The following is a 72,089-nucleotide window of genomic DNA, read 5'->3' as shown; positions in this document are numbered from 1 at the left end:
CGAGGAGACGCACCACTTTTTCTAAGAGTCTCATTAATTCCCGTCAAAGTGAAAGTCGGCACAGACATTGGCATCCCAATCGCAATTCCAATTGAGGCGGTACACAAAATAAATCGTCCCACACGCGAATTAACAATCGATCGACCCATTGCCAATCATCGATTTGGTACGCTAAAATTCTTATTTGACTCTTATTCCCAGAGCGACTTGGTACGACTTCGTACCCCGATTCGGTACACAACGATCTAGTACGAGGTACGCAGCCTTATGGACGAATTAGGTAATTATGGTCTTGATGATAGTAACAACCATGTATCCTTGTGAATCCCTATAGATTTTGAAAACTCTTTTTTTCTTACAAAAACTAACTTGATCCAAGCTTCTCTACATCTCTGACAGCATGAATCATCCAATCCTTGTAACCGAAGGAAGTAGTTAGCTTGCATGGTTTGGTTGGGCCAAATTTGGTGAAATCCTTCACTATAATTAACATAAGGAAGAATAATTGATAAGTAAGCTACATACGGAAACTTCTTTCAATGAATTTAATAAAGATAAAAACCCATTGCATACCTTAGAATGTTTGTCATGTCATGGCCATTACACACATAAGTTGAATATACAAGAACAAATTCCCAACTAAAGAAGGCAATGCATAAGAAAGCCTTTGAGATGTCACATCATCTGCTTTTGACTAAAGTTTAATAAAAAAAAAAAGACAACAAGACTTTATCATATCAGAATGTGATTTTAGGTCTAAGATTATCAGTAACTCAAGTGATTATGCTAAAAATGATTAAGTAAAAGGAGCCAATAATAGCAAATTGAAGAGGAGTCATCATTGTTCTCAACAAAAAGAAGAAGAAATACAATGCCAAGCCTGTGTAACAAAAACAAAAAATGTATACCTCTCCCTCTATGGTGAGAGGCACGTTTCCTTAGATAAAAATCCAAGGGAACCATGCAAAGGGTGCTCAAACTTCCTATGAGACATCCTTCTCTTCCTACTTCACCTTCAAAATTAACAATAAAGAAAAAAAATTACAACGGTGGTAACAGTGACGAATAAAGGGCGTATATACATTGTTCTTTCTCTCAAAGGAATTTCATCGAACACTTGGTGTTCGATTTATCAAATATCAAGTAGGAAAAAATAAAAACTTTGAAAGGTGATAGAGGATGAAAATGTAATAAGAAATGAACTGAAACTAAAATATAGATGAAATCGACAACAGTCTTCGGTCTAAATGCGATTTTTACCACTGGTAGGGTTCACGAGTACCAGAGGGGAGGGTTTAGGGTCGAAGGATGCCAAGAAATGCTAATTCTCTCCATTCGTTGGTGACAGAGGGTGGGGTTGGGCATCAATCACCGGTGATAGAGAAGGACATAAATGAGGGAGGATAACAAGAGAAGATGAAGAAAAAATCTTACAATTGATTAGCCTTGTAGGAACCGCCTTTGAACTCTTGAATAGGCGACCGGTTAGGGTTTCTGGCATTTATAACTCTCAATAATTGGTTCTCGAAAGGAGCTACTTGAAGCATCCGCTAGCTTAATTAATCGATGCATCTACGGTGAGACACAAGAATCACAACACGAAGACTGTTTTTTTAGGTAAACAAACATTTAATAACTTTAGGAACTTCTTATAAATATTAGTGGCATAAATTCTTAATTAAGTGTCATTAAATCTATTGATTTAATAGTGGCATATAAAATATGCCACTAAAAATATACTATAATGGCATAAAAAAGATATGCCATTAAAAATATATGTCACTAAATGTCATTTTGTTTGTAGTGATTTTTGGTTGTGAATTATTAGAGACATTCTTACTTTAGGTGCTAGATCTTCCAAGAGCAACTAAGAGTTCAAGATCTTCAAAGGAATCACAAGTATGTATGATTATACTTGAAATGTTAGTATTTCTATCCTCCTTGTTAGTATAAATTCATAGTTTTAAAAGTAGGTTGTCATAATAGCAAAACCTAGATCTACGGTGCACATACACTTAAGGAAATATTTGAATGCTTCGGTTACCTAAAATTCGTGATGCATAGAAAACCCAACAACTTGGACCAGGGTTAATACAAGAGCCAAATAAACAAGTAGAGGTGTAGGTGAAACAACGATTAAAACCAATTATGATGGTTGAACAGACATAGACGGATGCAAGAAGAGCCTTACGAGTAGAGGTGTCCCCAACCACTTAGAAATTTTTATATAGGATAGGATATAGATTGAACTTTAATTAATCATTTCTTTTTCTCGATTGTTCACAATCACAACCAACCGAAACAAAAACGTAAATAATATAGTAAACTACAAAAATGAGCCCATGATATACTCATAATTCTAAATTTAGTTCTTTTTTTAAAGAAAAATTATCACTATCATTCCTAATTTTGTTTTTTATTTGATTGTCCCCGACTACAAAGATGGTCCCCATATTTTACTCAGAACTGTTAATTTAGTCCCTTTTTTAATTTGCCGTAATTATCCCTAACTTTGGTTTTTGTTTTGTCATAATCGTACAACAAGTGAAGTTCAAGAATTCATAACTATTGATTAATATATATATATATATATATATATATATATATATATATATATATATATATATATATATTGCATTATTGTATGCATAAATATGGACCAATCGTTTTACTTATTTTAAGAAAATGATTAATACATATTATTAAATTAAAGATAATTGAAAAATACCATATAATTTCTTTCTAAGGGTATTTTAGACAATTGAGATAAATTTAAAAAATAAAATTTTCATATTTTTTGGGATAGATAACTCTCTTGATTTTAAAATTCTAATTTTTTTAATTACTTTAATTTTAATTATAATGTAATTTTTATAATTAAACACGATTTTATTCCTTTAGAATGTCATTCTGTTAGAATCATATTCTCTAGGAATTTCAGGATATCTATTTCTATTAGAATGATATTATATTAGAATGTCCACTCAGACTAATAACAAATTTTTGGATAAAACTTCAAATTTTTCATTACATTCTTAAAAATGTAAAAACTTTATATAATAGCCTATGACAATGAAATACTCACTAATAACAAACAAAACCATGTATATTATTCGACTTGGATATTCTAATAGAATATATTATTACATATACTCCTATCATTCTATTGTAGATTATTCTATCAGAAGAATAGCTCTTTCCTTTGTGAAGACCAGTGACAATTGTTCAGCCATCATCTAATCTTCAAGCCCTTGATCATCAATGAAATTAGACATTTTACCAAAATAACTGCCATGAATCAAATCATATAATAATAATATTCTCTGAGAATGCTTTTGCATGGCAAATAAATAATACAAAATTTTAGTAAATCTGACAGAATGAATACCACATGGTATGGTCAGATTATTTTTCAGGAACTTCCACAAACACCTGCCATGCATCTTAATAAGCTCTATCACAAATTTCACCAAAGGATTGTTAATTTGTAAATTCTAACAAACCTGAAGTGAAAATAACATGAATTGCAAGTATGTAAGCTACCTTGCTTCTATGATTCAATTGTAGGCTACAAATCAGTATATATTAAAGGTGATGTGTACACATCAATTCAGTGAATGTTTTATTGAGAATACAAGGAATGAAAATACACATATACCCTCGTAGTACCATGTCTTGAATTGGTAAATGATAACCATGAGGCATATCCATCTTGACATATGGACTCCCATACCCTGTGTACCTTTAGGATTTTGATGAAGGAGTGAAAATTAGAAACGCAGAAACAAAGATGATGACTTTTGGCAAGGATTTGTGGGTCTGCGACAACATATTTCAAATGACTGGAGATTTATACCAACTTTGAAATCGGAAGTAGATATTTGACAGCAAAAGTCAATTGAATCCACTAATTAAACAGGGATTTATATCATGAATCCGATGAGAATCGACATACTGATCATCAATTTCAATGGACCAAGAAACGTCGCAACACACTTGCAATAGATACACGAACGAGTTCGTTAAACCAACTGTCACCTCTTCATCTCGTCAATTGAACCACCCACCTATCTTCCCTTCACACACTATGTCTGAACCGAGAGATAAGCAGCCGATAGCTGAAGATCTGCACTTGGTAACCTGCAACAGAGGGTAGGTTCGGTATTTGAGATTCTTTCAATTGATTTTGCCAAATCGAATGAAATTTCATCGAGTGTTGACTCTAGCCCATATACACGAGACTCCAATGATCGCATCCTATTCTGTGAGCTCCCAATATATTTCTGTAATTTATGTCAGAGCAACAGAGTATGAGAAACAATTGGTTGGGTAAATCTAAAGTAACAACGAAATTAAAATTACCTCGAGGAGATCGAATAAATTGGACTGTTAGGCTTCGATTTGAAGAAGCTGATTGCGGATCACAGATAAGTCTTCAGATTCTTGTTGGATTGAATCGATACTAGAGCTGCCAATGATCACTGCAACTTTGGAGCTTGACCTTTCTTCGCCTTTCATCTAATCTTTGATTGATTGTAAAAGGTCGATGTTTTTGTCTAGGGTTTTAAAGGGTTAATATAAACGATTTTGCCTAAATTAAAGGGTTTATGATTTGAATAATTAATTAATAAAATTAATTAAAAGCTAAGATTACAAATTTACCCCTATCTAGGTTTTTAAAATGATTGGTCCACATTTATGCATACAATAACACAATAATTACTTTAAACAACTTAACACACACACACACATATATATATATATATATATAATTATTTAATATTAAAGGGTCCCACCTCTCTCTCTCTCTCTCTCTCTCTCTCTCTCTCTCTTTTCATGTACGTCTTGTTCCTAAAAAGAACACACCATTTTGATCTCCTCCCTCCTTCACTTCATCATAAACTCCAAAACCTCACTTATTTCTCACTCTTCATACACAGAAAGAGAGCATCCTTTTGTGATTTGAAACAACCCCCACATAAATTCATATTTCCACAAGCTTGATTTCATATGGGTTTTGAATCTCTTGAGCTTGGCATGACTCTTTTCTCTCTCAACTACATTCACATCAAGAACCCTTAACCGCTCTATTTCCTTCTTCATCAGTTTCCGTTTACCATGCACCCACTGCCTTAAACTCTAACCTCCCCCTATTTCTCCGACCACCCACCTTCAGCGGAACCTTATCCGACCTGCAACAATGGCCGAATTGGGCGAAAACCTTAGTGTCATCTGTCGGTTCATCTTTCATAGATTTAGATAACGGACTAGACTCCAAAAGTTTACACAGAGAACTTAATTGGTTGATCGAAGATGCTCTAGAAAATCCAAAACCATTACTAACCCTCGACGACTCCAAACACAACACTGTTCTGCAATTAAGAGCTTACTTGGATGATGTTTACTCTTTTATGGGGGATTTGGTTATGAGTGTCGAAGAAGGTGTTATGTTTCCAAGGCTTGAAACCAAGTTGATAATCAATCTGGGGGAAGATGTGATCAAGCAGAGTCAAGAATTGATTGAAGGTTTGTGGGTGGATTTAGGTACCAGTTCTGGTGCAATAGTTATTGGAATTCGGAGGATTTCATGGATTAGGATTGAGAGAAAAGGTGGGTTTTGTGACAACCCGTTATTTTCTATCTTGAAAAAGTCAATCATCCAAATAAAAGTCAAATTTATTATTTTCTTAATTTAATTAAGTTAAATTAATAATATTAGTGAGCATAAACCCTTTAGTAAAACTGTTACAAAAATTAGAAGTGAAATGCCTTAAACCGAGAAGGCTCGCAACCCTCTTCTTTCTTCGGACCGCAAACTGGAGAGCAGCAAACCGTTTACGGCCGAGAACCCTCGGGCTGCAAACATGCGAGACAGCAGAAAACTAACCCGAAGGGTTTCCTTTTCGGACCCAAAACTCGCATGTAAAAGGACCGAAATCTCTCGGTCTTATCTCTTGGCTCGCATTTTAAAAGGATGTGATACACTTCTCAATGCAAGTATTACATCAAATTCCCCTTACTATAAATACATATGACCGAAAACATAAGCTCATTCTTACATCTTTCAACCAAAATCATCCAAATCCTCTCAAGAACACAACTGAAAACTCTTCTGTTTCTCTTGAATATCATGCAAAATTGGTATGAATCTTCTTAGGATCTTGCGAGAATCATTAAGTGTTCTTAACATCTTTTGAATACACCTTCCAATCTGGTTAATTCACACCCAAAAACACCTTCCGATCTCCTTATATTGGACAGAAACACCAAAATTCACTAGTTTTCACGAAGAACACGAAAAACACCTACACCCCATTCTAAGGATTATTATAAGTCTTTTTACAATAATTAAGTGTTGTATAACACTTTAATCATTACTAGATTATCTAAGTTATACTTAATATGATGTTAATATAAATTAGGATTCAGTTTTTTCATGAGTTCTAACTTGTGGATTTAGCTCTACTACACTGTATTTTCAATCGGAAACTCACAAAATGTGAGTTCCTACCCCTGCGTTTTTACTATTTTTCACTGTTTTAGGGGGGGGGGGGGATACAAGTCTAACACAAGAATATTGTGCTTACAAATAAATGATTTCTAAAAAAACTTTAACTTAATGAAACTCTTTTATATATCGTTAAACTCCTTTATATGTTTTATAAACTCTTTTTAACTTATATTTTACCAAAATCATATATATATATATATATATATATATATATACACACACACACACACACACATATATATATATATATATATATATATATATATATAGGCTTAGGTTATTTTGTTTTTACTAACTATTGTGTGCTACAATGCACAGATCTGGACCAACGGATGTAATTAATCAACGGACATGATTTGAGAGTGTATGTTATTACAATGGGATGGCATGTACCATATAATCACACAAATTTTAGCAAAAGGGTATTTTGGACATTTAAATACATTTATAAAAGGAAATTTTCGGATTTTTAGGGATAATTTGTTCTCCTAATTTTAAAAATCTGATTTTTTTAATTAATTTAATTTTAATTCTAACATAATTTGTAAAATAACCAATTTTATTCTTTCAGAATATTTTTTTGTTAGAATAATGTTCTTTCATAAATTTATTCTATTAGAATATTATTGAAAAATATAAAAATTCTTTAATCCGAGGTTGAAAAATAACAACATTCTAATATATATATTTTTTACATCCGAACTTAAATACAAATTAATACATATTTTTACAGACTAAAAGTCTTATACATTTTAATATAGTTATAAATATTCTAAAAGAATATCAACAAAAATGAATAACATTCTTAAAAAATAACAACATTCTGCTAGAATACTCTCGTTCTCCATGTTTTCTTCATTTTCCACATCAATGGCAGCCCCTTCAAAACCTAAATCCAAAAAAAAAAACATAATCAACTTTAAAATAGTATAACTTTCTGTATATTCTAACAGAATAAAACTATAATTCTAACAGAATGTGTTAGATATTAAAGACTTTTAATTTATTCTAACAGAATGTACTCGAGTCACTTGATCAAGTATTTCCCGAGCCACCTGATCCAAATTATCGACTTAATCTAATTACAATGACTACATTGTAGCTAACACAAAGGACAGTACTCTGGAAAAAGGTCAGCTTATTACAAGCTAGAATGTGGTAAATATGACAGTTCAAAGATCACGAACTTTTCTAAACAAAGAAAAAGTGCTAAAAATACAGCTGTAACATCGCATGTTCGAAGGACTATAACTCAACCAATATTAATCAAATTAAAATGACTTTTGAACCTAACTTGTAGCTAACACAAAGGAGAATATGCAGAAACAAATTTCAGATCATTCCAAGCTAGTATGAGAGAGATATGATAGTTCAAAGATTACAAAAAAAAATGGCTGAAATATCTGATTCAAGCATTTTAACAAACATTTGACGGGAAAAATCAGATGTACAAATCTTTATACTCCATTTGATGAAACATACAACATATGTACTTAATAAATACATGAACGAGACTAAATTTACAATAAAAGAGTGTATACCTTCAAATACTAACGAGTAATTTGTATTATCAAGAGTATGAAATTACTTCAAAGAAATCAAATTAAATCATGTTATGGAATAACTAATCATAAGCAAAGTCAAAAATAAAGAAAATAAAGACCCCATTTAACTAACACCAGACCAAATTAACAGGTGAAGTAGAAAAGAAACATTAAAATTTCAAAAAGCTAAAAACTGAGAACAATACCATGAGGTTTACCCAGGTCATCCAACACTTCCATGTTATGACCTAAACATCATCATCCGCAGTGGTGAAACAACTTGATGTGATCATCTGATAAATTAAACACACATGTATTAGCATAGACCAAAAACACTAGAATTGTCAACTGAGAGTATGAATCAGCCTCTTCCTTTTAGGACTTATCACAAAAGTTGACATGTCAAATGAAATAGATACATAGGGAATCGAATATCCAAAAGTTTCAAGATCAGATGCTCATATTGATTTAGGAGGGAATTCTTGAAATCTCAAAATTATTCAATAAAAACACAAAAGGAGGAAACAAAGTTGACCTGGATTAAGCAATGATGAATCAGAGTTTCGATTTGTAAACCCTATTTCGTTTGAAATAGAAAGACATTGAATCTGAGATGAAGGCGGAACAACTCCTCGAAGGCACACATGGTCGTGTGCTTCTGACCTTGTCGTCCGGGTTGGGGAAATAAGCCACAATCGATTACAGTGGGGTTGGCATTAGTCGACGATGGGAGAAGTATGGCGGGCTAGGTTTAGAAGAGGAGGATGACGAATAAATGGATCTCTCGGTGATTTTGTAGTGTTTATTAATAGAATTTCCATATATAAAGGTTATTAATGATTTTAATTATTTACCATATTTATCATAAATAAGATTACTATTATACCCTTTTATGATTTTTTATTGAATTTATTTTTTCTTAATTCCGAATGTCGTTTCAATTTTAATTAATTATATATATATATATATATATATATATATATATATATATATATAGAGAGAGAGAGAGAGAGAGAGAGAGCTAGGTTCAAATGTTTTTAGCAAGTATTGTGTGCCTAAATGCACCAATGAGAATTCAAGAAATAATAAACAATTAAATAAATCATTTAAGGGTATTTTGGACCTTTTATACTTTTAATTAAGGAAATCATTTAATTTAATCTTGCAATTAAGGAAATAGAATAAGTATATTTGACCTAGCCTCTCTCTTAAATCGTGTCTAATAAAACCTCCAGAATCCTCAAACCCTTTTCACTCCTAGTTCACCAACCGGAAGATGCGATTGAAAAATTCTTCAATGGCGGAAGATGTGAAGGAAGGCAGTCAACGGTTCTTCGTTCCTCTCCCGTCGTCGGCAGCAAAGAAGATCAAGGGGAAGATCCCCCTGTGCTCATCTTCGTCGGATTAAGGAGGAGAAGCACGATTGGAATCAAAAATCGGGAAGCACCTCCAGTGATTCACCGATTCGAAGGAGGAGGAGGAGGAAAATATCGATTCCATGAAATCGTTTATCGCTAATCGAGTCATCTGTCATCAAAATCGATTCTAATCTTATTAATTGATTTTGTGTTTGAACTAAATCAATCTGTTGAACAGAAATCGGGGAAAAGCAACAGCAGCAGATGGCGGTGAAGAGGTGCTCGGTGCCTGTTGTGGAGTCTGCAAAAGGAGGTGAAAACAAAGGCAACAGGGGATTTTAGGTCTTCAACGACACCACCAAGAAACTGAATTGGTATGCTCTTGTACTAATCATAACATGTTTTTTTAGTTGTATCTCCAGTTATTGACCACCAAGAAACTGAATTGATAAGACTCTCACTAATTTTTTTTTGAAGAAATTAAAGAAGCACACCAAGTGTTCGATAAAATGCATAGTTGAAATCTAGGTTTTTTTTACTGGTTCTGGTCATGTTATTTGGTGTAAAAATAAACCATTTGTTAATTGTTAGTAAGAATTTCAATTAGAATTCAGATACTTGTGTAAATGAATTTCAATGTCTGCCACATTCTATTAGAATGGTTAATTGTTTGTATGCATTATGATAGAATTTTGGTTAATTGTTTATATGTATTTTGATAGAATTTCAAAGTCTGCGACATTCTATTAGAATGGTTGTATTGTGTACTTCAGAATTTATAGTATGTTTTTTTTAGTTACAGCTTAAATGAATCATTCTTACAGAATGTCTTTTAGAATGATGTTAGTAACAATCATCAATTTGATGCCTATTATTCGCAAAAGATTTTTAAAAGAATGTTATTTAAGTGCATTTTGTAATGTTTTCTGTCAGAATTTATTTATATGAATGTATTCTGTTAGAATGTCTTTACGAATGTTTGTTAACTAGTATATTTGTTTAACGGGTAATACTAACGAGTAATGTATCTTATTCTTTCAGAATTGCATAGAGAAGGAATTCAATATTGATTATACAAGAAAAATATTTGGAATCGAGTTCAACAACAAGTATATATGCGAAGATCAAGTGGATTATACGGACCACTGAAGAAGATCAAATGTATTCGTTCAATAATTGTATATTCAAGAATGCTATTTTTTAAGAATTTTATTCATCTTTGATGATATTCTTTTAGAATATGTATAACTATTTTAAATGTATAATGATATTAGTCTGTAAGAATATGAATGAATTTGTTTTTTATTTCTCAAATCAAATATCTGCATTGGAAATATATTCTGCAAGAATAAAATCGAAAATATATTTACTAGTTTATGGTTGGCATTCTGTTAGAATAAAATTCTGAAAGAGCATCATTCTAACAAAAAATATTCTGACAAAATAAAATTGGTAAAAAATTGAAATTGAATTAATTAAAAAATTCATATTTTTTTAAATTAGGATAATTAATCATCCCTAAAAATCCGAAAATTTCCTTTTATAAATGTAGTTAATTGTCTAAAATACCCTTTTGCTTAAAATTGTGTGATTATATGCTACATGTTATCCCATTGTAATATCATACACTCTCAAATCATGTCCATTGATTAATTTCATCCATTGGTCCAGATCTGTGCATTCTGGCACACAATACTTAGTAAAAACAAAATAATTTAACCCTATATATATATATATATATAAGTTACTTCAAACAGATTCATTACCCTTTGTATCTTGCCGAGCAAAGGGGTACATTCATGAAAAACTCATTTCAAAGATACATTCACACTATTTTACTAGTCAAGTATACAAGATTACACTATTTCGGTAAGACATAAATACAATACCAAACTAAGCACACAAGTACAATTCACTTTACATTTAAAAATGAAAGTACTATCAGTTCATTATTGCAGAATGACAATTCATCATTTTTATACTCGTAATCGTCAATATGGTTTTTGTGAGACAAAGTTCACTCGCTTAATTATTTAAGTAATACTATTAAAGACCTGATAATTATAACTAGAATCTCCAGACGGAGAGCGAGACAAATGTGTATAGATTTATACGGGATTGACAATCCCACACTTGGACTGTTCGCTACAATTAGGCTGGTATGCCTGTGAGTGACAAATGTCGCTACAGTTCTAACGCCCGTGAAACGTTGTATCAGGCTTACTAGTCTTAATATGGTTATAATAACTCACAAAAAGATATGTACAATACGATTAGTGAATGAATAATTAAACAAATGAATACAAATACAACGTACTGGTTTTACAATAATACGAATTTCAGTATTACATTACAACTTACAATTACAGCTGGTGGAGCCAGACACACTCACAATTACAAGGTTTTCAATGAATACAAATACAACATACTAGTTTACAACAAAGGAAAATATAACAATACAAAAAGCATTTTTTTTATAGTTTTATTGTGAACTAAAACTCGGTTACACTATTTTATAGTACAACAACAGTTACACAGAACGGTTTTATGATATTAAAACTAGCTATTTTTTAGTTATATTAGAAAATATCGGATTTTCTGGAACAATAAACATGATTCTATTTCAAGAAACAAACAACAAGCTTCTAAACATAAATACTTATGAACTCACTAACTTAAATGTTGATACTCACTTTTTCAAAATACGTGTATTCTCAGGGAACCAGTAGACAGGTACATTCCCAGGATTTTTGAGAAGATGGAGCAATATAGATTCTTGTCTTCTATCTTTTGTATTATATAACTTTTGATGTCATATATGAAATGACTTGAACACTTATGTAAAACTTATACTTTATTAATGCAATGTTTTTTGTAATTTGATTACAATAATGCATGTGTTGTGATACTTAACATGAAGTCATCCACCTCCAGACGTTTCCGCCGCTCCGGTTTGAGGGTGTGACAGGTTTATGTGTATATTTTCAATTTCTTTTATTATACATCTGTGTGTATTGGAGTTCAGCTCCAATTTGGATTTCAATTAGAAGTAAAAACAAAGATTTCATGGTGATTTTTTTAAGTTCCACATCAACTGTTTGTGGAAATGCCCCAATGACATCAATTTGTCACACCCTAAGCTGGTTGTTTCTTGTTTCACAACTTCACCATAACGAAGATGATGATCAGATGAAGATGAACATGGTATAGAGAGATATTTAAGTTTGCATATGAAATTAGATATGAAATTAAAGTCGGATATGAAATTAGAGTTCGATTCCATTTTCTTTGACAATTTTGCTTCAAAGTTTTTTAAAAGGGTGTGTTCTTTTTAGGAAGAAGACATACACACACACACACAGAGAGAGAGAGAGAGAGAGAGAGAGAGAGAGAGAGAAAGAGAGATGGAACCCTTTAATATTACATAATTATATATTTTTCTTTTTTTTAAAAAAAATAATGTAAAACTTCATAAATGGTCTCTGTGATACCGAAATGACAGAAATACTCTTCATTTAACGGTGAAAAGCTAACGAAGTTAGCGAAAAAGACTGTTTGTTAAAAGTTTTGAAACCAGAGACCATCTGTGAATTTTTTTAAAATTATGGACTAAACTTTAGATTTTCGAAAACCATAGGGACTATTTTTAAAGTTGTCTTATATTTACTTTTTCATGTGTACCTATTTGTCATAGGGATTGTAGTAACTTCACAAGGATAATTTCGATCAGTTAAAAACATACCCTTTTGTAGGCATAGAATCATCATGGGGAATTGGTCCAATAGTTTTCAAAGTACAATAGATCATTAAAAGGTAATAATAGTAATAGTAAATATTAATTAAATCCAACACTATTTATGTGGATCATGAATACACGCATGCGATTACATTGACTGTTTGCATGACTCCATAGGCTCTACCAAACTTCTAGTATAGCCTATCACCCATCTGTTTATAGTATCTATGTGTCTTCCATACACTATCCTTATCATGATTATACCAATCAATTAATCTACATATTTCTTATGCTTTACAAAACAGCCATCGTCTTCCTCCCTCTTCCTCTTCACCAGATTCTTCTTCTTCTGCAGATTTGATCCATCAATAAGAGAAAGATCAATCTGTTCCTCGAAGATAGCAACTTGCTCCTTGATTAATACGGTGTCAGGGCTCGATGGGTTTCCGTTTGCTTCAGATTTGCAACATCGAACCAAGGTTTCTTGCATCATTTTACAGCACGTTTGTAGATTTTCCTGTATCAATCGAACCAAGCTAATAAAATGAGCGTTTTTTGCATGAAAAAATATGAATAAAGCTAGAAACTTTGTTTGCTAACTTACAGTTTGATCTGGAGGAATGAAGTTAGTGATGTGGGAAAGACAATCTTGATATGTCAACTGGAGAAAGTCCTCAAGAACACATCTTAGTCCGCTCATGACAATAACACATGGTCGGTACTTGAGAAATTTATAATCTGTACGGTAATTCAGCAAGATGCCATTAATGAATGCAAAACATATTATGTGATCGATACTTAAGATAATGTTGGAGTACATACCTAGAGATGAGGCAAGAAGAAGGTCATTAAGCCTTGAACTTAATTCATCAAGAACACGATGATTCTTGAAATAGGAATTCAATTCCCAAACGATCAACTCAACGTACGAATGAGGAGTGATTGAATTAAGTTCCCAACCTAAAGATTCCAGTATTCTCAATTCCATTCTTTGGATTAGCTTTGCTTCAAAAGAATACTCTAGACCTTCCTGCATCAACCACAGGATCCTCGTTAAAAAAGTCGGTTTAAAAATCATACTTTGAAATTATCCTTATAATGTAGCCTTTAAGTTATTATAAGATGATATAATAAATAAGTGGATGAAAATATTTTTATTTCTTTCATTTAGCCGTATAATAAATTTAAAGTACTAAACAATGAGTTGTCATCAAAATGAATTGTCACCTGAATTTCATTAAGCGAGGGAGGACTAGTCTCACCAAATTTGATAGCAATCGATAAAGAAGCCACAGAAAGTAACTCCATCATCAAATAGTTCCAACCCTTCATCATCAATAGAAACAAATGTTAGTTATAGTATTCATGAGAAACCCTAATCTTTAAATGCCAAAACTTCCCACAACAACCAAACAATGATCATAAAACACGACTTACATGGCATTTATTGATGTAGATGAATCGATCAACATAATTTACAGCGTTTAACACAGTTCCGACACAAAAATTAAACCGCCGGTGAGACTGCATATGAAAAAAAAAAAAAAAAAAAAAAAACCCGAAAACAATTAGACACGATCTTAAACCGATCAAAGTTGAAAGAATTGGAGTGTTGATTAAAGAACGTACATGAATGAGCCACTGGATCGCTTTGAATCTACAGGTAGCAACGAAAGGATTGCATTCAAGAAGGTTTACGTATCCTGATCCAGGCATATACTTCATTTCCTTTCGTAGACAATTAGCAAACGAGCGTTCACATTCTTCTTTGGTAATATGGTGAACCAAAGTGTTCGTTTCCTTTGGCTTATGGTATTGTCGTGTATGTTCAATCACTGGACTCATGTCCCATACTTCATCACAAAGAAGAAAGTCGTTTGCGTCTTCCAAGATTCCATTTTTACGATCGAACATGGCCTCCTGACAAAGAAGAAACTCATCCATTCCCACTCTCGATTGTGTGTTACGTACAGAAGGTGATGGAGGGGGATAACAATGGCGGATGTGTGTGTGCGTGGGGTGGTTTAAAGCGGTTTGGGGAAGGGTTGTGTTGGTTGAAAAGAAAAGACACGTACCGCATGAAGAGGGTAAATGCAGTGAGTTGTGAGTTTTATGTGTGTTTTTTTTATTGGTTGGTTTTACTGCAGTAAGCAAGTGCGTGAAGAGACACGAGTGTTGATCGGAAAGTGGCGACGTTTTTATTAAACGTGTGGAGACGACTCTTAATGGTGGCCGGTGGGGGCCACACGTACAGTCGGGTTCAGACTCAGAATAGATTTTCCGGCTGTTGTTGTAATTAATTCATAAAACCGGCAATTCTTGAAACGATATATTTTTAGTAAATTTGTTAACAATATAATTAGGTTGTAATTAGGCTATAATTAGCCTTGATTTTGGGCTAATCAGAAGGCTTTGTTATGTTGTTATTGTCTAACAAATCTATGATTTCCTCCATGTTTGCATATCAAAAATGGGCCGATATGAACATATAACAGGCAGCGATTAACAAAATCGAAACACAAAATCAACAGTCGGAGTGGATGAGTTTTAATTGTATGATTGTATCTTGATTTCCAAAAGGTTTCTATGCAAAGGGTATTAGATGTTTCTTTTTTATTTTGACATGGGATAATCATTTTTATGTAATATTTTTTTTATTTGTCCATATTTGATCAATAATATTTTTTTTGTCCACATTATCTCTTTAATTTCTTTAACTGTACACATTTAGTTCTTATGACCGGCTACTTCAGTTAAGCCAGAAAAATAACTTAAAAGAGTACTATATTTTTTATTTTTTATACATTTAGTACTTAATTTTTTTTACACATTTAGTCTTTAATATTTTTATTGCAAAATAAGTCATTGTTGTTTTTATATACATTCAGTACTTATGATCGGTATTTTTAGGATTTTCTTAAAACATCCTATATTGAATAATCATTAATAAGGTATCCGGGAATGTTCATGCTTTTGGTCACCACTTCCTTGGTTGATTGGTTGTTTAGTTCTTGTGGTTTGGCTTAGGTCTTGTAATCTGAACTTCAAAATTTCTTCAATCGATAATAAATTTTAACGATATTTATATCCATACGTTCGTATTTGAGTATACGGCAACTTTCATTTAGATTAATTCTGTTAAAAAGTAATACATTTTTACCTACGATCTTTACATCAATACGTTCTTTATAAATATATGTATGAATGTTTTTTTATAAAATCGAAATTAAAATATATAATTTTTTAATGTGAATAATCTAAATGAAAATTATAGTAGACTCAAATATAAACGTGTGAATATAAAGATCATTAAAATTTGTGACCGTTTGAAGAAATTATGATGTTCAGAACACAAGAACTAAGCAACTAAGCAGTCGATGTCGCGGTGGTCGTAAGCATGAATAACCTCAAACACCTTATTAATGATTGCTTTGCATAATATGTGGTAAGTAAAACCTAAAAGAAACGATCATAAGTATTAAATGTGTACAAAAACAATAATGACTTATTTAGCAACAAAAAAATATTAAGGACTACATATTGCAAAAAAAATTAATGACTAAATGTGTACAAAAAATATATTACCATTTTATGTCATTTTTTCTGGTTTACCTGAAATAGTCGGTCATAAGAACTAAATATGTACAGTTAAATAAGTTGAAAAAGTAATGTGAAAAAAAAAATAAAAAAAAAACTCAGCAACTAAATATGTACAAATCAAAAAGTATATTACAATTTTAAGTCATTATCCCTTCTTGAGGTCGAGATTTAAAGTTTGGGACATAGGTGAAAGTAAGAGTAGTTTAAGAATATATTATATTTATCCATTTAAAAAATTGTTTTTTTTTTTTGAAAGAGCCTTTAAAAAAATTGTTAATGATTTATACTGTATAAATTAATGAAAATTGAGTAAACTAACCATTATAAAATGAGATTAAAAAAATAACTATTTTTTCAGTTTTTGAAAAGAGTAATATTTTTTCTGAATGCTCTATTCCAGATTTTATCTTCAAATTCTGGAGTCTCTTTTTGGGGTTTTTATTCTATTTATCGTATTCAAATAAATCTTTTTATTTTTATCCAAAATGTTCATTTCAAAATGTTTAATGTTATCGTTTTTCAACAAAATGTCTGATATTATGTTATAATATCGTATATAGTTCGCGTTTACTATGTTTGTTTAACCTTTTGGATTTAAGTAAAAAAGATTTGTTTTTCTAAATTCAAGAATTATTCATTGGATTTCAGACTTGTTTTTGAAAGTCCGAAGTTTTTTTTACCAAATTCCGAAATTTAAGTTTGGAATCCGGGAATGTTAGTTTGAAATTGTGAAATGTCGGTCTAAAATGTATTTTTTTTGTCGGAAAAAATGTTTTTTTAGTCTGAAAGTCTAGTTATTATTTTGCCAAAAACAAATTTTTTAATTATTTTCTTCAAATACAAATTAGATTATGGTTAGATTACTTAATATCCCTTAAGTTAATGTTTTATCTATGTAATATTCCAATATAAGTTGTAGTTAATTACAATTTACATATTAATGTAATAACAATTTTTCTTCATCACATTTTGTTATATTTTTTAATTTAAAATTATTATTGATGTACTGAAACTATAGTTTAATTTTTTCTTCTTATTATTTTTAATTGACTAAATTATAAAATTTGTTCTTATTATATTGTAGGGTTTTTCCTTTTTATCGTTTCATCCATATAATATGAATTATCACACTTTTTTTAGACACCGTCATATTCTTCACACCCTGTCAACTCCCTCCTTAAATATAAGTCAAAATGGTCGGTTTCATAAACATGAAAATTCATTCCTCTTGTTTATATAAACTTGGCGACTAGATTCAAAAAAAATAAGAGAATATAAATAAATAATTTACCAACGCTTATGGTTATCTTGCCGCCAGATACCTCACAAACTTTTTGGCTAGTGTTCCCAAGAAAGAACAATGATTTATGAGCTCATGTCATCCTTGAAGTTTTAGAGCCTATATCAAAGTACAATTCCTTAAAGAGAAAAAAACACCAATTCTATAACCCATATTACCCACATGCCATTGGGATTCCTTAAGGAAACCACATGTTACATGTGGTCTCCTCGATCATTTTAATCATGCCTTTGTATCTTGGCCTTTTCATTAGTACTCTAATGTTAAGTAACGAATGTTTTGAGGTCCTTGTGACTTATGAAGTTTTGTAATCATAACTTACTTAATAAGTGAAGTAAAAGAAGTATTCTTATATATAATTAAACTTATATAAGTGAATATTAAGTAGCTTATTCATTTGGGAGCTGAAGTAAGAACTTGTCACTACATTGAATTTAGTACTCTACCTTTGGAACATATGTCCTCATTAGACGACTTAGTTTTATTTGTGTTTCCATTATATGTAATACAATATGTTCTATTGATTGAATACTATATGTATACAATGTGCCATTCTTTGCTTGATGTTATGATTTCTTATCGGGAAACATTTGACCTAAGGACATGTTTGTGGATGAGGTTTTTTAAGAGGGGATACTTGTAACGTTCCAAAAATTCAAATAAAATTTTCATTTTTAAATTCATTTCAATCATATGATAATCATACTAAAATAGTCAAGAGTATATCATAACAACATATTATCACAATACAAAATCCCAAAATCACGTGATGCGGAAAAATCATAGGTGGATGCACTGCGATCAGGCCTGACCATTCGCTTTCGAGCTGGAAGTACCTGAAACATAAACTGAAAACCGTAAGTACAAAGCTTAGTGAATTCCCCCAAGATACCCCATAACATACATACATTACAGTCAAGCATATATGGGTGCTTGCAACCCATTCGATCTCTTTCAATCGGTACCGGGTGTATTTCAACCCTTTCGATCTGTTTCAACCGGTACTGGGTATATTTCAACCCCTTTGGTCTCTTTCTACCGGTATTGTGTATATTTTAACCCATTCGGTCTCTTTCAACCGATATTGGGTATATTTCAACCCTTCGATCTCTTTCAACCGGTATCGGGTCTATTTCACCCTTTTCCACTACCACGTAATATCATAACAAAAGAATCACAGAGACATCAAGCAAATACAGACATAACGGACAATTGTCACAAAGACAGTCATCATACTACAACCAATAACAAGTGGACCGGTATTGGTGCCTTCGACCCACGAATATAGTGAAGGAAACTTACATAATACTGAAGGTATCAAATTGCACTTGAGTTACTGACTCACAATATCCTCTCACTTTAAATCACAAGTAAAATAAACCCTAATTAGAAATTAGGCCAATAGCCCATCACGAGTTTCCAAACCCTAAATCCTATCTTTAAGAGAAAAAGTTATTTAATCATTGGCTTATTAAGCCTAACCCACCAAGGCCCACATATAAATAGTCCCAAGGCCCAAAAGATATGCCATGAAAAAATGGGCCCAAGTCCTAAAGCCCATCACAGATAAGCTCATGGCCCAACAACATCCCAAAGTCCTAAAGCCCTAAAACGGACCGAAATAAAGCCCAAGCCCGCCTCTGGTGAGTATACTCAGCGTAGTTCCAGTACGCCTGATGTACTCACTGTCTTCGCATCCATGAGATTCTTGAGCGTACGTACAACATACGTCTAGGTACCCCCGGCGTACGCTGCAGCTGGCCAAAGTCCACCTTCTAAGTCTTAATCAGTTAAGACCTAACGTCCAGTTTTTGATCCAAGCTTATTAGAGTGTATTAAGCCATAAAGTTGCAAACTTTATGCTTTTGCATGTCTTAAATGGGTCAAATCTTGAACTAACTTCATGAAACCAACTTCAACCCTTGCATAGTTGAACTTAATCCATCAAGACTCCGTTTTTATGCTCAAGGGACGTTAGAAACACGAGGGTCTAACATTATAATCTTTTGGAGTAACTCATACTCTCAAGAAATATCTTAACGACCATTTTATGATGAATAAGCCCTAAACTACAAACTAACACATGGAATCATCAAGCTAGAAGCTTTTTATCTCCAATAAGCTAGAACTGATGAGAAATCTCTAGATCCACAAGCTCTTTCTGGTCCAATGCTTCTTCACAAATCTTCTTCTTCTTTTTGTTGGAATAGTGTCTAAGGCTGCAACTATATTAGGCAAGTATTTGACCCGGTTGTGCATGGTCCTTTTAGGTTGCCTTCACCATAGCAACTTGATAGGATGATTTATTAAGAGAGAGTAAATATTATTAATATATTATGGGAATAATATAAAGAATAATATATTGTTATTTGATTAATATAAGTCATAGAATTAATTGGAATTAATTTGGTGACTTAAAGAAGTTAATTAAATAAAGGGGTATAAACTGTCAACTGTTTGATAGTTAAGCTTTAGACTATAAATCCTTATAGATATATAGTGGACGGATTCTAGAAGCTAGGATAGCTTCAAAATCGTCCATGACTTATCTAAGGAAAGGATTTGGATAGCCTTAAGAGAAGATTATCCAATTAGGGTTTAGGTTGTAACCCTTAAGGAGTCTACAAGTATAAATAGACCCTATGGCATAAGGAAATCGGCACCTCACCTAAAGTAAGAGAACCCTGGCCGATTTCCTCCCCTCTCCTCTCTCCTAAATCATCTTCCTTGCTATTGGTGTTTGTAACCCATTAGAGGAGTGACATTTATGACTCTAGAAGCTCCAAGACAACAAGATCAACAAGGAATTCAAAGGTATGGTTCTAGATCTGTTTCAATGTTGTTATTTAACCTAATTAGCCATTAGAAGTCTTGGATTCAAAGCATGTTTAATTAGAAAGCCTAGATCCAAGCATTAGGGTTTTGCATGCGCACATAGGAAAGTTCTTATGGCTAAAACCCATCAGTGGTATCAAAGCCTAGCTTGGTTTTCTTTAAATTGTTGCTTGATTAACTGAAACAAACCTGCAAAATTCGATTTTTTGGTTTCTGAGTCATGGACTCGGCGAGTTCCAAAGTGGACTCGGCGAGTCCCTTTGTGCACTTGGCGAGTCCAAGCGTCAGGAATGGCCAGATTCAGGATTTTTTCATAATTATCTTATGGAAACTTACCTTAATCATAATAGATCAACCTAAATCCGATTTTTTGATATATATGGCTATTATCTTGATCTAGTTAAAGGTATTTATCAACTAATAAAATATATAATTTCCTTATATGATAATTAATTAACTATTTTAATTATTTTGGTAATTATCTTTCAAAGAAATCTTGAATAAAATCAAATATAGATAATTAGGATATTAATTGTTAATTGGAATTATTTGTTATTTGATCCTCTATGTTTTAAATGTTTAAAACTTGCCCTCAACTTTTGAAATTTATATTTGTGATTAAAAGTTTTAATTTAGACAACTTAAATTTCAAACCCTAGATTTTAAAAGGTTTAAAATACAACCCTATATTAATATGATATTACTAGAATAATATATATATATATATATATATATATATATATATATATATATATGTATGTATGTATAACTAAATGCTAGTCTTACCGTTAGTAGGCCTCATTCACGAAGCCGATCTATAAGGTGGGTATAAGGTTGCGGCCTATAAAATGGCGCTTAACGGGTGTACACTCACACCTACCGCTTGCTTGATTGGTGGAGGGTCGTTAGCCGAACGGGTAGGATAGGGCAACCTCATCCTCTCATTAAAGGTATAATAAGTAATACAAAGTAACTACACATATTTTAAAATTTCCCAATCTTAGTTACTTTAGGAAAAGTTAATTGATGCAATCCCATGAAATTACACTTTGCACCCTTGCTAAGAAGTTAGTGGAGCGTGTGTGGTTTACCGGCACACTAATTGGTTCTAAGCAAAGGTGGCAAAGGGTGATTCATTGTTTATCATAGTTCGATGGAGCGTGTGTGGTTTATCGGCACATCGAATAGGTGATCGTTACAATGAAGGCACCATGTGAATTTGCATGGTAATTCACATCCGCTTTGTGATCCTCGGTATCCCAGTCACAAACAAGAGGGGCATATCGAGATTTAAACATGCCATTGAATAGTTTCAATGAATCTCATTCGAACCTAGGAATTCTCAATACACTTGGGACTAATAGTTAAGTTTTGTGATGGAGAATTAGTGAATCGTCATTCACTTACCTTCAATTTATTTGCATGTTAGATTACGGCATCCCTTTTCTAGTATGTAAATGTTATTGTTGGATCCTAGCCCTAATTTTTCATTGGGTGATAATTAGGGATTCTTATTCTAATCTATCTTTGTCCTTTTCTTTTGTAGATGTGGAACGCAAACAACGCTGCTGCTAGTTCTTTCACGTTGATGAGCCTTTGCCAAAAGGTCACCTTCGATGGAACGAACTTTAGCGAATGGATAAGATACATTCGCACCATTGCTCGCTATGAGGATAAGGAGTATGTCCTCGATGAGAAGCTCAAGAAAATCAACCCTGAAATCGCTACTCCGGCCGAAATCCCCGCTTTTGAGACTCATGAGCGAGATGCAACGAAGGTACATTGCATCATGATTGCCACCATGAACTCCGAATTCCAAAAGTCCTACGAGGACATGTACCCGTACGAGATGCACCAAGACTTATTGGAGAGATTCCACCAAAACGCGAGACAAGAGCGTTATGAGATTTTCACCAACATGATTTCCGCTAAGATGGGTCATGGAGAATCTCTTACCGTGCACCTGCAAAAGATGCAAAGGTATGTCGACCGCCTTCGCAAGTTAAATGTTGACTTTGGAGAAGACTTGGCGATCGACATGGTGCTTCACTCTTTGCCTCCGATGTACAACCAATTTAGGATGACCTATCACATGAACAAAGAAGAGGTCACCCTAAGCAAACTCCAAGGTCTCTTGAGGGTTGCTGAGAGCAACTTCAAAGACAAGTCTGTTGCACCAACTCCCAATCCGCCTGCTGCTCTTGTCTTGGCTATTGGTCAAGGAAAGGGAAAGAAGAGGAAGGCTTCATCGAAGAACTATCGCAAGGTCAAAGCCCGAGATGGTGCCTCTTCTAGTGGGACCAAAGTTGATCCCGCTAAGCCCTGTCCTAACCCGAAGGAGGCAGAGTGCCACCACTGCCACAAGATAGGACATTGGAAGAAAAGCTGCCCAGAGTACCTGCAAGCAATCAAAGAAGGAAAGATCAAGCCATCTTTCGCAGGTATATACACAATTAAATCTAACGATTCTAATCATGCTAATTCTTGGGGTTCTTGATACCGGTTGTGGTTACCACATTTGTTCTAATGTGCAGGGACTAAGAAGAAGTAGGGATGTGGAGCAAGGAAGGATCAATCTAATCATGGGGAACAGAAGATCGTCGCCTGTGACCAAGATTGGAGTGTATTCTTTAGTGCTTAGGAATAATTTGTGTTTAGATTTGAACAATTGTTGCTATTCGCCAGAAATGGCTAGAAACATCATTTCATTTCAAGGTTTATATAGACAAGGATTTAGATTTTCTTTTAATAATGAGAATGGTTCTATTTTGGCTTATCTAAATGGTGTCTTTTACTTTGAAGCTACACCATGTAATGGAATATATGAAACTGTTATGATTGTTGAAATGATGTTTGGAATATAGATTCTTCCACTAGTATGGATAAAGCATCCTTGTGGCATTGTCGTCTTGGACATGTCAACAAGAAACGCATAGCCCAACTCCAAAACGATGGAGTGTTGGAGTCATTCGACCTTAGGGAAGATGACACATGCGAGTCTTGTTTACTTGGAAAGATGACTAAATCACCCTTCACGAGTACGTGTGAAAGGGGTGAGGGTCTATTGGACCTAATACATACCGATGTATGTGGACCGTTTAGATCAACCACGAAGGATGGAAACCGCTTCTACGTGACTTTTACCGATGATTATAGTAGATATGGGTATATCTACTTAATCAAGCAAAAGTCAGAAACCTTTGAAAAGTTCAAAGAGTTCAAGAATGAAGTGGAGAATCAATTAGGCAGGAAAATCAAGATGCTTCGATCCGATCGAGGAGGAGAGTACCTAAGTCTTGAATTTCACGATTATCTCAAGGAGTGTGGAATAGTTTCGCAATTGACGCCTCCTAGGACACCGCAGTTGAATGGTGTAGCAGAAAGGCGTAATCGAACCTTATTGGATATGGTTCGCTCTATGATGAGTCGTGCTTCACTACCTATCTCTTTTTGGGGGTATGCCTTAGAGACTGCCGCCCATATCCTTAACCGAGTCCCTACTAAGAAGGTTGCCAAAACACCTCACGAGATGTGGACAGGGAAATCTCCCTCGTTGGCACATATCAAGGTTTGGGGTTGCGAGGCTTTCGTAAGACGAGATACTCACGACAAGCTCGAACCTCGAAGTGAGCGATGTATCTTCATCGGCTACCTGCAGACATCCTTTGGATATCTCTTCTATAGACCGAAGGACAATGTTGTCTTTGTTGCGAGGAGAGGAGTTTTCCGAGAGCGAGAACTCACAAGCCAAGGAGACAGTGGGAGGCAAATCGAGCTTGAAGAGATTCAAGAGTCGATAGATGAAGGAACCTCTACAGCTGGCACTCAACCCAAGGAGGAAACTCCGGTTGAACCGATTGACGAGTCCTTACCTCTTAGACGTTCCGATAGAGTTAGAGTTCATCCCCAGTTTTATGGTTTTCATATTACTACCGAAGGGGACACGTATATTAGTGATGGTACACTAGTAAATCTTGATGAACCTAATAGCTATAAGGAAGCCATGGCAGGCCCGGAGTCTGCGAAGTGGAAAGAGGCAATGGATAGCGAGATCCAATCCATGTATGATAACCAAATTTGGAATTTGGTTGATCATGTGCCCGGACGTAAGACCGTTGGGTGCAAATGGATCTTCAAGAAGAAGACCGACGTGGATGGAAAAGTACACACATATAAAGCACGATTGGTTGCGAAGGGCTTTACTCAAACTCCCGGAGTTGACTATGATGAGACCTTCTCACCAGTTGCGAAGATTAAATCTACTAGAGTGATGCTAGCAATTGTCGCATTTCATGATTATGAGATATGGAAAATGGATGTCAAGACCGCTTTTCTTAACGGAAAGTTGGCTGAGGATGTTTACATGGCTCAGCCAGAGGGGTTTGTGGATCCAAAGCATCCGAATAGAGTGTGTAAGCTTGAGAAGTCCATTTATGGACTTAAGCAAGCGTCTCGCAGATGGAATCTTTGCTTCGATGAGAAAGTCAAAGAGTTTGGATTTGTACGAAGCGAAGATGAATCATGTGTATATGTCAAAGCCAGTGGGAGTATAGTAAGCTTCCTCGTTCTATATGTCGATGACATATTACTCATAGGAAATGACATCCCGACTCTGCAGGAAGTTAAGTCCTGGCTCGGGAAGTGCTTCGTTATGAAGGACCTCGGAGAGGCTTCTTACATTTTGGGAATAAGGATAGTAAGAGAAAGAAGTAAGAGACTAATTGGACTTAGTCAGAATACTTACTTAGATAAAGTGCTAAAACGATTTAGTATGGAAAACTCGAAGAAGGGAGAATTACCGATACAAAGTAATGCCAAGTTGAGTAAGACTTAAAGTCCGAGTACCGAAGCTGAGATAGCATAAATGAGCCGAGTACCATACACTTCCGCAGTTGGCTCAATCATGTACGCTATGACATGTACTCGCCCTGATGTAGCTTTCTCTTTGAGCATGGTTAGCAGATATCAAGGGAATCCTGGCAGAGCACATTGGATTGCGGTGAAGAATATCCTTAAGTACCTTCGGAGGACCAAGGAATGGTTCTTAGTCCTCGGAGGGAGTGATGACTTGAAGGTGCGAGGGTATAGTGACGCCAGTTTTCAAACCGACAGGGACAACTACCGTTCGTAGTCGGGCTGGGTCTTTACCCTAAATGGAGGAGCAGTGACATGGAAGAGTTCCAAGCGGGAGACCGTAGCTGATTCAACGTGCGAATCAGAGTACATTGCAGCGAGCAAAGCGTCGAAGGAGGCAATATGGCTAAAGAACTTCATCGGTGATCTTGGAGTTGTACCCGCCATAAAGGAGCCTATGAAGATTTTCTGTGATAACGAAGGAGCGGTTGCCTTAACCAAGGAACCGAGGGATCATGGTAGATCAAGACATATCGACAGAAAATATCACTTCATTAGACATCGTGTAGAAGAAGGACAACTCGTAGTGAAGAGGATATCATCAGAAGATAACCCAGCAGATCCGCTTACGAAGGGACTGAGTAGGGTTAAGCACTTGCAGCATGCTAGGAGTATTGGGCTGAAGGATGATATTAGCATAGATTAGATAGTATTAGAAACGTGTAATAGATAAATGTAATTAACATTTGATGATTAAATAAAGGAGTTTTATTTATGAGTAATGTTACTATCTTATGTTAATTATTTAGCTATTGTTTCACTTTGTATGTTTTGACTTCCAGAATAATTGAGTTTATTAGGAATAATCGAATTGTTCAAATTATCCACAATCGTTTATATGTTGGAAGTAGATATGAATGAAGATTGTCATGAATTGGTGTGTAGATGTCTAAATGGTTTTAGACATAGCAAAGGGTTGTTGCAACGTTCATGAGTGCTTATGAACTAGTTTTGAGCATTGGAACAAACCTGCGCTTGCTGGAATCACCTTATGGAATATGATATAAAAGGGTGATCGCAAGACGATAATATCATATAGTCTTAAAACCTAGATATATGGTTTGTTATTTGTTAATTGATTGTGCATTGATAATGCGAAAACGCGTCAGTAACTCGGTGTTCTAAAACGCATTGTTGTGTATAATTGGTTAATGAATAAGTAAATGCATATAAGTCGAAGTTTATCTGTAACTTTTATCTAAGAAGGTAAAAGCGATATCTCGGTCGCTCGATGATTTGATTTGACTTATGTGCCGGGCCCGGTCAGAACTGAATTGATGTGTTCGATTAAGTTCTATGTCAAATAAATCAGAGATCGAGAAACCTAAATGCTTGACTAACCGTTCCATAGGATTGTCAGCATGATATCTAACAGAGGTCTGTACGATCCCTTATCTAAAGGACAAGATTGATTAGATTAGAGTTTGACAGCGTTTTTGAGAGCTACGATTGCAAACCGAATTGTACTTGTGCATATAGTTACTAGACTTATCCAAGTGGGAGACTGTTGGAATAGTGTCTAAGGCTGCAACTATATTAGGCAAGTATTTGACCCGATTGTGCATGGTCCTTTTGGGTTGCCTTAACCATAGCAACTTGATAGGATGATTTATTAAGAGAGAGTAAATATTATTAATATATTATGGGAATAATATAAAGAATAATATATTGTTATTTGATTAATATAAGTCATAGAATTAATTGGAATTAATTTGGTGACTTAAAGAAGTTAATTAAATAAAGGGGTATAAACTGTCAATTGTTTGATAGTTAAGCTTTAGACTATAAATCCTTATAGATATATAGTGGACGGATTCTAGAAGCTAGGATAGCTTCAAAATCGTCCATGACTTATCTAAGGAAAGGATTTGGATAGCCTTAAGAGAAGATTATCCAATTAGGGTTTAGGTTGTAACCCTTAAGGAGTCTACAAGTATAAATAGACCCTATGGCATAAGGAAATCGGCACCTCACCTAAAGTAAGAGAACCCTGGCCGATTTCCTCCCCTCTCCTCTCTCCTAAATCATCTTCCTTGCTATTGGTGTTTGTAAGCCATTAGAGGAGTGACATTTGTGACTCTAGAAGCTCCAAGACAACAAGATCAACAAGGAATTCAAAGGTATGGTTCTAGATCTGTTTCAATGTTGTTATTTAACCTAATTAGCCATTAGAAGTCTTGGATTCAAAGCATGTTTAATTAGAAAGCCTAGATCCAAGCATTAGGGTTTTGCATGCGCACATAGGAAAGTTCTTATGGCTAAAACCCATCAATTTTCTAAGCAACACACATACACAAAACACCCACACAGGCTCAAACTTTAGGGAAATGGATTAGGGTTTCGAGATATGGCTCAAGAGGCAAAGGAGACTGATAAGGCGATGAACTCGAAGGATTTAATGAACTTAAATAGAGTGCAAACCCTAAAAATTAGGGTTTTCCTCTGGCTTGAGTACGCCTTGTGTATGCATGGGTATGCCCAACGTACGTATGGGTTATCCTGATTCGCACATGAAAAGGGAGTACACCATACGTACCTTGTGTACACTCAGCGTACTCTTGCCTAGTCCAAGATTAAATGAAACAATTGCAAGCGAGGTTTATCTGACAATTCGGGTGCTACAATATTTGAGCTAATTAAAATGCTTTAAGTTATTTTTGTCTAATTTAATATGTGAGAATTATTTAAAATTCTATATTTTGAGCATGAATATATATCATTTTTGTTGGGTTGAGGCTTGAGCGGTCCATGTTCTTAAATCACATATGATTTGTAATAGTGAGAAACTTAATAAGCTAAGATGGTTGAAAGAGTATAAATGCTGAGTAAGTTGAAAAGTATGAAAGAGTATAGATATTTGAGAAAGTTGAGAAATATGAGAGAAGAAGATACTTGAGGAAGTTGAGAATGTTTGAGTAAGTTTTCTCTAATTATAAGTAGTTGGTCCTTGCTCCAATTATAAGTAGTTCATCCTTACCCCATAAGGTAGTTCGGGCTTGCCATACAATAAGGGTTGTTCATTTCCATTCATTGTTAATTAATGATGGGTCATTCGTTATTGGCCAAATAAGAGTAGTTAGTCTTTGTTCTTCGATCCCACTTAAGGGTAATGATATGTTGGACTTGAGAGAATTAAAATAAATATTTCCTATATTCAAAGGGTTAGAATCGAGATGTGCGGATGTGAGATGTGTTATAATTGTGATGACTTAGGGATTTGATCACTTAGATCTATGTTATACTTTTTGATCAATCACTAATTGATTATCTTGGTATTTATATGCGTTTTTATATCATTATCTAGTATATGTTGACATAAGCTATATTTATCCCTTAAATCTTAAGTTTTGATGATGCATGGGCTTATACATTTGTATATAAATTGGTGTTCTTTTATATACAATTAATATAATGGCCAACCTTAGGATTTGTATTCATTAGTCTTTTCATAGCCTAACCCACTATATTGATATATTTTTCATGTTACAAACGGATGATTGAAACCATTCAAGATTTAGAGGTGTTGGCAAATTTAGAAGACTTTTGTTTTATAAAGATGGTGTTTGTTTTAAATCATTGTCTCTGGTGTGAATGATACGCTCTCGCATGTTTCAAACTATTTTGGTTTCTTGAAAGTATGAGACCGGTTTCCGCACTTGGACTTTGAGAAATGATTTTAAAATGGTTTTGAGACCATTTTCTGCAAATTAAAACTTTAAAAATACTTTAAAGCTATTTTTATACGGCTATTTAAAATAATTAAGTGAGAGGTATTTCAAATTTGCTTAGCATCAGTCATCTTTTGAAGAAATGTATTTATCTCGTGATTAGGGGTGTTCATGGTGCGGTTGTGTGCAGTTTAAAACAAAAACCACAAATCGCACCACATATACATTTTCACATTTTTTGAAACCGTAAATTGCACTGCGAGAGTTCTAAACCGCGTTTTGCGATGCGGTTTGATGCGGATAGTTTATACGGTTTGCAATGTTTAATAAAACTCAAAAAAAAAAAAAAAAAAAAATAAATAAATAAAAAAAAAAAACTGTTTCCTAAAAACAAGCTAGCAAATTAAAGTCGGTGACTAGACATCTTCTATCAAACATATATTATAAAACCATGCAACACTCTTAAAACTTATCCATATATCTTTACCCTAGTCATGAGAGCCTTATGCAATATATCTTGGTTATCAGTGCATATGAAGTAAGTTTGGATTTGTCAATTTTAAATTGGGAGCTTATCAAGCTACTTTATAATTATGATGTATGTTATATTCTCAATTTTTGCATGTTGGTATACTATATATATATATATATATATATATATATATATATATATATATATATATATATATATATATATATATATATAGTATACGAACATGCAAAAATTGAGAATATAACATACATGATAATTAAAATTGAGAATATATATATATATATATATATATATATATATATATATATATATATATATTTGCGGTTTGAACCGTTGTTTTGTAATTAAAAACCACATACCGCACTGCATAGTACGGTTTGACAAATTTACAAACCGCAAACCGCATCACGAAAATATCAAACTGTATTATATGGTGCGCTGCGGTCGGTTTGTGTTGTTTATTGAACACCCCTACTCATGACACATTTTGTCATCACAGGTGCGTTGAAGGGGGACAAAGTGGACAACTGCATTGTGTTCATTTTTTTGGGGAGCCATTTTTTATTATATATTATATATGTATTTATTTAAAAATAAAAAAATTACAATAGTGATAAAGGTTTTTTTTCTGACTCGTCGGGTCGTAAGTATTTGAAGATATTTAAATCTTTAGGACCGATCATATTTGTAACAGAGTTGATATTGTTTTAAATAATATTTTTTGCCTTTATCCTTCAAAAATCAAATTTGCTATTTTTTCCTGGTATTGAGAAAGGGTTTACAAATAATTGTGGCACGACGTAAATTATGGAGACTTTGAGATGCTTTCAAAATATGATGGTGAGCAGCCATCTTAGTGTTATTTGTAAAGCTTATACGTTTTGGAAAACAACATAATTTTTTTTCCTTCCCAATTCTTTTGACCATCAAAAAATCATTGCAACTTATATAACTCCAAAATTATAGCTAAGTAGTATAAGATATTTGATTTGGGAGATTCTTGGTTACAAACAGATTTGAGAAAACATATGTATAACCTTTACAATTTATAAAGTAAAACGGTTATGTGCCAAATATGATATGCAATGTCAATATATAGTGATATGGATTGAATTTGAGACTTTAGACCATTTTTATCAAGACATTTATTAAAAAATTAAATTATTTATTATCCTCGTACACTATTCATTATTCAACTCGTTCAATTTGTAACACTTTATTGTCAACAATAACCCAATCCAACTTTTTATTATACTATATATACTTATTTATAATTAGTTTTTGTTATATTTAAGGTTAACAAATATAAACATCTTTAATATTGATTTAGAAAATAATTTCCCAAAATCTGATTATATCACTTTGTTGTTATCGAAATAAAGTTCGATTTTTAACCAATTAAAATTACGGCAAAATTTTATATAAGTACCCCAATGATGTCATTTGGTAGACATGTTTGTGTCAATAGGGCCCCATTGTTTTCCATAGAAAATAAAAATACACATATAAAAACAGGAAAAATGACTTATATGGGTAACTATGTTTCAAAATCTTTCAAAAAATATCATTCAAGTTTGGTGTGTCTAAAAAACATCATCTAAGTAATAACATTTGTACAAAAAACACCAACGAAGTACATTCTTTATTCAAAATTGACCTTGTGTAACTGGCAATAACCGGTAAAAATAAGTAAAGGAAAAAAACAAGAGGAAATGACTCAAATTGGTAACTATGTTTCAAAATCGTTCAAAAAACACCATCCAAGTTTGGTATGTTCAAAAAACACCATACAAGTAAACTTTTTGTATACAAAACACCAAACAAACTATATGTTTTGTTCAAATATTACCCACCAGTAACGGGCTCTTACAGGTTAAATGATGACTTGGCTTAATTATTATTACATGGCGTAATAATTATTGACAAAACAATAAATGATATATTACTCCTTTAAAAATCAATTTAGGGTTTCTTAATGAACGAATGACTTCATCTTCTCCTATGATTGCTCTTCTTCTTCTAAAATGATGATCTCAAACTCAAGTCCAAAACCCTAATACTTGACTTAAGGCAAAAAGGGCTCCTTTACCCCTGCCTCAATGGGCCACCCTCCCCTTAAGGCCCAAATCCATAAAAAGCCCAAAAAGGCATCCCAGCCTAACTACAAGGCCTTTAAGGCCCAAGAACCTCCAACATGGCCTTAAGCATAAAAAATGACCTGCTACAATCAGGTGGGCTCGAGACCTAACTTAACCAAGTTTATGCATACGCCCAACATATGCTGAAGCCTCTGCGATCCAGATTTCAAGCCAGTACGTCCGACGTACTCTTAGTGTACGCCCAATGTACTCGGCTAAGGTCTATAACCGCCAATCTTCCGAAGGCCATAATTTTTTCATTCTAAGTCCGTTTACATCATTCTTTATATCCACGAGAGCTAATTTAGGCATCAACACCCACACCAAGGGTTATGGCCTTCAGATTGCGATTCTTAGTGTTATCTTAATGCTAAATTAGATTTCGTCATTCTGGGGTCCAACCGAGGGTTATCAGTTATGGCCTTCGGAAACGAAATCGCAATCTAATTTGGACCCCGACATAGCTCTTTGATGCCTAAATTAGATTGCGATTCTTAGTGTTACCTTAATGTTATGTATGCAATTCTTAGTGTTACCTTAATGCAGGGGTAAAGGAGTCCTTTATGCCTTAAGTCCAGTATTAGGGTTTTGGACTTGAGTTTGAGATCATCACTTTAGAAGAAGAAGAGCAATCATAGGAGAAGATGAAGTCATTTGTTCATTAAGAAACCCTAAATTGATTTTTAAAGGAGTAATATATCATTTATTGTTTTGTCAATAATAATTACGCCATGTAATAATAATTAAGCCAAATCATCATTTAACATGTAAGAGTCAATTATTGGTGGGTAATATTTGAACAAAACATATAGTTTGTTTGGTGTTTTGTGTACAAAAAGTTTACTTGGATGGTGTTTTTTGAACATACCAAACTTGGATGGTGTTTTTTGAACGATTTTGAAACATAGTTACCCATTTGAGTAATTTCCTCTTGTTTTTTTGCCTTTACTTATTTTTTACCGGTAATTGTCGATTACACAAGGTCAAATTTGAACAAAGAATATACTTCGTTGGTGTTTTTTGTACAAATATTTTACTTGGATGGTGTTTTTTGAACACACCAAACCTGAATGATATTTTTTGAACAATTTTGAAACATAATTACCCATATAAGTCATTTTCCCATAAAAGTATATCAATATTGATTTAGAAAATAATTTACTAACTCGGATTACATTACTTTGTTGTTATTGAAATAAAGTTTGATTTTTAACCATTAAAAATTATGGCGAAAATTTATATAACAACCCCACAGATGTCATTTGGTAAATATTTTTATAAAAAAACCCGTCAAAAACTCCTCCATTTTGCACACGTTGGGCTAAGGTGGTTGTTTTTTTTTAACTATTTTTTTCTATAAAAATTGTTTTTTTGGTGATCTTATTAGTCTTTTGGTCCAATTTCTTGGAACGGTTTTGGTACCGTCTGCTTTTTTTTTTGGACCAATCTTTTCAGTCTTTTTCCAGAACAAAGTACTGAGCTCGTTTTTTTTTTAATCAGTCCGGACTCACGATCACAATCTTTGCTTTTAAGGTTTTTTTTAGGTATATTTCAATTTTGAGTTTTTCCATTAACAATTATAAGATTAACATCAAAATAATATATTAAGATTTACTGAAATGATACACTAAAATTTAATAAAAGAAACAAGAAAAAACTTGGATAATATGTAGTTAGAAAATTTGTAATCAACATAAAAATAATATGTAGTAAACTTTGGCTCCCATTTTTTTTTTTTTTTTTTTTGAGACTGGCACGGTCCATTCATTTAATCGGGCCGGTTGCAAATAGTCTTTTTTTGGGTCTAGTCGTCTTTTTTCATGTCTTTTTCAGGACCCTGTATGGACCCTTTACAAACGATACCTTTTAACAGATTTTAATTGTAGAGTTTAATAAATAAAAAAAATAAACAACTTTAGAAATTATATTCTTTTAAAAATAAAAACTAATATCACAAACTAATTCAATAAACAACTATAAATAATAATCTACTAATGCAATAATAGTGGATGAGATGGTACTTGGTAGTCCATATTGATTAATTTTCAGTTTTTATGGATAACAAGATGGCCACATGAATTTCAGATTAATTAATTTAGGGTCCCTTTTGACGTGGAAAAAACAACCCGACTCTTATTGCAACTCATAAGAAGAGAAACTGAAACCGGATCTTCCTTCATTCGTCGTTTTCAACTCAAGCTTCTGAAACGGGCTGCAATGATTGGTCAACAGTCAACAGTCAACAGTCAACACTTGATGATTAATCATTTTCACTTCCAAAAAGTAAAATTATCGTTTTTAATTGGACTAATTATTACCTGCTATTTGGATCATAATAATAGCCATTGATAGACCCATCCACACACGAGAAGCAAACATAGTAAAAACCAGCAATAGTCAACCCACAATCCGCTCCAACGTTCACAAAGTACTGCTCTTTCCATCTCTTCATAAATATTTAATGAAAAATAAATAAATAAATAATAATAGTCCCCTGTTTGTTTGTTACGACTTAAGCAACCAAAAAATTACCATAAAAATATACTGATAGTTGCTGAGGTCTAATGATTTCCCGCCATCAACCTCAACTTGACTCTGACAAAAATTCAAGAACACAAGGTTAATTACAAAATCATAAAATAAACATTTACTATAATTTTGTGTTTTTTGACAACTTACTAGAAGAGGTGAAAAAGATGGAAATTTCGTCCAGTGTTCTATGTCCACTTCTGACCTGTCACAGTTTATAAAATTATAAAGTTTGTGTTATTATAGATGGAAGTTTTGAATTAGAGAAGAAAAAATTTACGTGGCTTTCCATTTGTTAGTAAAGAAGGTATGATTTTTGGTATCAACAATTTCTCCCTCCCAAAAAGTAACCACCTGCAGTTATTAGAATTTTAAATTATTTCTTCTTGCACCAAATCATTTAAATTTTAAACAGATGCTACTTACAGGTGTATCTGCCATTGGAACATTTAGAGCTTCCATGGTCCCACACAGATATCCATGATCAAGGTCACAGCCTTGGATTCGCACATTAACTCTCCAAGCTTCATCCTTTTGTGGACTTGAAACATTTTGAGTTCCTGAAAAAGCCTGAAAATTCATTCAATAAGTTTTCATTAAACACTTCTTCAAGTTAAAATGTGATACAACCAAAATTATTAACCAGTATATGGGAAAAAAAGGATGCAACTAATGAAGAGATTACCTGTCCAACACTTAAAAGTGAACAAGGTTGTAGACAAGTTTGTCCATAATTTGCACCTGAATAATGATAAAAGTATGTATCAGAAAAACCTTAAGATTATCCAATAAATATTGAATGGATTGGTTTTACTAGCAAAAAGGAAAACTGTTGCATAATAAGTTAAAGATTTGGATATAAAGGAAAAAGGAGCACAGAAACAAATCAAGTGCCATGACTTAATAGGAAAAATACCATATATAAGTATTGGATCATTAATATGATAACTGTCACATAACTGAAACTGTGATTCATTTCACCTAGTTTTTCTTTCCTTTGAGGCTACTTGTATATATCATTTCCCATGTGTTTGTCCCTAATCTATTTTGTACTAAATGCTTTACATCTAGGCTCTAGCTTATCTTGTTACCTTCTTCCTCAAATTGACTAGATTAGACTTCTCTATGTTCTGTATAATTTTACTACCCAAAGGGCACTATGAATGAGAATCAAAGATTTTTGGTCAAATAGGATCGGATCTGAGAAAACTATGAGGATTATTTTGACAAATTCTGTAATTGAAAGATAGAAAGAAGTGTTGAAAATCTATATAACTATCTTGATTCTCTAATAATAATTTCTTCAAGCAGTCATCAATGGCTTCTGTTATTTAATTTCCATGTAAATATGCAATCCCTCTACTGCGAAACTAGAGTCAATTCTCCAAATTTTGATATAAAGTCAACCTGGAAGTTTGTAAGAGGTAAAACTTGAGGACCTTGTGAACGCAACTGAAACTTTTTTCTTACATATGCATATCCAAATATAATCTCCAATGTGATGATTAGTTAATAAAAAATTGGTCATCCTTCAAGCGAGACTTCCAATCGATCGAACTCAATTTGTACTTTGCACAAATAAATCCTATTTTTGCACAATTCATTTTACTTCTATCCATGAAAGCAGTAAACAGCAAGCATCAAACAGGATAGCGTAACCGGAGTTCAAAGGATTGAAATACTGGCGACAATCGTTTCCTTATACGAACTTAATTGGACTACTGACACATCGGGTAAACCATTTGACGGACATACCTGAAGAATTAGAAGGTGCTGGAGACTCCACCATTCGCACAGGCATTTTTGCTGTATCTACGAAAATTTAACGATATCTGGAGAGTGAGATTCGCATACAACCAAACGACTGAAATTTACTGCGTGTATCGGAGATCAAAAGGGACTGCAAAGGAAAACTGTCGACAAATCGGTAAAACAAAGTTGGAAGTGAAATGTATATATGAAAAACTCAACTACAACAGCGTCTCCAACCTAGCACTGTTTCTCGGGGTAACACCATTTTCGACCCAATACTATTTTTTACACCATGGATAGCCTTATACCAAATTTAATGTGATGAGAAGTGGCATACCTAATTGATTTCATACTATTATTCTATCAAATCAAATTGGGTATTAAAGGTTTTGAAAAAAATAATGATACAATTAAGTGTATTTGGGCTTTTAATTAAATCATTAAAAAAAATTCTACTGTCTAATTTTTTAAAACCATTATATTTTTTAAGACAAAATTGCAAAAATGGTTGTATGATTGGCAAAATTATGTAGTTTTTTGTCCAAAAAAGTTTGATAACGTTTCAGTGGTCCAATTTTGGATACTATATATGGTTTTGATCCCTATGGTTGGTATTTTTGTGTGTTTTGGTCAACACTCAACATAAAACCCTTACTTGAATCAGATTAATGTTGTGAACAACTCATGGTAATGTTCCCGCATCTCAGCCTCGGATTCCCAAGTCCATTCAGAATCTTTCGTATCTAAACCACTATAAGTCATTTCTAGGGTTCGTTTCCAACCTCCAACACTCTTTTATCTTAGAGAACGCTAGCCCTAATTCCTTTGGTGATTTGTGGCCTTTTGGAGCATTTGTTAGCTTGGAGAAGAAGAAAAGAAAGAGAATTGGGTGCTTTATTGATGGATTCTTGTAAGGAAACAACACCATCAACTTACCACATTTCTTATGGACCTTTGTAAGTGTCAAAGGCTCAGACTTTATGGCTTGAAGTGGCTAGATCTAAGATATTGTCTCATATTCTTCATGTTTAAGCACGTTTGGAAGGAAGGAACTCATAAAGTTGGCAACTTTATTACTCTCCTGAGTCCCTTGAGCAACATATGTTGTGGATCTAGACTTTGGTTGGAGTTCTTGTCAATTGCATGAGTTATGGCTGGAGCAACTATAAAGCTTTCACCTTTATGATATATTTGATATTAGAAACCCTTATAGAGTGGTAGGATTAAGGACTTTTTCAGATTAAGACATTGTGGTATTTGGCTTTATTTGGACCTAGGGTTGGAGATCCTAATCTCTTTGGGTGTCTTAATTGATAAAGTTGGAAACTTTATCCATTTAGACCATAGAACAAACTAAATCCAAGCTTTGGAGCTCTAAGAATCAAAGAAAATGGCTTAATCCATTAAGCTGTTGGAAACCCAGCACCCACGGCATGGCCATAGGTCGCTACGACGTGACCACTGGAAAATGCCCGTTTGTTCGATTGTATGAAGGTCACGACGTGGCAGTTGACTAAAGTCAATGTTGACCGTTGACTTTTGGCATGGGTTGACTTTTGGTCAAATTTCTATTTTTTAGAAGGTAGACTTAGGGATTGTCTTGTATGGATTGTTAGGAGGTGTTTAGCATAATCTTTTGGCGAAGAGAGTTGTTAGTTGTGTTTAGCACCATCTCTTGGCTAAGAGAGCTGTTGGTTGTGGTCGGTGCGGCTTTGAGTGGGGTTTTAGTCGGCGTTATGATTCAGGGAGTCTCTTCATTGTACTTGTGGGTCGAAGGCACCAATGCTGACCCGCTGGATTATGTATATAGGAAGACCAGGTGGTGGCCCCTAACAATTGTATGAAAGAACTAGATACGACTCCCAACAAATTGTATCGAAGACCAGGGTCTGAACCTTGGCAGTTATATGTAGAATGCTAGCTGTCTTGGTGATACTTGCATGGAAGACCAGCAGGTGGCTCTTGGCACTTGTTTGTAAGTCCCGGGTTTTGGCCCTAACATGTCAAGGAAAGACCATGATATGGCTCATGTCATGATAGTAACTCTAAGACTATGGATGACACACAACAATCTTTATTCTATGTATGATATGTGGTATTTTGGGAAAATTAAGCTTTGTGCTTACGGTTTTATGATTATAGTTTCAGGTACTTCCGGTTTCAACGGGAAGGGCTTGACGTGATTGCACTGCATCCCCCCCCCCAGATATTTCCGCATTGGCTTTTTATGATTTTTACTCTGATGTTTAGATGATATATATTTACCTTGATTGGTTTTGGAACAATTTCTTTGTGTGGTTTATTGTTTATAAAAAATGAAAATTTTACTATGAATTGTTGGGACGTTACAGACACAGTATATGCTTGTATCATATTACATAATATGATACTAGAAGACAAACACCATATCAAAAATATTAATTATACACAAATTTGCCGGATTAAGTCACGCCTTACAAACAGGGGCGGAGCCAGTAGGGGGCTAGTGGGTGTTTTGCCCCCTAACTCCATTGGTATTAGTGTATTATTAGTTAAAGCCCCCTTCTATATTTTTACGATGTACGTCTAAGCCCCAGCTAATCTAAAATTCTAGCTCCGCCCCTGTTTACAAACGACGTGGCTCGCGAAAGTTTAGCCTATTTTAACATGGGCCGTGTTCGACCCAAAAACCAACTTTTGGCAGTTTTTCCTATCTTTCATATTACGGGTTGAGGGTCATTTTTAGAAACACACAACATATTAGAGCACCATTGGAGAGGAGAATTCGAAGGTTTTTGCAAGGGTTTGTCCGTTAATCATTTGGAAACATTAATTCTTATTTTTGTAAGTTGTAATTACACTTAATTTCATCTTTTAGACTTGTGATCTTGTTCTAGCTATGTGTGGCTAGAACCCTAACTTCTCCAATTTCATGTTTTGACTTCTTGGTAGTGACTTTAATCATATGACATGATGTTTGTTCTTAATTTCTATCTAATGAATTTGATTTTGCTTCAATCGAATGTTTGATTCTAATTGTGATTTTTATTGGCCATTTGAATTAGGGTTAGATCATTGAAGTTATCTCTTTTACAAAATCCGTAATTGTTTTGTGAAATTGAACAAGTAACAAGCATTAAATTGATCTTTATTGAATGAATTTAGTGTAAATCTTATTCATACACTTTTACACTCCCGAGCTTATGAGGAGTATTGGGTGTTGTTGGGAACATTCACATAAAGTTTCATGCAATCTTATAATCTAATTCTAAGAGCTTGTTTAGATTAGGTTAATAAGGTTAGGGTTAATCAAAGAGCTTGTTTTGGCTAATTAATGCGGTGAATTGGAAGTGTTAGAGCTTATTAGCACTTTCAAGTACCAACTTAGATAGAATTGAACGAATATTGTGTCATCTTTCAGTCACATTGCTCAATTGTCATACATGGAGTTGGAGTCCTTACAAAATCTAAACTTAATTCGTTCGTTTAGTTGTCTACGCGTGTTTTAAATTTGTTTGTTTAGTCATTGCATTCTAAACCCACCTTATTACTGTTGGTGACCATAGTACCTTGCGCAAAGAGGTATAGACTAATTATCCCGTGTCTCTGTGGATCGACCCTGCTTGCCTTGTACTACCTTTTAGTGCAAGATAGTGGGATTATTTTGGATTATATCGTACCCCTATTATTTGTTGGGTCTGACACGCCTAACAAATTGGCGCCGTTGCCGGGGACACGATGTTACTAATTGTTTATGCCTAGATTTTTGTGAGCAGGTACATCTCTATAAAAAAAACAAAAAAAGTAGAAAAAAAACAAAAAGTGTCGCTCAGAAATGAATACTCCTTACATAGAAGACCAACTTTTTGAGCTAGCTCAGTTAGTGATGATGATTGGAAATGACCAAAGTGTGCAACCCACACCTATTCCTTGTGATTTTTGCACTCAAAATGGATATCATACTGATATGTGTCCATATCTACAAGGAGAATGGGAAGAAGTGCAAGAAACAGGAAGCTACTATTGGTCAAACCAATGGAGTTATGATCAACCTCAACATGATCAATGGTGGGAAAACAACCAAGTTTGGGGAAACAACCAATGCCAAAACCCATACCAAGCTTGGGGAAATGACCAATACCAACTAACTCCACAGTTCCAACAACCATATTTTCCACCTCCACAACAACCTGAAACGTCGAGCATGTCCTTGGAAGACATTGTCAAAAGCATTGCCACTACTACCCATATCTTCCAAGAAACAACCAAAGCTAGCCTCAAAAGCTTAGAGCAACAAATTTCCCAACTTACTCAATCCGTGATTATATTAGAAACTCTGGGAAAATTACCATCACAGACGAAGGAGGACCCAAGGCATACCATTTCTTCCATCACCTTGAACGATGGGAAAAATGTTGATGGCCCAAGATTGCAATTAGAAGATGGGGAAGAGGAGGAAGAAGTAGAAATGGAAAAGGTTATCCAGGAAGAAGTAGAAATTGAGAAGGCTGACATGGAAGTTGTAGAGGATGTGTTGCAGGTTGATGAAAGAGAGGCTGAGCCACCAATTACCAATGAGAAAATCCTTTCGCTAGTAGACCAAACACTAGAGCCGAAAACGATAAATCTATCAGAATCCTCAAAGGATATATATCGCAAGAAGGAAGAGACACAATCAGTCATCAACTCAACCACCCTATCAAAGAAAGAAGAGTTGATTACCTTACTGGACAAGTACATGAAAGGGGCCGGTTGGACGATTGGTGTCATTAAGGGTCTAAGTCCAACTTGGTTCTTACGCAAAAAGAAAGTCAAGTACAAGATAAGTGTTCCATTGATGGAGATGGCGAAAAGTTTACTAATTTGGAGAGTCCCACATAATTAGATCGAAACATATTCCGGGGCCAAGTCGAGCCAACGACTTAAAACAAGGGCGGCTAACCGGGAGGCAACCCGGGGGTATTTTTGTCTTTTCCTTCAAAACATTTTCGTTTCTTTGAAGTTTTTAGTTTTTAATGTTCCAGATGTGTTGCAACATGTTTTTATACCTAGAAAATGAATCTCGGGCTTCAAAAAAAAAAAATATTTCACGGATAGCTTGGGGAAGATGAAGAGGAGGTTCTCACCACAATTGCAAGGCTCCAAGAACGATTCGGTAAATTCTTTCCTATCTTTAATCGTTCATATTTTGCTTTAAAATTCAATATGTGTGCACTTGTGACTGTCTTAGACTCTTACCCAACCCGACTACCATCCCCCACCACCTTCCAGTGATTAGATAGGCTGTTCCGCCCTCTCCAAGCATCGGGGACGATGCTTATATTCAAGCTTGGGGAGGGGTAGAGTTGTACGTTAGGTCCATGCATCCATGCATAATCATAAAAAAAAATATTTCTCTTTTCTTTCATTCTGCATTTATAAAAACCAAAAACATTTTTTTTATTTTTATTTTAAGTTTTTTGCATTTCATCAATTGCATTAATATTCAAAAAAAAATAATACGAGATGAATACAATATTAAATACAATAGCTCCATGAAGTGGGAAATCGAGAGCTCAAATGAAAAAAAAATACTCAAGTGACCGGATAGTTGCTGGAAGTGTAGAATCAACTATCATAACTAGGGGACCCAAACACCATAATTCGAGACCCCAGCCTTAGATAATAAAAAAATTGAAATACTGAAACGTTTTTGTGGGCGGTAATAACAACTTTAGGATGATTTGCTTCTTAATGTTTAAAAAGAATCTTTATCGGCAACTCTGAACCCACAAAACACGGACCTATTTGTTGACACGCGTTACCCTTGCGGTAAAAGAGAGCTTAAGTATCAGATCCACACAGCCAAGAAAGAAGAAAGGGTATAACTGTCACATCCAGTACCCCAATCAAAATTTCAAGTGCCAAAACGAAGAAACTTTCAGAAATTCAAAAGTTGATTGAAGAATTCAAAGTTCAAAATGAAGATACAAATCCAAGTTCAATCAAAATCAAAAGTCGCCTCAAAGTCAAGTCTGGCAAATGAAGAACTGTGTGATATGATACTTGTGGCTCTCGAAAAAGTGAAAGCATAGGAGCTGGGCCCCTTCGGGTGGGCTCACTGTTTCAACAAAAGTTGATTCGCCGTGACGGGTTCTTAAGGATGCGTCGATTCTAATTCTTGACTATCTAGTCTTAAGGACATGAGATCCCGAACTGTGTTATTTTTGCTCGCAAAAGCTAATTAAGGTAAGAAGTTTAAATAAAACTATGGTTGGATTATTGGATTACACCGTTTCGTGTTCTTCCTCACTTTGGGAGTCTGTGATATGTGGAAGGTAGCAGGATGGTCGCCTAGGTATTAATGATTGGAGCCCCATTGATGTAAATTATGATCGTATATGCCCATATTTATAAAAATAAATAAAAATATTACTTGTGTTCTTAAATTTTTTTCTTTGGTTCATCTTTGTTCCTTAAGTATCTTTTGTACATATGTTTCTTTTTCATGGTCTTCATTGCATGCATTCATTCTTAGCTTTTAGGATCTTTATATCCCTATTTGTTCTATATTTCTTTTTGCCATCTAGAAATCGTCCTGTTTGTCCGGTTCTTGTTCTTTCTTGAGGACAAGAAAGGTCTAAGCTTGGGGAGATTTATTAGGTGCAATTTGTGCACCTTTTTGCACACCTTTGAGTCTCATTTCATGCATCTATTTATCATAATTGTCCTTCATTTGTCTTGAATTTAATCATATTTTATGTTAGTCTCTAGAACAACCTTATTTGCACATTTTCATGTCTTTTTCAGGTAAACCGGAGGTTGGAACGCGCTTTGAGAAGTGTCGGGAAGCATTGGTGAAGATTTCGAGATGATCGGCCGAATAACGAAAAAGTTGGAAAAATCAAGTTTGGATTCGGAGTCAGAGGGGAACACGGGGCATGTTGAATTTACACTGAAAAGTGGGCACGGGGCGTGTTTGACCAAAATGGGAGCTGTTGACCATGTTGAACACGGGGCATGTCAGTTTACTGCAAATCAACACGGGGCGTGTTGCTGAACACGACCCGTGTCAGTTTAGCCTATTTTAACACGGGCCGTGTTTGACCCAAAAACCAACTTTTGGCAGTTTTTCCTATCTTTCATATTACGGGTTGAGGGTCATTTTTAGAAACACACAACATATTAGAGCACCATTGGAGAGGAGAATTCGAAGGTTTTTGCAAGGGTTTGTCCGTTAATCATTTGGAAACATTAATTCTTATTTTTGTAAGTTGTAATTACACTTAATTTCATCTTTTAGACTTGTGATCTTGTTCTAGCTATGTGTGGCTAGAACCCTAACTTCTCCAATTTCATGTTTTGACTTCTTGGTAGTGACTTTAATCATATGACATGATGTTTGTTCTTAATTTCTATCTAATGAATTTGATTTTGCTTCAATCGAATGTTTGATTCTAATTGTGATTTTTATTGGCCATTTGAATTAGGGTTAGATCATTTAAGTTATCTCTTTTACAAAATCCGTAATTGTTTTGTGAAATTGAACAAGTAACAAGCATTAAATTGATCTTTATTGAATGAATTTAGTGTAAATCTTATTCATACACTTTTACACTCCCGAGCTTATGAGGAGTATTGGGTGTTGTTGGGAACATTCACATAAAGTTTCATGCAATCTTATAATCTAATTCTAAGAGCTTGTTTAGATTAGGTTAATAAGGTTAGGGTTAATCAAAGAGCTTGTTTTGGCTAATTAATGCGGTGAATTGGAAGTGTTAGAGCTTATTAGCACTTTCAAGTACCAACTTAGATAGAATTGAACGAATATTGTGTCATCTTTCAGTCACATTGCTCAATTGTCATACATGGAGTTGGAGTCCTTACAAAATCTAAACTTAATTCGTTCGTTTAGTTGTCTACGCGTGTTTTAAATTTGTTTGTTTAGTCATTGCATTCTAAACCCCCCTTATTACTGTTGGTGACCATAGTACCTTGCACAAAGAGGTATAGACTAATTATCCCGTGTCTCTGTGGATTGACCCTACTTGCCTTGTACTACCTTTTAGTGCAATATAATGGGATTATTTTGGAGTATATCGTACCCCTATTATTTGTTGGGTCTGACACGCCTAACAAAAACTATCAGGGTTAGTCCATTGAACTCAACATGCCGAGTTGATGGCACAGTGTTTGTTGAGTCCAGCTCGGATGTGTCGAGGTGATATTGAGTCAACTTCTGATAACCTTATTGCATGAATTAGTAGTTATAGTGTACTGGTACGCCAGGGAGGGATGCCTCAGCTATCCATCAATATTTTAGTGTGAACTTATATATATATATATATATATATATATATATATATATATATATATATATATGTTCAGGTTCATTTGAGACCATGCTAATTTTGTGAGACCGTAAAACCAAATCTAAAAATAATTTTAAAATGCAAAATAAAAGGAAAAATCCAAAAGTTCTTTTTTTTTTAATTATTATTTTCGGAACTTTAATCACCTAAAAAAATAAAATATATATAAAAAGATAAAAAAAAAATTACCGTTTTTTTAAAATATGTGAAATATTTTAACAGAATATTACACTATAAATACATTTTTTACATATTCTAGTAGAATAAATAGAATATTCTATATATCTGAGAAATCTATATATATATATATATATATATATATATATATATATATATATATATATATATATATATATATGCAACTTTTTGAAAAAGATTATAAAACGCTTAGGACCTAAGTCCAAACTTCAAAGTCCAAAAGATTTACTCCAAAGCCTAATTAAGGTTAGAAAATTAAATTAAACAAAGTTAGCTCGTTAAGCATTAGTTCTTCTCTAATCTATAGGCAAGTGGTTATTGGTTTTGGTATCTTTGTCCATCTTATTCTCGTTTGGACATATCACAACTTCAAAACTATCATATAATTCAAAGCTAACTTCAAATTACATTTTTATATAACACTTTCTCCTAATAAAATCCAATTTGAGGTCCGTCAGCGGCACCCTCGACACCCCTGCCAGTAGGGATGTTTAGAAATATTCGCATCCGGAAAAATCCAAAAATCTGAAATGAAATTATCTGAACATCCGAAAAGAAATATTTTTAAAACTTTAATATTTTATATATTTATACACCACTATAATTTATAGTAGAGATCAATTTAATTGTTTATAAACCTTCTCTAACTAGATTTTATATGGACTCCATTTATGCGATTTATGTCCCCAAGTTCTCTATTCTTGTGTAAATCATTTAGAACCAAAAGTCCGATATAATTATTTACTTGTCATGGTTACTTGAAAAGTACCAAACTTTACTAAGAATAAAATTAACAATGATACCTTCAAAAAAATCTTTTTTATTATTTTGTTACTTGACATTAACAAGCTAATTTCTGTTTACAATTTTTTTTTGAATTATATATTGTTAGATATAAGAATATTTTTACTAAGCAATCACAAAATTCATGTTTTACAATAAAGAGGAAGAATGCTTCATAAATCATTTAAGATAATCACTATTTATTTGGTGTTCAATATTTTAAAGTGTTTATGTTGATCAGTATTGTAGTATATTTTGTACTAATTTTGTCTTAAAATTATTTGGTTAATAATGAAAAAATATAAAATTTTCCCAATCCAAATCCATATTTGAAATTTCGGATACTGATAGTGTATCCTATTATCCGGAACTTCGGATATCCATAATATAATAATGCTACCATTGTCAACCTATTGTTTTTTGCAAAAATGTCATGCATTTGTCAATCTTGTGAGTTCCATGGTTTTTTCTTGAATTAGAAACAAGCATGTTTTTGCGTACTTTTCATTCTTAAACAAACCTAAATACGTTTTCATTTTACAACATGATTTCAAAATTCCAAACCAATGCGCCTATTCGAAAAAGGACAAGTAGACATCAAAGTCTACACTCCCTATCACTTCCTTTTTCAACTAAATCCAACCCCCCACCATGGCACCATCCACCTTTGCTTTTGGCTTTATCCCAACACACTTGGCCCTCAATGCAATTTTATATTTACCATCAACAATACCAATGGTGACAAAATAAATAAATAAATAAAATACATTTTACATACGTGTTCATGCACATCACCGGCCGGAGGACATGAACGATTCAGTGATCGGCGCCGACGCCGTTGAGTACTGTATTTGAGAAAAGTAAGCACTTGAAGAGGCTTCACCAAGTCTACCTGAGTAGTCATCTCTTATCTCCAACACAGTATCGAAATCCGCCGGCAATGGCTCTTTTCCGGTAAGAAATTTCAAAACTTGCGACATGCTCGGCCTCACCGCCGGAACGGAGTGCGAACAAAGCAACCCCACCTTCAAAACCAAATCCATTTCCTCAACATCCAAATCGTCCTTCAGTTTCGGGTCAACCGCTTGCGAGAGTGTCTCCTTAAACCAACAATCCAACACGTAATCGACCAGAATCACCGCCTCTTGCCGCCCCTGCAACTCCACCGGCCGCCGCCCACAAACAACCTCTAAGCAAAACGCTCCGAAAGCAAAAATGTCGGTGGCGGTGGTGGCTTTACCTTTTCGGGCCAATTCAGGTGCTATGTACCCTAAAGTCCCAGCTAAATGAGTCGTTTTTGCATCGGTTCCATTGTTGTTGCCGAATCTCGCGAGCCCAAAATCGCCTAATTTTCCGTTCAATTCGGCGTCTAGTAACACATTGCTTGCTTTGATATCCCGATGGATTATAACTTCACACCATTCTTCATGCAAATAAGCTAAAGCTTCGGCTACATCGATAATGATTTTAACCCTTTGTTTCCATGTTAAAGTGAATTCGGGATTCGAACTGAATATGAAGTTATCTAAACTAGTATTCGGCATATAATCATATACAAGAAACAATTCGCCTTTTCGTCGACAATACCCAAGAAGTCTTACCAAATTTGGGTGTCGCAACCGCCCAATGGTGGCTATCTCCGCCACAAATTCCTTCATTCCTTGGCCGGATTCATGCCAGATCTTCTTCACGGCGACCTGAGCTCCTATGTCCGGCAAAGTCCCTTTGTAGACCTGACCAAAACCACCTTTTCCGAGGAGCTCACTTTCTTTAAACCCTTTTGTGGCGGTGTAAAGATCTTTGTAGGAAAACCTGTGAGGTCCGTATTGAACCTCCCAACTTTCAAGAACTTCTGCGAATTTACGTTTTCTTCTTCGGAACAAAACGAACGCCACTAGTGAAATTAATGAAAGAACCAGTAATCCACCTAAAGATAACCCAATTGCTAAACCCATTGTCTTCTTTTTCGTTGATTTTTTCTTGAGAGGTAAACGTGGGACCTTCGATATATCGATTTCTTGAGCTTCGCCATTCATCTGAAAACTCCAACCGACGACGTAAAACCTCTGAAGAAGAACCCCAGTCGCTGAAGTGAATCCGACGTACATTTCTTCGAGTAAAAAAGGAGATAGATCTTTCTTCCAAGATACGAGAGGTTTTTCAGGTTTTTTGAGGGGAAGAGGAGCTAGTGTGACATCTATGGTTTTCTTGACACCATCGTAATCGATCCAAGCTCGTATTTCTCGCGAACTAGCAAGAGTTAAGTTTTGAAAAACCCCATTTTCGTAATACCCTGCTGTTGCAGCTAAAACCGATACTATACTGTTTATATCAAGACCCACATGGTTGCCGTCCATGTCGCCAAGTTCGAGGTTTCTAAAAGTGTCGAGTTCGATGGCGACGACGTGATTTGAGGCGTTTCCGTCGTTTGTCCTGTTAAAGAGTCCGAGATGTTGCGAAGACGATGCATCAATCACTTCTTTCGACGGAGCAATCGCAAAAGTCATGCCGTGGAACGTGAAAAGAGGATTTTCCGGTATAATTCCAAAAACGAAAGAGGTGGAGAACGAGTAAGCGTCGCCGGTAGTCGAGTTTTTGAACCGGAAAGGGCGAGAGTAGAAGGTGTGACCAACACCGAACATCTCGGTGTCGTTGGTATGAACCACTCGGCCATCTGACTGGATCTCTCGTACACCATCAAGCTGTGAATCGTCGAACAGGAAAGAGAAACCATCGTCGGCGGCAGAAACAGTGGTTCCTGCTGCTCCGGCGAGGAGAAGCAGCAGTAGAAGAACACGGGGTTGGATCAAGATCATAGATAAAGCTTCGAAAACGGTTATGGATAGTTGGGAAAGTTATAGATTATTGATTGTTAGGTTCTTATGATTTGGATCGGTAGGTGGTTTGGTGAAAGGGATCTCTTCTCTTCGCCGCCGTCGTCGGGATGATCAAAACAAGGGAACTCATTTGGTTTGACATGTCAATGCTCCAAGTCTCCAACGCAGCCAATTTGGATTCATTTGATGCAATTTGAAGGGAAAATGTTATCTTTTTGAAATTTAATAAAGTATTAGTAATGGATATTGTTTGGTAACTTTAATGAATTTAACGACACTTTAAAATGCAACCACTAATTGTGGAGTTTGTTTATATCCCAGCATGTTATTTTAATAATGTATCATAGATTTGAGGTTCGTTGATTGATTATAGGTCCCCTGGTATCTTTAAAAGTTATACTTGTCACACATTTATAGGCGAAAAATAGGAAAATATAAATCATTAAGATAATTAATTTTTAGGTTTGTTTACACCTGTGTAATTATTATTTTTATACATCTAGATAACGAATTTGCTGTAAATATTAACATATGACCATTATGATCAGCTGTAGTAGGTTATATTCGGTTATAATGACCGTATGTATACACTTTCAACAAGTTCGTTCCTGGATGTATAAAAAAAAGTTAGCTAAATATGAACAAAACAAAAATAAGAGCAAATTACACAAATGATCACTGGTTTGGGGAAATTTATACGTTCGGTCTCGAACTTATTTTTTTTTTAACTCGGATGGTTTATACTGTTTATTTTTTGTTGTGTGCTTGGTTTCTATCTTACCTAAAAAGAATATTGTGCCCTTATTCATTTATTTTTTAATTAATTTTCTTATTCACGTATTTATCTTTTTATATATTTAAAAAAGTTAATAGACCCCACATATCTGTATCCTTACTCTAAAACTGAAACCATATTTGAGAAATTTAATCTAGGTCCCACCGCTCACCATTAAATCTCTCATCCTCCTTAACTTCTATTTTCTTTCCATATTTAGTGACATCGACGTCTTCACCATCCTATTTTTTTCGATCGTTCAACTCCGACAAATCAACACCACAACCCACTGTCTTTTCATTTTTATTTGAAGGACCGAAAAAAAAGGATGTTGAACAAATCGAAAAGTTAATTACCTTAATAAGTAATATTCCACGAAAAATATTTGAAACCCATTTATAATTATGAAATATCAATATCATAATACAAAATTAAATCAAGAATGCTTAAAAGCATCACGAGATGGGTTCATATTTAAATTTTGTAAAGGATTTTTGGGATGTATTGCAAGACGGTCTTATTAAAGCTCTTAAACATTTTGAGTCCGCCGGTAATACTTTGAGAGGCTGCAATGCATCCCTTGTTTCTTTAATCCCTAAGATCCGAGATCTACTTTCTTTTTCGGATGTTTCACCCAAGGTTGTTAAGATCTGGATTTTATGTATAATCTTTTTTTGTTTTACAAGATCGTGATTGTAAGATCCTACCAAAAGCATTTTAAAACATAAAAATATATGTATTCATAAATCAGTTAACCATGTTAAAAATAAATACTTTAAAACATAAAAAAAATACATTTATAATACATTATTTAACGATAAACAATTCAAAAGGGTATTCAATGTAGTTCGTCCAAAAAAATATTTGATATATATATATATATATATATATATATATATATATATATATATATATATATTAACGATCCTACGATCTTACGATCCGATCTTATGATCCTACCGAAAAATGATCCAAGTAAGATCGTGATCGATTTATGTAGGTGAGATGGTACGATCTACAATCCGGATCGCGTTTTTAACAAGCATGGGTTCACCAAAGTACTTTCACAACTTCTATCAATTTATCCTAAAAAGTGATAACATTTGTAGTTAGTCACGAACAAATGGCCTACGTAGCATAACAAAATAGTATTTTAGACGGTCTGTTCTTAATAAATGAAATATGTTCTTGGGCCACACAAAATCAAAGAAAAGAATGATAATGTTTAAAGTTGATCTAAATAAGATTTTTGATTCATTGTCATGAGATTGTTTTTGGTTTCGTAATGCTTCAAATGGACTTTGGGTCTAAATGGAGGATTTGGATTAGTGGTATTCTAAAATTTGGGCGAGCATTTGTCTTTAGAAGATCAGGCAAAGTGTAGCGGGAAAGAAGCAAAAGGAAGGGAACCGCACCTAGGATCACTACACCCTGGGTGCAAGGTAAGGTGAAAGGTCGGAGAGTGTGGTACCCCCTCCCTGATGGATACACAACTTCTTCCGATGCTCGTGTCGGACAAGATTTAAATGATGACGACGAGCTCAAGTTAGAAGAAATTGTCCGACTGATGGGTAGGGACAAAGCAAAAAGGAAAGGGAAGGGTCTCCTTCCATTGCATTATATTTCAGCAGTGAAGTAGACGAAATGTGCAAAATGACAGAGACATTTGATCGATACAATATAGATTTCGTTGAACGTTTGACATTCGACAAAGAAAAACTTGTCCATAAAAAGGGGTGTGAGTTTTGAAGATAGGCCCTCGAGCTATAGTTTTGAAGACGAGTGAGAAAATTATAAAAAAAAATTCTCATAGATTGTTTCGTTTTATTTTTAAAATATTGGTTGCCTTTTATGTACCTTTTATGTTAAGTAATGAAGTATTTATATTTTAATTAAATTTTGGGGTTATTAATCATTTTTAATTTGATCTATTTATTTTTTGAATTATAAAATTAAAATTAGATTATTTTTATTTTTAAAAAATAAAAGTGAAAGGTGGTCATTTCCAAACTTTTGGTGAATGAAATATGAGTGAGTGAAAAGCTGACGTGACACAGTAAAAATGAGTGATGAGGTGTGACTACATCCTCTGGTCTAAATAAGTATCTTATAAAATACTTTGACATGTCAAAAAGAAGTTAGACAAATAGATTTATTATCTTTTTTCTTTTCCATTATTGCAATGGAAGATTTATACATGGTCATGAAATCGGTGTTGGAAAAACATTTGGTTTTTGGCATCAATTTTCCAAATAATGGTCTTGTTATTTCTTACCTCATGTACGTGACAACATGATGTTTGTCATCGAAAGGCCCGCTAGAAGTTTTATCAAGCTCAAAAGAATCATCTTTTTGCTTTCGTCTTGTCTCTCCTCAAGATTAAAGGTAAACTTTATAAAAGCAACGGTTTTGAGATTAGCAAATTTGGGTTGGCTCGTATGGTCGATATATTACTTATCTTGGAGTTCCTCTAACATCCCAAAATCCAACCATATATATTGTTTTAAATAAGATTATAAATCCTTTTGAAATGTAAAACCTTATTGGATATATCAAAACCAATTCTTGAAATCAAACATGTCTCATTACATTATCATATTAAACACATTACCATCGTCTTGCATAAGCATATGTATTGTTTATAAAATCATCTCATAAAGTTGATAAATGTTGGATATATGTCATGCCCTTGAGAATGTCTAAATGTCAAAATCATGTCGGCTCCCACCTATCCACTAATCTGACAGAGCTTCCATAAAACATAAAGTAGCAACTATAAACCTAAGGATTAGTGAGTAATCACAACACTCACCTATTATAAAGATCATATACAATACACTTAATAACACATAAACTTCAAGTAATAAGTCTCATATTACTTAAATTTTATCAAATATAAATAAGTACATAGCGTATGCTAGCATACTCCTCTAATCAAGATGGTACAACTAAAAATTCCCTCACTTAAGAGGCTATTCTCTAGTTGTCCATCCCATGACCATCTGTACATGACCATCCAAATCAAAACAACTTGATTTCCTTATGAGAGGCTTTTCTCCAGTTGTCCACTCCATAACCACTCCCATCACTTAAGAGGCTTTTCATGGTATTATACCACATTACAACTAGAACTTCCCTCTAAGAGGTTATTCTCTATTTGAACCGATGATGTCAACCACACTTCCCTTCAAGAGGCTATTCGTGGTCGTACATAACATAATCACATAGTCCACATAATAAGGAAGTTCATGAGAACTCACCTGAGGCAGCAAACACATAATCAAACCATTGGAGTGGCTAAGATGAACTCCATCTCCGAACACCTACACCCTATAAAATATACTTAGATTATTTATACATGATACACATAATGTACTTTATTTATACTTTTACTTTAGAAACCTTATTTTATTATTATGCTGTACACACACCTTATCTTATATGATTATATAAGTGTTAACCACACAATTTATATATTTTTCATACATGTATTGGGGTATGAATGACTAAAAAATATTCTTAGGTTTACACACACCAAACACATACATAACCCTAAACTGAGGATTACTTCTCCTTTTAAACACTCGCACCCAACCAAATTCGTAATACATGATATGAGTTATTATTTTTACATTAAGACTTAGCTAAAATTAGATTTCATGGAATAAAAGCATTCATAAAGTGAAGCTCTTTAGTTTGCGGTTTTCTAGGTCAAAAGCAAGCAAAAGGGTATTGTTTATTGGTTCTAAACATCAATACAATACCAAATTGTAACATCCCAAAATTTAAGGCCAAAATTTCATCTTTAATATAACGATTCATAAAACAATTTATAGAAAAACATCATCAAGTTATTTCATTTCATAAAAACCATAGATCACATGTCTCAAAACCATATCATCAAATTGAAAACCGTAAGCACAAAGCTTAGTGATTTCCCCCATCATACCATATACCATACATAACCGGGAATTAGCTACCCCTTTAATCTATTTCAACCGGTATCTTGCCTAGCATATCAGGGTGCTGGCCTACCCCTTCAGCCTTGAGAGTCGGTAACTTGCCTAGCATATCTGGGTGTTATCCTACCCCTTCGGTCATGTCGACCGATACCTCGCCTAGCATATTATGGGTGCTTGCCTACCCCTTCGGTCCTTTCAACCGGTACCAGGGACTATTTCACCCCTACTTCTACCACATAGCATCCTAGTGCATAACATGTAATCATGTATTGCCTAGCTTATCTGGGTGTTGGCATACCCCTTCGGCCCTATCGGCCGGTACTAAGATCTATCCTACCCCTCTTATCACATATCACATAACATCATAGCATACTAGCACATATTCATAAAAGATAGTAACATACCAGATAATTATAACAAAGACAATCATCTCTACTATAATTCGTACTAGTAGGCCAGCCTTGGTGCCTTAGACCCACTTCGACTGGAAGGTAACTCACATCAATGTTGTGCAGTAACTGAACTGTCCTCGATGTTGGGATCAACTCTCCTCAAACTCCTACACATAATAGTCTCCTTCAGTTACTCTTTCAAATTCATAACCCCTTTAAAGGTCAATCTTGGATAATGGTCAAAGTCAAAGTCAAGGTCAACAACCTGGTCAAAGTCAACATCCTGGTTGACTCAATTCTTCGATTTGGTCCATCAACTCGTCGAGTTCCATAATTCATAAAATCTTGAATTTGCGATCTGAATCGTCGAGTTACCCTCTAACTCGATGAGTTTCTCTTTATGATAGAATCGGGACTTTCCATTTGAACTCGTCGATTCTTTCCTTGGACTTGTCGAGTTCTACTTCATACAGGTTAGGACATTTGCTCGTTGACTCGCCGAGTTCATCCTTGGACTCGTCGAGTTCTTGACCTTTAAGTCCAAAACACGTATAACTGGCTGAGTCATCTTCTAGACTCAACAAGTTTGCTAAGTAAAAGAGAAGGATGGGGAACCACGACCCAACTGGCCATGGGAGTCCTAAGAACGACTCTTCGAGTCCCCCAAGATCCAAATCTATCCAGTTGATTTCATTCGGGCTTAATGCATCCAAAACATAGATCTGGCCTCATAGGGTCGATATAACACATAAAGTTACAAACTTTACGTTCATGCATTGGCCATTTAGCTCAAAAATCCCTAAAAAGTGGTTCATAGGATGCATGAGACTCCCATGGCCATAAAGTTGGCACCTTTATGCCATGCAGTCCCTCAAAGACTCTATATTTGAAGTCAATACCCCAAAACATGATTATTTCCATGAATGGTTCCAAAAATGGCTCCTTAAAGCCCTAAAATACTCCAAGAAGGGATCTAATAGATGATTGGACAAGGTATAAACTTTATTCCTCAAAAGAGCTGGAAATGGAGCACAAACTCTGGATCTACTTGCTTCCTCTTGAGCCCCCAAGCTTCTTCTTTCTTCTCAAGCTTCAAAATCACCAAAAGTACACAACAATGGCTCAAGAAAACTCAAAATGGGTTATGGTTTCGAATTAGGGTTTTCTGGACTAAGGGAGGCGATGAGGGAGGCCACAATGGGGGTGTTAATGCCTTTAACCCTGAAAATTAGGGTTTCACTCTTGCAGACCTACTCGTCGAGTCGAGGCTCCTCGACTCGTCGAGTAGACTTCAAGTCCCGCGTCCAACATATCCAATTCCTACTCGACAAGTTTGGGGCCTCCAACTCGTCGAGTCCCTTAGCAAATATGAATAATTCTTATTTAAATACGTATCAGGAACTGGGCGTTACACAAATGGATTTAGGGTGTCTAGTACTAGTCCTAGCAACTTGCAACAAGATCTAGAATAAATTGAAGAGCTCGAAAACTAACAGGATTCGTTCAATACGTAAAAACTCAATAAACACATGTAAATGAAACTTCGAGAGCATTTTGAGATGGTTAATATTTTTTTTTTCAAAAGCACTAACTTGTTCCTAGGTCTCAAAGGGACCTAACTAAATTGGTATAATGTTGATGAATAAAAGTAAAGTTCTTTTTGGGTTGCCCTCATAATCAGGAAATGGCTTGGATTGATCAAATGAGAGAGATAAATGATTTGTTAATTTATTATGTGATTAATAAATTAATTAGAAATAGTTAATAATTAATTATGAATTAAATAAAGATAGTCAAAATTGATAAATTATTAATCAGATTTAATTAAAGGTGTGAGGGGTGGAATGTAATTGTTCTATAATTGAAAAAAGAAGCAATTCTAGAACCTCCATGAGTATGTACGACTTTAAGTAGTTTCAAAGGATTTAGAAGGCTCTTGGTTGCTGATAAGGAAATGATTTAAATTCATTAAATTTATTATTTAATTATTCAAATCTTGATTTATCTGCCAGTGAACTAAACTATACATAGGACCCTTGGACATCTAATTTCATGGCATTTCATACCTAGAAGGTGTAGAACGAAAATTCTCTCTTCTCTCCCCTCTCTCGTTCAATCCAAGGGTTTATCGGGTTTTGGGTGTGAACCATTTTGTTGGGGTGCAAAATTCTTCATGTATGACTTATAGATGGTTTGACTTTTGTAGACCCACTTGCATGTGGTGCATTAGTGTCACACCCCGAAACCAATGTCGGAAACGTTTCAGGGCGGATGACGTCATGCGTAGTATCACAACCATTGTACATAGTAAGCATAGTAAACACAACCATTACATTACATAAGAATATTTACATTTGTTTGAAAGCAGAGAAATACATAGTTTATATACATCAGTATAAACAAAAGTACAGACGAGACTTCTATATGCTCCGCCTTCTCCAAAAGTGGGTGAGGTACCTATCTAACGCGAACCTGAGAATACAAGCAGTTTTTGAAACATCAGCATAAAGCTGGTGAGTTCATAAGCGGTTGATTCTGGTGAAAGAAAATGTTCCTTTGATTTTATGAAAACTTGTTTCCCAAGAAAATCCCATATTTTCTTATGAAGAAGTTTGATATCCATTTGTTATATAGCCCGTTTATGAAAAAGTTAAGTTATCCGAGGAAAAACCCGTATTTTCCTTTAAAAGTTGATGATTGATTATCCATACACGAGTATCTACCATATTCAAACAACAGTTTTCTTTTCGAAGCTCTGGTTACACCCAGAGGAGTATATTAGCTGTATTTTCGAAGCTCTGGTTACACCCAGAGGAATATATTAGTTGTGTTTTCGAAGCTCTGGTTACACTCAGAGGAGTATATTAGTCGTATTTTCGAAGCTCTGGTTACACCCATAGGAGTACATTAGCCGTATTTTTGAAGCTCTGGTTACACCCAGAGGAGTACATTAGCCGTATTTTCGAAGCTCTGGTTACACCCAGAGGAGTACATTAGCCGTATTTTCGAAGCTCTGGTTACACCCAGAGGAGTATAATAATAATAATCCCGTTTTATGATTGGTATGAATACTTTGTAAATTATAAAATAAAACATAAAATATAACATTTTATGATGAGGTTCACAAGTTTCTCGTTTTTAGTTTTGGAAACTAACTCTACAAGTTAATTTCTTAGTCGGTTAGTAAAACGGTTTTCTGTGTTAAAAGCATGTTGAACATGTAAGTACTTCATACGAAATAATAGGTTTTGTGTACAAGTTCCCTTGTAGTTTTGCTTGTATTCCCCCTCCCTGAAAACATGAAAAACTCGGAAAAAGGTGTAGGGGTATGAACTCACCTGACGTGGGTGTGTCGGGTAGGACGCTAGGTGTCAATTTAGGACTTGAACACACGCGAGGATCCTATGTAACATGAAGTGATACATAATTGTATCTAATTAGTCATTAAACCACTAATTAAGCAATTAAATACACCTTAATGCGTTGAAACACTTTATTTCAAGTGTTAGGAATGATATGGGTTGCATCTAAGGAGTGTATGGCCTCGTTAAGGAGTTTACTCTTCAAGTGTAAGCCCTTAGGGGTGTTTACGGTTTCAAGACCATATCCCTATGAGTTTATGGCCGTAAACTCATGGGAGTGGTGTTATTGGGTGCTCAAAGGTCTTATGCTTCACAAAGAAAGGTCCTAGGGCTGAATTAAAGGCTTAGGAAGTGATTGGAACTTGAAATGACCCGTGAATGGAGTTTACGGTTCTTGAATGCTTCGTTGGTGAGTTTACGATTGTAAACACATGAGTTTATGGCCATAAACTCATGTTTGGCACATTTTTGCATGATTGGTGCTTCTAAGATAGACATACAAAGTTCTAGTCGCTTATTCAAGATATATAAGGTGTTTAAGGGCACTTTAACACCCTAAAAAGGTGTTTACGGTTTTGGGATATCCCTCAACCGTAAACTCATGTTTACTCCTATTATTTCATGTTTTGGGATTCTTATATCATTCATGCAAGTGTCTAGGTCATAAGCCAAGCATTGGAAGGGTTTTGGGGCATCAAAACCCCCTTTTAGGGTGTTTACGGTTTTGGGATGCTCCTAAACCGTAAACACATGATCTTGGGGTTTTTGGATGATTAAATCACGAATTTGCAAGTATGTTAGGCTAAACGACAAGCTAGGAAGGTTAACTTATAGTTGTGAAGCTTGGAGAGGCGTTTCTAGATCGAATCCCAAGTTGTAGAGAGAGAGTAGAGAGAGAAAGTTCTAAGGGTATGAAAAAGGTTCAAATGGAGACCACTCAACCCTTATATAGGGTTGAGTTCACGGCCAGGTGGGGATCCACCCAAACACGACATCAAATGGAGTTTATGATCGTACCCGATTAAATGGCCGTAACCCGACTTAGTCGTGAGCTAGAAATTTTTCCGAAAGAAATCGAGGGTATTTCACATGATTTTATTGCTTTCAGATGCATATGAAAATACAACAATAACCCAAATGGATTTACTTAACTCAAAAGTTAACGGAAAACTTTAATAAAAATATCTTTTTATTAACGGAAGTGGGTTACATTGACGGAATAATTCTTGGGTTGTCACATCATCCCTCTGTTAGAGGAAATTTCGTCCTGAAATTTAGAATTAAGATAAAAATCATGGATTTGGAAAGAGATGCAAATATTTCTGTTTCATTGAATCTTCGCGCTCCCAGGTGAATTCGGGTCCCCGCTTGGCATTCCAGCGAACCTTCACTATCGGGATGCGGCTTTTTTTCGTTCGTTTGATCTCACAATCCATGATTTCGATTGGTTCTTCCACAAAGTTCAGATTTTCGTTGATCTCGATCTCATCAAGAGGGATCACAAGGGTTTCATCGGATAGACACTTTTTAAGATTAGAGACGTGGAAGACAGGGTGGATGTTGCTAAACTCTTGAGGTAATCGGAGTTTGTAGGCTACAGGACCGATCCTAGCAAGGATCTCAAAAGGTCCTATGTACATTGGGTTCAATTTCCCGTGCTTTCCAAAGCGTATCATGCCTTTCCAGGGCGAGACCTTCAACAGGACACGATCTCCAACCTGGAATTCCAAGGGTTTTCGTCGTTTATCGGCGTAGCTCTTTTGTCTGTCTTGTGAAGCTTTCAGTTGTTCTCGGATTTGGATGATCTTTTCGGTGGTTTCATGGATGATTTCAGGACCAGTGAGAGTACTGTCGGGGACTCGTCCCTTCGCTAGCTGCGTGTCGCCCACCTCAACCCAACACTGAGGGGATCTGCACTTGCGGCCATAGAGGGCTTCGAACGGGGCAACCGTGATGCTGGTATGGTAGCTGTTGTTATAAGAGAATTCAACCGAGGGAAAATGAGTGTCCCATGACTTACCGAAGTCGATGACACATGCCCTCAACATGTCTTCCAAGGTTTGGATGGTTCTCTCACTCTGTCCATCTGTCTGAGGATGATAAGTTGTACTCATATCCAGCTTAGTTCCAAGAGCTTTCTGAAGGGACTGCCAAAATCTTGAGGTAAATCTAATATATCGATCGGAGATAATGGATACAGGCACACCGTGCAGTCGGACTATCTCTTGAATGTAGATTCGTGTGAGTCTTTCCATCTTGAATGTTTCTTTAATCGGTAGGAAGTGAGCGGATTTTGTCAATCAATCGACAATTACCCAAATGGTATCGTACCCACTCGGAGATTTGGGTAATTTGGTAATGAAATCCATAGTAATCATCTCCCATTTCCACTCAGGTACCTCGGGCTGCTGGAGCAGACCTGAGGGTTTCTGATATTCGACCTTCATCTTGGCGCAAGTCAGACACTTGCCCACGAAGGTAGCGATTTTGGCTTTCATGTTTGGCCACCAGTATAGTTTCTTGAGATCCAGGTACATCTTATCCGAACCTGGGTGAACGGAGTATCTGGTCTTGTGAGCTTCATTCATGACAACCTCCCTGTAACCGCCAAACTTTGGGGTCCAGATCCGGTCCATGAAACAATAGACTCCGTCACCTCTGATCTCAAGATTCTTATCCATTCCCCTCAAGGCTTCATTCAACACGTTCTCTGGTTTTAGGGCTTCCAACTGGGCTTCTCGAATTTGTGCGGAAAAGTGGGAATGGATGGTCATTGTCAAGGTCTTCGCCTTGTTGTCTGGACTTTCCTTTCGGCTAAGGGCATCATCCACCAAATTGGCCTTGCCGGGATGGTAGCGGATTTCGCACTCATAGTCACTGAGCAGCTCTACCCATCGCCGTTGTCTCATATTTAATTCCTTCTGATCGAAGATTTGTTGTAGGCTTTTATGGTCAGTAAAGATCGTGCACTTGGTTCCGTAAAGGTAATGTCTCCAAATCTTCAGTGCGAAGACCACTGCTCCTAACTCCAGGTCGTGAGTTGTATAGTTGACTTCGTGTGCCTTCAGGTGTCTTGAGGCATAAGCAATGACTTTTCCTCGCTGCATGAGCACACAGCCTAAGCTCTAATTGGATGCATTGCAGTAGACAACGAAGTCCTCTGTCCCTTTGGGCAGAGATAGGATAGGTGCGCTGCACAAGGCTCGCTTCAATGTTTGGAATGCAACTTCTTGCTTTTCACTCCAACAAAAGGGTACACCTTTCTGTGTCAGGGTAGTTAAGGGTTTGGCAATACTAGAAATTTTTTGGATGAATCTACGATAATAGCCAACAAGACCTAAGAATTGACGGATTTCTGTGGGTGTCTTCGGTGCCGACCAATTCTCTATCACTTTGATGTTGAAAGGGTCCACATGTATGCCTTCCTCACTTACCACGTGACTTAGGAAAGTTACCTTTCGAATCCAGAATTCGCACTTGGAGAATTTTGCGTACAACTTCTCCGATCTAAGTGTTTCTAATACTAATCTCAAGTGTTGTTTGTGATCCTCCTCGCTTTTGGAATAGACAAGTATATCGCCAATGAACACAATAACGAACTTGTCAAGAAAAGGATGACACACCCGGTTCATCAGGTCCATGAACACTGCCGGTGCATTGGTTAGACCAAAGGGCATCACTACAAACTTGTAGTGACCATATCGAGTCCTGAATGATGTCTTGGAAACATCACTCTCATGAACTCGTAGCTGATGGTACCCTGATCTAAGGTCTATTTTTGAGAAGTAACTGGCTCCCTAAAGTTGATCGAAAAGGCCATCTATTCGAGGAAGGTGATAACGGTTTTTGACGGTCAGCTTGTTCAATTCCCTGTAGTCTATACACATTCGAAATGATCCATCCTTCTTTTTTACGAATAACATCGGGGCTCCCCGGGGTGAGGAACTCGGTTTAATGAACCCTTTGCTGAGTAGCTCATTAAGCTGACTGGATAACTCCTGCATTTCTGCTGGCGCTAAGCGATATGGAGACTTGGCTACGGGGGTAGCTCCGGGAATTAGGTCGATGCGAAACTCGACTTGGCGTTCGGGAGGAATTCCCAGGAGCTCTTCGAGAAAGACGTCAAGAAAGTTGCAGACTTCGGGGATGCTCTCGAGGTCTTTAACTTCCTGCTTCTCGTTAATTACATGAGCTAGGAATGCATGGCACTCCTTTCGCATAAGCTTTTGGGCTTTGATGCATGAAATGATGCGAAGATTGGAACTAAGTTTATCACCGTAGATCATGAGGGTATGGCTAGAGGGAAGATTGCGACGGATAGCTTTTTCGTAACAAAGAATATTAGCATGATTGGGGCTCAACCAATCCATGTCAATGATAACATCAAAGCTCTTTATGGAAACTGACATAAGTTCGATGGGAAAGGAATGATCGTTTAGGGTAAGGGTGCAACCTATGAATATATCGTTAGTGTTCTCTTTCTCGCCGTTAGCCATCTCGACGGTAAACGTTTCGGTTAATGGTTGAGGACTATGTTTAAGAAGATGTTTGAATGCATGACTAACAAAACTTCTTTCAGCACCAAAATCGAAAAGGATGCATGCATAAGAGTTATCGAGAGGGAACGTACCCGTAACAACAGTGGGATCGACGACTGCATCCTCTTGCCCCATTGTTAGAACTCTCCCGGTGTTGCTGGTCGTTGTTGCTTTTGGGCATTTTTTCTTGTAATGCCCGACCTCACCACAACCATAGCAGGATTGACTAACACCTGCTCCGGATGCTTGATTGGTTGGTTGGGCTGGTGTTCTGCAGTTTCGCGCAAGGTGACCCTTCTTGCCATAGTGGTTGCAGAGCATATCACGACATGTGCCGGGGATAAGATGGTGGTAACTACACCTGTTGCACCACGGGAGGGTACCAGTATATCCACTGATAGGTGCTTGAGCTGTAGAAGTGGCGACATAAGTAGTAGTAGTGTGGACCACCACAGTTTGTCGTTTCTTGGAGGATCCTTGCGAACTTTGACCCTTCCGCTTGTTCCAGAACCTCTTTTTACCCTTACCACACTGCTTCTGGTGTCCCTGACCACCTTCCTGATTTTGGGGATGGGTGCCACTTCCTGGCCCGCCAGATCCGCCGGGGTTTATATGTGACATTGTAGCTGCCAATGCGGCAGTAACAGCTGCCTGAAACATGACAGGATCAAATTGAGGAGGAGGTAGTGGTGGAGGATTGTTGTTCTTTGAGCTGAGTCTTTTCCTTGGAGGCATCTTGATCTAAAATGATCAGGAAGGAGAGGATGGTAAGTCCTCTGGGTTGAATCAAGAGATATGAAGCAAGAGATATCTCATTATGAAAGATAGGGTGTTCTACTAAGCGATAGAACAGGAAAAAGTTACCAAGCAAGTAAACTAGTGCTAAGGAAGGAATGAGTAGCAACACTTGGAATGACTTTTTTCATGGTATTTGGCTCTGATTAAAATACTCCTATAGTATTTTATGTTTTGTTGCGACGATGACTTGTTGTTTGGATGTTTGGTAAGTTTTAGGCATGCTGTACACCACAGTCACTCCCAAGCACATGTTGGCCGTGTCTCGAATGAATATAGTTGATCAGGCTATATTGACCCTAGACACGACTACATAACTGCCCAGGTTTAACAACAGTGCCCAACACCCAATTACTTTTGTTTTGTTCTACTCGTGGTTACTGTTTCTGATATTTAGGTATTCTTATATATATATATTGTAAAATACTTGTATTTTAAAATATACTTTTAGTTCAGAGCACTTCGGCCCCTTAGTGTTTATAGTTGTATACCATGTAAGGTTCGGTATACTTAATTCACTATAAACAAAAGCTCTGATACCAATCTGTCACACCCTGAAACCGACGGCAGAAACGTTCCGGGGCGGAGGACGTCATGCGTAGTATCACAACCATTGTACATAGTAAGCATAGTAAACACAACCAATACATTACATAAGAATATTTACATTTGTTTGAAAGCAGAGAAATACATAGTTTATATACATCAGTATAAACAAAAGTACAGACGAGACTTCTATATGCTCCGCCTTCTCCAAAAGTGGGTGAGGTACCTATCTAACGCGAACCTGAGAATATAAGCAGTTTTAGAAATATCAGCATAAAGCTGGTGAGTTCATAAGCGGTTGATTCTGGTGAAAGAAAATGTTCCTTTGATTTTATGAAAAGTCGTTTCCCAAGAAAATCCCATATTTTCTTATGAAGAAGTTTGATTATCCATTTGTTATATAGCCCGTTTATGAAAAAGTTAAGTTATCCCAGGAAAAACCCATATTTTCCTTTTAAAAGTTGATGATTGATTATCCATACACGAGTATCTACCATATTCAGACAACAGTTTTCTTTTCGAAGCTCTGGTTACACCCAGAGGAGTATATTAGCTGTATTTTCGAAGCTCTGGTTACACCCAGAGGAGTATATTAGCTGTGTTTTCGAAGCTCTGGTTACACTCAGAGGAGTATATTAGCCGTAATTTCGAAGCTCTAGTTACACCCAGAGGAGTACATTAGCCGTATTTTTGAAGCTCTGGTTACACCCAGAGGAGTACATTAGCCGTATTTTCGAAGCTCTGGTTACACCCAGAGGAGTACATTAGCCGTATTTTCGAAGCTCTGGTTACACCCAGAGGAGTATAATAATAATAATCCCGTTTTATGATTGGTATGAATACTTTGTAAATTATAAAATAAAACATAAAATATAACATTTTATGATGAGGTTCACAAGTTTCTTGTTTTTAGTTTTGAAAACTAACTCTACAAGTTAATTTCTTAGTCAGTTAGTAAAACGGTTTTCTGTGTTAAAAGCATGTTGAACATGTAAGTACTTCATACGAAATAATAGGTTTTGTGTACAAGTTCCCTTGTAGTTTTGCTTGTATTCCCCCTCCCTGAAAACATGAAAAACTCGGAAAAAGGTGTAGGGGTATGAACTCACCTGACGTGGGTGTGTCGGGTAGGACGCTAGGTGTCAATTTAGGACTTGAACACACGCGAGGATCCTATGTAACATGAAGTGATACATAATTGTATCTAATTAGTCATTAAACCACTAATTAAGCAATTAAATACACCCTAATGCGTGGAAACACTTTATTTCAAGTGTTAGGAATGATACGGGTTGCATCTAAGGAGTGTATGGCCTCGTTAAGGAGTTTACTCTTCAAGTGTAAGCCCTTAGGGGTGTTTACGGTTTCAAGACCATATCCCTATGAGTTTATGGCCGTAAACTCATGGGAGTGGTGTTATTGGGTGCTCAAAGGTCTTATGCTTCACAAAGAAAGGTCCTAGGGCTGAATCAAAGGCTTAGGAAGTGATTGGAACTTGAAATGACCCTTGAATGGAGTTTACGGTTGTAAACACATGAGTTTATGGCCGTAAACTCATGTTTGGCACATTCTTGCATGATTGGTGCTTCTAAGGTAGACATACAAAGTTCTAGTCGCTTATTCAAGCTATATAAGGTGTTTAAGGGCACTTTAACACCCTAAAAAGGTGTTTACGGTTTTGGGACATCCCTCAACCGTAAACTCATGTTTACTCCTATTATTTCATCTTTTGGGGTTCTTAGATCATTCATGCAAGTTTCTAGGTCATAAGCCAAGCATTGGAAGGGTTTTGGGGCATCAAAACCCCCTTTTAGGGTGTTTACGGTTTTGGGATGCTCCTAAACTATAAACACATGATCTTGGGGTTTTTGGATGATTAAATCACGAATTTGCAAGTATGTTAGGCTAAACAACAAGCTAGGAAGGTTAACTTACAATTGTGAAGCTTGGAGAGGCGTTTCTAGATCGAATCCCGAGTTGTAGAGAGTAGAGAGAGAAAGCTCTAAGGGTGTGAAAAAAGGTTCAAATGGAGCCACTCAACCCTTATATAGGGTTGAGTTCATGGCCAGGTGGGGATCCACCCAAACCAGACATCAAACGGAGTTTATGATCGTACCCGATTAAATAGCCGTAACCCGACTTAGTCGTGAGCTAGAAATTTTTCCGAAAGAAATCGAGGGTATTTCACATGATTTTGTTGCTTTCAGACGCATATGAAAATACAACAATAACCCAAATGAATTTACTTAACTCAAAAGTTAACGGAAAACTTTAATAAAAATAACTTTTTATTAACGGAAGTGGGTTACATTGACGGAATAAATTTCGGGTTGTCACAATTAGCCTTATGACTAGTGAGTATTTGAGAGTGAGAGAGAGACATGTAAACACCTCTATATTAGGTGGGTTCATACCACTTGTAGAGGTGTGCTTGAGAGATGTAGTTCATAGTGATTAGTGAGTGAGATATTTATGAAGTTCTAGACTAGATCCCTTTTTGTACTCATTTACTATGATCAAATATATCTTTTAGCACCCAAATCACCATGTTCAATTGTGCAAACTTAGTTCCGCATGCCAAACCATGTTCTTATGTCGCTACAATTGGTATCAGAGTGGGTCTTCAAGATCAAGGTGATTTTTGAAGAACGATTCTCGGTTTGGCAACTTTTGTCGCAATTTGAGCAATTTTGGTGAGTCTCTCTCTATGATCTCTCGTAATATTTGAATTTGTGCGTTGCGTTTTTGATTGTTTGATCGTTTTGTCTCGGTTGGATTGAATTTGTTTCAAGCCTAATTGTAGATCCAATCTATTTTCTTTCATAGATCAATTTCAAATCAGTTATTAAATTCATTCGATATTTTTGTTAACTGATTGAATATCATCTGAGCATATATTCTTTTATCGTTCACTATTTATCAAATTCCAAGCCCAATTCCCATTTACTTTTCATATAATCAAAATTGAGCCCAATTACTTGTATCATGTACTGTTCGTTGAGTCGTACCACCTAGTTCAAGTGTTCATCAAATCACTTCTCGATTTAATCTTTCATAATCGATTCTAGATTCATCTTCCCTTACGATTCTCATCTTGATTATATTACAAGGATTAATTTGAAGAAATCTTGTTGGATGTTTTCGTTGATTTTTTTCTTCAAGAACAGTTTGATAGTTAAATCAAAGTCAAAATCAATTGAATCGAAAACTCAATTTATGTTGAGTTTGGATTCGATTTTTAATTGATTAATCATTGATTGCATGTGAGTCTAATGATGTTACTGCGAGTCAAAGATATATTCATTGTGAATGAAAATTTTTGGAATCGATTTCAGTGGGTAGATCGTCGAAATCAAAAGGAGGTCAGAGTGGATTTTGTGGACACGAATATGTTCTGGAAATCGAATATTGAAGAATCGATGATTTTGATTTCATTTTTAATTACTTTCAAATGGTTGATTTGGAGCCACACTACCTTATGTTACTATTCTACTATGAATTTAATATGTATAGTATTGTAGTAATTATAATATGAATATATTCATTTTTATATTGCTATTCTACTATAAAATTTATATATATATATATATATATATATATATATATATATATATATATATACATATATATATATATATATATATAGTAATTTAGTAAATTCTAATGTGAATGTTAAATATGTGATTGTTCATATATTCGGTGATGAATAATGTCATAAAGTTGTACATACAAAATTTTAATGTGAATATTAATGTGTGATTGTTCGTATATTTGTTGATGAATAATGTCATATTGTTGTATATACAAAATTCATAGTAGAATAGTAACATAAAGTAGTGTACTCACGTTTCACATTAAATAGTGTTCTCATTTGAACTTAACCATATATATATATATATATATATATATATATATATATATATATATATATATATATGAGAGAGAGAGAGAGAGATTCTTTTTTATTTTTCTTTTAATCAGAAAAAACATTTAAATAAATAAAAAATAGAAAAAGAAAGTACCAAGGGTAAATTCGTTATTTCAAATGTTTCTAAATCAAATTGGACTAAAATCGCAACAAAATGAAAACTTTGGACCTATGGTGTTAGTCAAAACTTTTTTGGACCAAAGTGTCAATTTTGAGCAAACCACAGAGACCATTTGTGTAGTTTAGTCTAATTTTTACACCTTGATATTTAACACATTTATTTAAAATATGTCAATAACATTTTTATTAGTATAGAATGAATATCTTACTTATTCATCATTCTGTTTATATTTATTTTAAAATTTTACTTTAAAAAATAATTAATATCACATTTTATATTTAATTTATTTTCTTTAATCTATTCATATATGTAACACCCGCAGATCCGGACTAGTCAATTTAGAAACAATGAGCGTTAAAAATGACTTTTTAATGAAAGATTATTTAGAAGGATTAATCTTAACCAAGTTGTAGTATATGTTATAGGGTTCCGTACATATAAGGAACGCCGAAATCCGAGTTATAACGAAGAAGTTATGGCTCGTCGAAGTTTACTGCATAACCGGCACGACACCGGGAGACATAAATAGTGAATTTACGATATATAGCTTTTTAGCCTTAGTGTTCTAAACAAAAGTTGTAGTATACGTTAAACCGAGAGCATACAAAAAAAAGAACGCCCAAATCTGACTTCGTATGAGGAAGTTATTAATTTTCTAAGATTTGGCGTAGCAGTGCACGACCCGAAACTCAAATTTTAGTTCGAGCAGTTTTTGGCCTACGCGACCTAAATGAGAGTTGAAGATCTCATTAATAGGAGCTCAATGATAAAAAGACAGACAAAAACGGAGTCTGTATGTAGAAGTTATGAATTTTACGCAGACATTTGACAATATAATCTCCTCCTACTGTTAAATTTAAGATCGGTCGAGAATTAGCCGATGAAGTCAAAATGAAAGTTGTAGATATCACTTTTACCTACGCTTGGATATAAAGAACGTTAAAATCGGAACTCGTATGCGAAAGTTACGGATTTTAGAAGTCGTAAGTGTGCTGTGTGAAAATGGGTGACGTGACACATTCTTGGCAATTGCTTTCTCCCCAAGTCTTGCCACCAGATGGTGACATGTGGCACCAAGTTCAACCATATTTAAACCTATAAATAGAACCTCTCACACCCTCATTTTCTTCACACTTTTCCCATTCTTTCTTTTCACTACACTCTCTCTAAACCCCGCAAAACTCCCCTAGCGCTAGAAGAAAGCCCCAGAGCGCTCGACGGCTCCAAGAAGAAGAGCTTTCGGCTTGGAAGTTCTGCCCCTACAGAGCCCAGATTCTAGCCAAAACCCCTCGTAGGTAAGATACGACTACGATATTTTAAATATAGTTTTTATTTAAATATAGTAATGTTATTAGGACCTTATAATAAATATTCAGACTATTATTATGAGATATATAAGTTTCATTATAATATCTTTTTAACCATGGGCGGAGATAGTAGGGGGGTTGCCGGATGCTTTGCCCCCCTAATCTCCTTTAAACTTCAAATTATAATGTAGATAAATGATGAACATATCACTAATTTGAAGACCACATATGTTATTGTGATACTAAGCCCCCTTCAACTTTTTTTAATTTCAATTATTATAAAGAAAAGTAACGACTCAATGCTATAACTTTTAGGCCCACAACTAAAAATTTCATTGACTTCACTTTGTTTATTTCAATTACAGATTTATCCCATTTATTTTAGTTTGTGTCATTAATAGTTTTTTAACTACTGAATGGGTATATTAAGTAATTCTTTTATTGTCATTCATAATAATGGTTTCACTCCTATTTATACGGTTTTTCCTTAATCATTTTTGTTTTCAATTTTTACACTATCATCCAAGACTTTTTTCAGACATAATATAAGCCCCTTTTATCCTTAAATTCTGGCTTCGCCCCTGTTTTTAACCACTTGCGGTAAGGAGAATCTGGTTTGGAGGGCCGCTTGGGTTGCTGGATTTCAAAAGTGCTATATGCCAAAATGATCCTGCCCTCCGGTGTTCCATGTATGGCCTCTGTCTGTACATAGTGGGTCAAAAATATTATGTTAACGCTTATATAATAGTAATAATAGTTAGACTATTAATTAGTCTCGTCGAGCATTAGACTAAACTCTAGTGGTAATGATACTAGGTTCTGTCAAAGGAGTTGTTTAAAGTAAACGAAGTGTCGTCCGAGTGCCGAGTCACCACCTTTTCAAGTGAGTGCATAGTATCTTTCATCTTACACATAGATATGAAGTATTTTAATATAAATTATGTGCTATGTGTGCATATTGTCTGAATACTTGTTCTCTATGCTGGGTGAAAGATTTTTATACATGTTTTAAATGATTTAAATTGTATATGTATTTTATATCTACAAAATGTGTTGGGTGAAACATGGGTAGATGAAATAGTTGTTGTGTGATAACACGCTGAAAGACATCGATGTTGACAGTGATCCAATCATCTAGTGGAGTATAGATGACGACCACAAACTATACTAGACAGTCCAGTGGAACGCTAGCAGGCTCGTAACTTGTAGGTGTTTTTGAACTAGGTGCTCATTAGGTATTTTTGAACTGAGTGTGTTCACTAGGTATTTTTGAATTGAGTGTGTTCACTAGGTATTTTTGAACTGAGTATGTTCACTAGATACTTTTGAACTAAGTGTGTTCACTAGGTATTTTTGAACTGAGTGTGTTCACTAGGTATTTTTGAACTAAGTGTGTTCACTAGATATTTTTGAACTAAGTGTTCACCAGATGTTTTGGACTACATGTTCACCAGTTGTAATCTATAAACCTTGGTAACGATGGACTTCGTTCCAATTCCTTAGGATGATCCTTAGGAATAAATGAACGAGGAATAGCTGATTCTTAGGAGTAAAGAAGATAATGGGGATGAGTAATTGAGTTGATTAATTGTTTGAAGATTAAACATAATAATTATATTAATGTGGGTTGAAAACCCTATGTATTTATCAGGTTTCCCAACTTGACCCACTCAGTTTATTTATATCACATGTGTTGATATGAAGTCACATTACACTGAGAGATTAAAGAGATATAAATCACTAGTGATAATGAATGTAAGTTCTGTTTATGCTTATATTTCTGTATTGACGATAACATGCCAAATGTTTTAAAATGAATAAAAATACTTTTCTACGAAAATGCTTTGATAACGTATTTATCATGTTTTACTGGGAACAAATTTCGCAATATTTTTATTAAAAGAGGTACTCTGATTTTTATAAAGCATAAACAAAATCGGTCTTTTCTGGCCGTGAAAATAGGGATGTCACAATATAATATATATGTCTCACATCTAATTGCCGAACATTGCGGGACCTATCGCTTTTAATTATTTAGAAAGGTAAACGTATATATTAATCTAATACTAGTCGTAAATGTATCCCTTATCTTTATTAATCTAATACTAGTCTTAAATGTATCCCTTGTCTTTATTACAAGATTTGAATGGTTGAATCCACTGCCATTTGAAAATAAATACTTTTCCATCACTTTGATTCGGATACCAATGTACAGAAGGTCATTTGGTTTTCATTGTTGAATTACAATCTTTATCATTATATCCGTGTTAATATTTAAATGAAAATAAAGTAGTAAAAAATCTACTCTAATAAATCAAAATCCTTTTGACATATGTCAGATTTTCATTGATTTGTCTATATGTCATTTTGTAGTTATTTTTAAATTAAAATTTTTCCATATGGAATTTTGTGGTTTGTTTATTTTACCAAATTCCATATAATATTTAAATGTAATAATTATAATAAATGTATTAATAAATAGATATATCAATTTCATTAATTGACTTTCCTTTTAATTTTAAATTTTGAAAATTAAAACCCCATTAGTTTTATTTGTTTATTTATCTAAAGTAGTTGTTTAAATTTAAAAAAGAAAAAAAAACACATTAATTTTAATAATTCAATATTTTTTTAATTACCTTATAAAATCAAACTTTTAAATGTTTAGAATTTCATATTTAATTTTTTCTTTTAAATGAACCAATATAATGCATGAGTTTTATACCGAGTAGTAATATATGTATCTTTAGTCTATAGAAAACAAATTATTTTTAAATCACCGGTAAAATCATATCGTCTTATTTTCATAATTCGCTTGGCAATATCTAAAGACTCGACACACCTGAGAGGTAAGCAACAAAAGGCTTTAGAAACGGTGATTTTTACTACATTTTGGTATTTACGGATTTTTGAAATTCTATCGTTTTGGGCACGGTTACTCGTAGAAAATCTAGTATTTTTGATGACATTGTTCATATGACTTTCTTTCGGATTTCGATTAGGTGTAGCAAAGTTATGATGGTCTAATTGGCTCCATAATCCTACTTTTGCTATTTTTTTATTTTATTTTGATGTAATAGTTCTTTACTAGCTCCTTATTAGTTTTTTTGAGGTCGTTCAAGTCCCGTCGTAAACATCAGTAATTAGATGTTAGTTTAGGAGTAAGTTATATATTTATATTTGTCGGTTAAAAAAACAATCTATATATATTATGTTGACGATTATACTATATTAAGTGGATCATAAAAATATCAAAGTAAAGTTTCGATCCAAACAATTATGTATTGAGGAGGCAAACTAAAATAATGATTGAAATTGTATGTTCAGAAAATTAGTAAAAACGAAAACAATAAAAAATTATATAAGAGACAAAAAAACTAACTTTAAAATACAGTAAGAGATTAAACCATAATTTTTAAAATAACAATAATTTAACTTCAAAATTATAATTCTTTTTGATCAAAATTTATTAAAGAAAAAGTAGGTACTTTGTAATAGACAAAATTGCAAAAATGGTCCCTATGGTATGTCAAAAATAGCAACTTTAGTCTAAAATGGGTTTGGTTTGCAAGGATGGTCCAATAGTTTCGTTTTATTGCGAATTTAGTCCAATTTCCTATGAAGTTTTTTATTATGATGGATTTGCCCCTTGTTATTTTATTTTCCATTTTTCTTTTATTACAACAAAAAATAAAACAAAAATAAAATCTCTCTCTCTCACTCACACTCATCTCTCAGCAGTCGAACCCATCTCCATAACCTTCATCTGCAAATAGAAAGTGCTTTCTTCAATGAACACCATCTCTGTCTCTATCACTTTCACACCTCTAAATCAAA

General features: G+C 34.9%; 3 protein-coding genes across 6 annotated transcripts; all 3 read right to left on the bottom strand.

Annotated features, from left to right (window-relative positions):
- Window positions 1-13,219: 13,219 nt before the first annotated feature.
- LOC145051820 (putative cyclin-D7-1) lies at window positions 13,220-15,206 on the bottom strand. Its single transcript, XM_078999649.1, has 6 exons — window positions 14,779-15,206; window positions 14,587-14,673; window positions 14,377-14,475; window positions 13,972-14,179; window positions 13,754-13,887; window positions 13,220-13,666 (listed from the first exon to the last, which is right to left on the bottom strand). The coding sequence occupies exons 1-6, from the start codon at window positions 15,091-15,093 to the stop codon at window positions 13,421-13,423; spliced, it is 1,089 nt and encodes a 362-aa protein (XP_078855775.1). The 5' UTR covers window positions 15,094-15,206; the 3' UTR covers window positions 13,220-13,420.
- An 18,897-nt stretch (window positions 15,207-34,103) lies between these two features.
- On the bottom strand, window positions 34,104-36,743 carry LOC145054950 (glucose-induced degradation-like protein). Of its 4 annotated transcripts, none has more exons than XM_079003220.1 (9): window positions 36,616-36,743; window positions 36,382-36,526; window positions 35,312-35,367; window positions 35,053-35,196; window positions 34,907-34,980; window positions 34,777-34,831; window positions 34,630-34,692; window positions 34,416-34,543; window positions 34,104-34,309 (listed from the first exon to the last, which is right to left on the bottom strand). In XM_079003220.1, exons 2-9 carry the CDS (start codon window positions 36,425-36,427, stop codon window positions 34,231-34,233), a joined length of 645 nt encoding a protein of 214 aa, XP_078859346.1. In that variant the 5' UTR covers window positions 36,428-36,526; window positions 36,616-36,743; the 3' UTR covers window positions 34,104-34,230. The 4 variants fall into 4 exon arrangements, with proteins under 4 accessions (XP_078859346.1, XP_078859345.1, XP_078859347.1 ...); XM_079003219.1 differs by having other exon boundaries at window positions 36,382-36,539; window positions 36,616-36,713; XM_079003221.1 differs by having other exon boundaries at window positions 34,777-34,832; window positions 34,917-34,980; window positions 36,382-36,664.
- Window positions 36,744-46,382: 9,639 nt separating this feature from the next.
- LOC145054948 (L-type lectin-domain containing receptor kinase V.9-like) lies at window positions 46,383-48,741 on the bottom strand. The gene has a single exon (XM_079003217.1). It carries the CDS (start codon window positions 48,503-48,505, stop codon window positions 46,481-46,483), a length of 2,025 nt encoding a protein of 674 aa, XP_078859343.1. The 5' UTR covers window positions 48,506-48,741; the 3' UTR covers window positions 46,383-46,480.
- Between the last annotated feature and the right edge of the window lie 23,348 nt (window positions 48,742-72,089).

Source organism: Lactuca serriola, chromosome 5 (genome assembly GCF_051521515.1).
Source record: "Lactuca serriola cultivar US96UC23 chromosome 5, Lser_US96UC23_V15, whole genome shotgun sequence".
Taxonomy (NCBI): Eukaryota; Viridiplantae; Streptophyta; class Magnoliopsida; order Asterales; family Asteraceae; genus Lactuca; species Lactuca serriola.
This window is presented reverse-complemented; position numbering and strand designations above follow the sequence as displayed.

Excerpts from the sequence above, each read along its gene's own strand:
- LOC145054948 (XM_079003217.1), bottom strand. The coding sequence starts at position 48,505 with ATGATCTTGATCCAACCCCGTGTTCTTCTACTGCTGCTTCTCCTCGCC.
- LOC145054950 (XM_079003220.1), bottom strand. The coding sequence starts at position 36,427 with ATGCCTGTGCGAATGGTGGAGTCTCCAGCACCTTCTAATTCTTCAG. Across the intron at positions 35,197-35,311 it reads CACTTTTAAGTGTTGGACAG|GCTTTTTCAGGAACTCAAAA; the intron begins GTAATCTCTTCA and ends ATGAATTTTCAG. Across the intron at positions 34,310-34,415 it reads TATTATGATCCAAATAGCAG|CCCGTTTCAGAAGCTTGAGT; the intron begins GTAATAATTAGT and ends CAATCATTGCAG.
- LOC145051820 (XM_078999649.1), bottom strand. The coding sequence starts at position 15,093 with ATGGATGAGTTTCTTCTTTGTCAGGAGGCCATGTTCGATCGTAAAAAT. Across the intron at positions 13,888-13,971 it reads TCTTCTTGCCTCATCTCTAG|ATTATAAATTTCTCAAGTAC; the intron begins GTATGTACTCCA and ends ATTACCGTACAG. Across the intron at positions 13,667-13,753 it reads TCATTCCTCCAGATCAAACT|GAAAATCTACAAACGTGCTG; the intron begins GTAAGTTAGCAA and ends CGATTGATACAG.